Source organism: Martes martes (genome assembly GCF_963455335.1).
Source record: "Martes martes genome assembly, chromosome: 17".
NCBI lineage: Eukaryota > Metazoa > Chordata > Mammalia > Carnivora > Mustelidae > Martes > Martes martes.
The window spans coordinates 58,121,614-58,193,702 of record NC_137905.1 but is presented as its reverse complement, the minus strand read 5'-3'; the positions used below and the strand labels follow the sequence as shown (position 1 = coordinate 58,193,702).

General features: G+C 43.5%; 1 protein-coding gene across 1 annotated transcript; it reads left to right on the top strand.

Annotated features, from left to right (window-relative positions):
- The first annotated feature begins 20,731 nt into the window (after nucleotides 1–20,731).
- PEG3 (paternally expressed 3) lies at nucleotides 20,732–53,251 on the top strand. Its single transcript, XM_080827769.1, has 10 exons — nucleotides 20,732–20,891; nucleotides 25,587–25,673; nucleotides 35,807–35,883; nucleotides 38,274–38,753; nucleotides 39,373–39,462; nucleotides 40,473–40,628; nucleotides 40,710–40,819; nucleotides 45,002–45,104; nucleotides 45,911–46,003; nucleotides 46,179–53,251. The coding sequence occupies exons 4-10, from the start codon at nucleotides 38,360–38,362 to the stop codon at nucleotides 50,378–50,380; spliced, it is 5,148 nt and encodes a 1,715-aa protein (XP_080683895.1). The 5' UTR covers nucleotides 20,732–20,891; nucleotides 25,587–25,673; nucleotides 35,807–35,883; nucleotides 38,274–38,359; the 3' UTR covers nucleotides 50,381–53,251.
- Nucleotides 53,252–72,089: the final 18,838 nt, after the last annotated feature.

Below are 72,089 nucleotides of genomic sequence, written 5' to 3'. Positions count from 1 at the left end.
CTATTTCCCCCATCACATCCCAACATTGGGGGGATGACCGATTCCCAAAGGTCTGAATCGGGGGCAGTGAAGGTCATGTCCCTGTCAAATTGCCACCTGGACGCACCTGCCTCCACCTCCTCTTCTACCTAAACTCTCTGCCTCACTCCCAGAAGGACACTTGTCATTGGATTTAGGGTGCATTCAAGCAGTCCATAACGATTGCATGTGAAAAGTCTTAATCACATCAGCAAACCTTTTTTTCAAATAAGGAACCATTCGCAGGTTCTGTGGACTTGGATGACAAGGAACCTTTTCTGGGGGTCGCCGTTCCACCCTCTACGCTGGCCCTACCTGAAGAAGAAATAGGCCAACTCCGAGAGTGTTGGGAATGTATCTCCTCCCCTCTTCCCTTGTTCTCTCCTCTCTAAGAAAACCTGGCTCCTTGAGAAAGAAAAGCCAGGGGAGGAGAAAGGAGACAGGTAAGAGCAAGCATTGACGAAAACATCCTGACTCACCCACCCAGCTCTAGCCTTCTCAAGGCTTCCGTGTTCATCACCCAGAGAGAAGGCAGAGGGGGACTGAGGTAGTTCTGCCTTTTTCCTGAAATACAGGAAGAAACGGGTCCAGATGAGTCCCAAAACTCACAGCACGCCTCTGATCCTATCTGCAATTTCGGAAGGTCACCCAGGCCTAGGCTGGGGAATGAATGGAAGGAAAGAGAAGTGGAAGCAGGGAAACCAGAAAAGAGGGTGGTACACTTGCTACTGGGAGTCAAACGGCACCCCCTTCCAACCTGCCCTTCACCACGCACCAAATTTGCCACCACCATGATCTTGGACTTCCTAGCCTCCAGAACTGTGAGAAAGAAACATCTGTCATTTATAAGCCATCCAATTTATGATAGTCCGTTATAGCGACCCGGATGTATTAGGACCATGTCAGTGGAAGTTTGAATGGGTTGGTCCGAGCATTCTGAATCCAGGGGATTGCGTTCTGCAGTGAATCCGGGACAGCTCATCAAACTTCACTGTGGCCTGGAGGACACATTCTTCTACACTGTGTACCTCCATTTGTTTTCATTCCATGTCCTCCTCCAAGAAACCTCCTGATTCACATTGACTTTGAAGTGGTCAACAAATCCCCAGTCTCCCAGTCCCTACAAAGAATTTCTTCCCACTGCTCCCTTTGTAGTAAATCACTAACAAAACTGGTTAATGTTTACTGAGAGCTTACTTTGCACTAAGTGCATTAGGTACACTATCTAACCTAAGCAGCAGGAGAAAGAGTAGGGGATTCTAGCTCTGGCTTTATTCGCTGGTAGGCAGACAAGACCGTCCTAGCTCAGGCACACTTCCCACCAGCTCTGCACCTAACAAAGAGAATGTCATTCCTTATAGCCCCCAGGGAAAAGTTCCAGGTAATTCTCCTCGAGACTCATCTGGGGTCATGTGCTCATCCCTGAACCAATCACTACAGGAACAACAAGGAACAGAGTTGACCTCCCAAGGCTGGGTCAGATACTCACCAGTTCCCCACACAAAAGAGGGCTGTAGCGAGAAGCGGGGGCAGAGTACTGGGCAGAAAAACCATAGATGTCTGCAATAATATAAATCATGTTTACAAATATTGATTAGACCAACTATGCCTCTGGCATTTTCAATTAATTATTCGGCCAATAAATTCTTTAAGTCAATGTAAGTTGAGTATACTATTTGTTGTTAAGAAAGAACACTGATTCATTTACATATTTTTTTCTCTCTTTCCACCAGAATGTAAGCTCCATAAGAACTGATACCAGGTCTGTTTTCCTCACTGCTGTAGTTCCTTTGCCTACAACAGTTCCTGACACCATAGCAGGTACTCAGTAAATACTCGCTGTGTTTGTGATTCTCTGTTCAACATCTGACCTTGATCCATACCAAAAGCATTTCCATGCAGCACAGTGTTTGGTTTTCAAAACTCACCTCCGTATCCTCCAGATTCCAGTATAGGTCTCACACACCCGGTCTCTCAGAATACGCTGAACAATGAAGGAATAAGGACACGTCTCTGCTGCTGGGCTCTAAGGAACAGAAAGGGAGAGACCCTGAATGTCTGAACAGCAAGTATGTCTCTAGGATCTAGCAGTGTCTGACACACAGAATGCCACCACCTGTCCAATTACGATTTTTGAATGATAGACTAAATGAATCAGTAAGTGGTGAATATGCACAATGTTAATGTCACTGCTGCTTGCGGCAGCTTCTGAACCGGAAACCTATGACTTTGTGGACTCTGCAGAGGTTCACACGGTCGACATTTTGTTTTTCTGCCGAGACCCCCTCTCAACAACAGCTTTTAACACACAGAAGTCTTGCATCAACTACTGATGGAGGAGGTTTTAGGGCTTCAGGCAGTCCTCCCCATCCCCCAGCCAGCGAGGATGACGTCAACGGTTCTGGCTTGTTCCCCCTCAAGAGCGCTTAGCTCTTGTTAGCGATGGAGGCAGGTTCAGTCTGTTACCATGGAAACTGCAGCTGGAGTGGGGGAAAGGACGGAGGTTGAGGAGGGGGCGGGGACTGGAACTTTCCAGCTCCGGAGGCTGACTGTGTGTTCGGAGTCGAAAAGCAGGATCAGTACACAGTCAGTTCTCAGTAAATACTCTCGGGGCGACGGAATGAAGTCGGGAGCTTGGACAGGTGACTTCCATCTCTGAGCCTCTTCCCTCATTTGCAAAGTGGGAATGGTTACCCCACTGCACGGGAGGTTTCGGCTAAGATGACGTGCACCGCCCTCAGCGGAGGGCCCCGCGCTTGAGAAACCACAGCTTCTCGAGGACGGTCTTCAGGTCGGCCCAGCCATCACCTACAAAGTCCAGACGCCATTTTTTCCTTCTTCTAAGAGGAAGGCAGGCCCCTTCCCTCCCCACCTTACAAGGCAGCGCGCCTTGTCCCTAAGGCCCCGGATAAAATACCGGGACCGCAGTGCTCCCCAACGGGACTACCTAGTGCCAACAAGACTGGTATTTATGGGAAATGCGGCGGAAGCGGCTGGGCCGGCGCCTGCGTTTGCTGGAGCCGCCGCCCTCTCCGCGCCCGCCCCAGGCTACTCTGCGGCGGACGCAGCGCTGGGGTCGTCGGCCCCCCTGGCTGACGGCTCCGCGTCCACGCAGCCCGCCGCGCCGCAGGGGCTCCGGCCCCGCCTCTGAAGAGCCGATGCGGAGCGTCCCTTCCGCGCCCAGCGCCGCGGACGCTCGCCCCTGACAAGCGCCTGCCCCCGGGGCGGTCGTTCGAGGACGGGTGGGATCCGCTCTCTTTCCCCCAGAATGTGTTCAGTCCAGTGAAAATGTGCCCCGATGGGTTCTGAAACCGGAGCTTACGCGCGGGTTAGCCAACACGCTGCCTCGCGCACCAGACGCAGCTAACGGGTCTGTAAACACGCAGCGCAGGCCCTACCCCGGGCGCCTCAGGCCAGGGCAGCGCCGTCCGTCCGCGCCGCCCTCGAGCCCCTCGACGGCCGGGCCGCTCTCCCGCCACGGCGGGTCTCCCAGGCGCCCTTGCGCAGGGGCTCCAAGTGCGCCTGCGCACTCAGTACCCACGCTCCGCCCCGCCGATGCTTGTTCTCCGGGCCTCACCCCGTCCTCCACTGGGAGCCGGGGAAGGCCTAGAGACCTGCGACGGTAGGACCGTAGCAGACCCGCGGCGTCGGTAGGATCCTAGCAAGCCGACGCCGTGCTTCTACCGACTGTTCTCTGCAGCCGTGGGCGAATGCACAGAACTCTGCAGGCCCGGCCCCAGGGCCTGACCCCGAAGGCCGGGCCGGGCGCCTGCGCAGACGGCCGGGCTGGGGGCGGCGCCATCTTGGGCGGCCGCTGGCTCCCTCTCCTTCCGGCCGCGAGGCCTCCCGCAGATGAGGGCTGCGCGTCCCTCGCGCGACTCCTGTGGCGTCCCCCGCCGGCGGCGTCGTGGCCAGCCCCGGAAAGGCCTCCCGGCGGCCGGGAGCGGCGCGCTTCTCTGAGCCCGGGGTTTGCGGAGCGGGCCGCGCCCGCGGGAGAGCACGCCCCGGGGGGTCTCGGAGGACCCCGCTGCCGCGCCCGCAGCGGCCTCCCGAAGGTGGGAGCGCCCGTCCTCGGAAGCTCGGCCGCTGTAAGTGCACAGCTCCGTGGTGTTTGAAGCGGGTGTCGGAGTTGTGCACCCTGGCCCCGAGGCTGCGTTGGCCTGGCCTCGTCGCCCCCGGTGTGCCCTCCTCCCTCGGCGGGGTCCCAGCCCCAAGCAGCCTCCCGTGTCCTCGAGGTCTCTTCAGACGCCCCTTTCCGGGGCCTCTGGTGAGCAGGGGGTCGTACGATGTGTGGTCTTTGGCGGCTGGCTTCTCGTACTTAGCAGCATGCTTTTGGGGTCCACGTGTCGGTCACGCGTCGTACGTTCACCCGGCGTGGGGTCCCACCTCCCTTCAAGGAAAGTAGCTTTGGTTCAGAACTGCTCCGCGGGCGTCAAGACGGACTGTCGAGACTTGTTCAGACGTTGTGGGAATGCGGCCGCACCCACGCCCCCTCGCCATCCCCGCTGAAAGTCTGGGCCGGTTTTGCCAATTTCTGTTTTCCCTGGGTCAAGCATATTTAATTCAGATTTATTACCATGGAATCCTAGGGAGTTATTGAAGATGCTGACTTTGTGTACTGCCTGGCTTGGCTTCGGATCCAGGTCCTCTCACTCGCCGGTAGAGACTGCACAGCCACTCAATCTTTCTGCATCTTTGCAGGAGATCATCGTTCCTAGACTGAAATTACTGCATAGAAAGCCTTCGTGCATACCCCAGATTAGGATGTTAGCTCTTACTAACTTTTGCGGATTCTTTTTTTGGGATAACAAGGGTGGTGGGTCAAGAAATGGATGCTACTGCAACCCATGGGCTAAGGCATAAAGTTCGTTGAGAAACTCGTTTTTTATGACTGAGACCATTTTGTGGCTCATAATTATTTGCTCCCTGGGAGTTGATAGGAAGTTTATAACCACCTCCCCCCAACCACCAGTATTGTTTTGATGGTTTGGGTACTTTATATTTTCTCAGGAAATTGTGCATTTCCTTAATCTTTGCAGATTTATTAGGTTAAAATTAAGTGGCTTGCTGTTAAGAGTGTAGTCCCTGAAGGTGGAGACAAGGGTTAGAGGCCTGAGCCCTTGCCGACTTCGGTGACTTGAGCAGTGTGCTTGACCTCCTGAGGCTACAATTTCATGTTCAGAATTGGATAACAATAGCACCTACCTTCTCTTGTTGTGGAGAGGATTAAATGGAAATCTTTGACTTAACACTAAACCTGGCAGCATAGAGAAAGTTCCATAACTATCAGCTGTTGTTATTTTCATTATGCAGAATTCTTTCCAATTAAAACAGCTTAGGGATTATAAACTTCTGTGAACTAGTTAATTAAAAGGAGTTGGGAAGCCCTCCACTGTTTCCCAGGCCTTGGAACACGTTATGGAACAGATAAATTACATGTTCCTTGAAAGTTGGAAGGAAGTTCTCATTCCTACTCCAGTCACCCTTCAAAGTCATGCTTTTTCTTCCTTTTGGGAGGTATTTTTTATATTCTCCCCTTTCATTTTGCTAAGAGTTTTAAATTTAATACTAGAGAATGGGGGTCAGTAAACCCTTTCTCTAAAGGACCAAATAGTAAATATTTTAGGTTTTGTAGGGTATTTGATGTCTGTTGAAATTACTCAAGTCAGCCATTGTGGTATGAAAGCAGCCATAGATAGTATGTAAATATGGGTATGATTATGTCCAATGAGACTTCATTTATGGACGTCGAAATTTGGATTTCATGTGATTTTTGTGTTTGATTGTTGATTTGATTATTTTTTCAGCTATTTAACCACTTTTTAATTCAACTATATTGTATGTAGTCTGTCCAGAGAGAGGGCTGAATTTGGGTGTAGTTTGCTGACCCTGCCATAGGATTTCATGGCAGTGACTAGTGGTGTGATCTGGAGTCAGAAAGTGCCGGTTTTGACATGTATTAGTTTTATGTATTTGGGTACGTTACCTAGCACTCTGGCATCATGTTCTTCATTTTACAGATAGGCATTATACTAACATACCTCCCTCCTTGGGCTGTTCGATTGAGATAATATATATGAAAGGTCTTAGTGTTGGGAGTCAAGTGATCACATTTGAGCTATCTCCCATTTCTGAGAGTTAGTTGAATAGAATTAAGTGGTAGAGGTTGACACTAGATAACTTGAGTTTAAATCCTGGCCACTTACTGGCCTTGCGACTCTGAGCTGGTCACTCAACCACTCTCCCTCCTATTTCTCATCCCTAAAATAGAGATTTTAATTGTACCCACTTCAGACAGTTGTTCTAAAGATTAAATAAGCAAACACTTTATAAAGTACTTAGAAGAATCCCTGGCACATATAAATTCTCAATTAGCATTAGCTATTATTATTTCACAATACGATATATTTGGGGTTGAAAACCCCTGTGCTGTGTTGTTAAAATGAAAGTTTTTTTATTTCACTGAAGTACAGTTTATAAAGCAGAGGAATTATTTGTTCCTTGGAAGTGTGAAGAAAGTTGCCAGAAAAAGGCAAGGGCTTAGAGAAGTATTTCAAGAAAGTACTCCCTTGACATTTGCCAAATTTTTATTATCTGTCTTCCTTTCAAGAACGATACATTTCATTATGGCTTTCAAATTTAATAGCCTAGACATGTACCCAGTGGTGGTTGAGAGCTCAGGCGTCTCACAAATTTGGGTTTGATTCCTAACTCTACCACCTACTAGCATGTACCTGGGATGAGATAACTAACTTCTCAAGGCTTGCCTCTGATGCATAAAACTTGGATAATACTAGCATGTACTTCACAGAGTTGTGATGTGGGTTAACCATCATAATGCACATAAAGGCTTGGTGCCAGGCTTTGCCCATATTAAGAATTTAATAAATGATAGCTATTACTTTTATTATCCTCCAGGGCACACTTAATGTAGGACCCATTTGAAATCGAAAACCATTTGCTAGGTTTTTAAATGGGCAGCCTTCCCTCTTCTAGGTTTGGAATGCTTAGTATTATTATAGGAATTATTTGTTCTTAGGAGATTGCCTTCAGGAACCCATTAGTCACCAGTTTACTTCTCATAAAGGGGGCCATTTCTTGAAGATTTTCATTGTATTTGCATATCATTGTTTTGGGAAGTAGAAAGCAGTGTAGACAAAAAGACCTAGGTTTGAAATCTGGCTTTCTCAACTGATCAGATTATGACTTTGAGGAGATGACATCCTCTCTGAGCTGAAAATTTTTAATCTGTAAAACAAATACATTAGTTCTAGTTTCATTATGATTATTGGGAAAATATACCCAGATACTTAAATTTGCCAATAACTTCATCTAGATCTAATTATCCATTTAGAGTGTACAAATCAGTAACATTCGGTCTAGTCACAGAATTGTGCAGCCATCATCACAAGCAATTTTAGAACGTTTGCATTACCCTGAAGGGAAATCCTCACTCTCCATTCCTCTCTTCCCCAACCCTGGGCAACCATTAATCTACTTTCTGTCTCTACAGATGTGCCTGTTCTGGACAGTTTACATGAATGGAAGAGGGCTATTCCGACTGGCTCCTTCACTAAGCATGTTTTCAAAATTGATCCGTGTTGTGGTATGTGTCAGTGCTTCATTCTTTTTTCCCCCAAATACTCTTATTGTGTGGATATACCACAGTTTATTTGTCCACTCAGCCCTGATGGGCATTTGCATTACTTTGTGGCTGTTCTGATAATTCACGTATGTTTTCACGGGGACATACGTCTTCATGTCCTCCAGAAATGGAATTGCTGGGTCCTGTGGTAACTGTTTAACCTCTCAGGGAACTGCCAGACTGTTTTCCAAGTGGTACCCAGATCGTTTTTGTCAGAAAAAGTTCTTGAAAGCCACTCTCCTAATTTAGTTAAAGGAATTGGCAAGCCTTCTGCCTTTTTTTAATGCCCTGTAACTATTTGTGCAGACTAAGAATAATTAGTTTCTTGGGCATTTGAAAGACACTTCCAGTCAAACTGAGATTTCAAGTAATTGCTGCCTCCCTAGAAAATGACAGCATTTCTTTAAGTTTTTCCAGTGTGTTAGCGTAGAGTTACATGGCATAGTGGTTGAAGAGCCTGACCTCCGGAGTCATTTATGAGATATGCAATTCTGAGTGAGACTCTGTGAGCTTCAGTTTCCTTGTATATAAAACAGATAAGGACACCTGTCTCACTTGTAAGGACGAGCTGCAAAACATGTAATGCTTGATGCAGTATGGAGAGCCCAAGAAGTGTTAAAGACTAGTTTTTAATCGTATAGATCTTATTCAGTTGAAAATCCCTCTGCTGAGTTACTGAAATGAATTGGAGAGCATCTTAACATAGATATTCTTTGTAAGAAGATCTTTCCCAATTTTTTTCCCTATCCTTTTAGTAGTCAATTTTGGTCATTTTAATTTTCTTTGGAAATGTTCCTTTTCATTGAATATTCATATATATCATTTTAAAGTCTTATTTAATATTAATGTGTTTGCTTTAATTTTTAATAATTAATATATTTGTGTGATTCACAATTAAAAAGGAGAAAAGGGTATGTAGTGAAAATTTCCTTCCCACATGCAATCTCCAGCCACCGGTTTCTATTCCTGTAGATAGCCAGTGTCACTAGTTTTCTGAATAGTCTTTCAAAAGTTATCCTACGTATATAGTAGCAAATATAGATATGTTTCCCTTTTAATTTAACAAACAAAGTGTTCAGCTTCTTGGCTTTTCATTTAATAATGTGTCTTGGACATCATTCCATAAAATATTTCTCCTTTGGATTTTTTTTGGATAAAATATTTCTCCTTTGGATGGTGATATGATACGGGATTTTTGTATTACATACAAACTTTGTAAAATCTTTATTTCCAGCTGTTTTTCTGCTTTCTGAGTCATTTTCTACTTTTATCTCAATGATTGTTTTTTTCTTTCTTTCTTTCTTTTTTTTGTAAGATTTTATTTATTTATTTAGTTGACAGAGAGAGAGAGCGAGCCAGAGAGCACAAGGGGGAGGGGATGGCAGAGGGAGAAACAGAAGCCGGCTCCCCACTGAGCAAGAGCCTGATGGGGGGCTTAATTCCAGGACCCTGGGATCATGGGGTCAGAGCCAGAGACAGGCACTTAACTGACTGAGCTACCCAGGCACCCTGATTGGTCTTTTCTTGTTCTCTTTAGATGTATCTTGTGATGGGCCTTTAGCAAAACCAGCCAGGCCTGCCTGGCCTGATGATCTGCGCTGTGGAAACCATATCACCTCTCCATACCATTTTAGTCACATCTGAGGTGTTGACATGTGAGTATGTGTGGAAATTGTGCCATTTTTCAGGAGACTTGGGTGAGATTCGAGTGTTGGTTGCCCCTAGGAGGAATTCCTGTAGCGTGCTGGAGGGTGTCATTGCCAGGGATCTCCAGTCCTTAAATGGCCTACAGGACCTGTAAGGTCTGACTTCTCTTTCTAGCATTAGTCTTATGCCCGTCTGTATTCCAGTTCTGTGGCTCTCCAAATTCCTCTCTGCCTCCTAACCTTCGTATGCGCCGTTAATTAGGCATCAGCTGTCTTTTCTCAGCCCTGATCCAGGTCAGACTCTCCCATAGTTCATGTGCATCTTCATGACATTTACTGCTCGTCACTCACATCGTGTGGTTATATGTGATTGTTGGGCTTCACCATGGACCATATGGCCCATGACGGCAGAAACTGTTTCCTTGCTCATCGTAACCCAAGTGTCTGGATGTAGTTGATATTCCCTGCCTGTTTGTTGAATGATTGAATAAATAAGCCTCTAGCATGTTGCCAGTTCAGGATTAGGGCTTTCGGGCTGATACACCAATTTGAGGAAAAGGTATGTGAATAACCCCATATTTTCTAGATAAGTATTTTGATTAACATGTGAAAACTTGACTTCTGAATGTTTTTGCCTCCAACGTGAGAAGGTGCCCAGTGCCCCCTTGGATGGGAGCATGTGAGCAGAACATTGAGTAGGCAGGTGAGCCTTCCTGGCATACAGGAGCTCCTGTGGTTCTGCACTTTAGCACTGTCTAGGCTTGACATATTTTCCTCTTATAACCTTTGATTTCTGACAGGGTTGCCTTTTGTTTAGGTTTAATCTTATATATAATTGTTTGAGGGAGCTATTCTTTTAACATTTCAATTTAGGGGCATTTTTTGTGAAAGAGTTGTTTGCCTTTATTTTTTTTTTTAAGATTTTATTTATTTATTTATTTGTCAGAGAGAGAGAGAGAGAGAGTACACAAGCAGGCAGAGTGGCAGGCAGAGGCAGAGGGAAGCAGGCTCCCTGCCGAGCAAGGAGCCCGATGTGGGACTCGATCCCAGGACCCTGGGATCATGACCTGAGCCGAGGGCAGTGGCTTAACCAGCAGAGCCACCCAGGCGTCCCAATGCCTTTAATATAAATGTTTGGTTTTTAGTTGTCCTGACATCCTTTGAGAGGGTTAAAAAATAATAGTAAGTTTACCCTTAAGGGAAACTGGTTAGATTTGTATTACTGAGGAATTTTATACAAATTTGTATACTAAGATATTTACCCATTCAGCAATGAATATGTACATAAGAGCCCTAAATACTGAAGAACTGATTTCTTTCTTTATCTTGTAAAGTAGTGTTTATTTTAACCTACCTATTCGTGTGTCAACCCAGCTCCGAGCAGGGGAGCAGGAGCAGAGGACTTCCAGAGCTAGAGCTCCAGCAGAGGCCTCTTGAGACTCCCTGCTTAAGCTCTCCACGTGATAGGAGCGCAGGCATTTCAATGGTGACATGTCCAAAAGACATGTCCAAAAGACATGCTCTTGGGGGCACCTGGATGGCTCAGTGGATTAAACCACTGCCTTCAGCTCAGGTCATGATCTCAGGGTCCTGGAATTGAGCCTCAGCATCATCGGTCTCTCTGCTCAGCAGGGAGCCTGCTTCCCCCTTCCCTCTCTCTGTCTGCCTCTCTGCCTACTTGTGATTCTGTCTGTCAAATTAAAAAAAAAAAAAAAAGAGCGCTCTTGGTTTTAGGCTCTTCCCTAAACGTGTAATTCAGAAACTCACTAAATTACACTTACATTTACTAAGTTGCCCAAATGAGAAACCTAAGAATAATTTCTGACACCTTTTTTCCTGGCCACGTGCACACAGACTGTCAGCAAGATCTCTCTCTTGTCTCCAAATTGCATTGTATTTGTTCGCCTCTCGCTGTCTCCACTGCCACCAGGTTAGTTCAGGGCACCGTCATCCTTTGCTAGACAGCTGCCTCCTCTCTTCCCCATCTCTCGTTCTCCACACAGCAACATGAATCTTCTCAGATGGATTAAGTCAGACCTTATGTATAAGTCTTTAATGGCTTCCCATCACATTTAGGATTAAATTCAAGATCGTCTTGGTCCACAGTTCCTAAAGAGCTGGCTCTTGCACACCCGCACAACCTCACTTTATGTACCTCAACCTCATCCTAACTACCCTCCACCAATTCAGGTGACTTTCTGTTGTTTCCCTTTATGGGCTTTGTATATTGCTGTTTGGTCTGTTTAGAATGTCATTCCCCTTGCTTTTCTGGCTCGCTCTTTCCTACAATTGAGTCTTTGCTTCTCTTGGTCAGAGAAGCCTTCCCTGACTATGTCGTAACCATCATACAAACACATCCCTCCTCATTTCCACATCCTGGGGTTTTTTTTGTTCAGAGCCCTCAGCACAGTTTTTAAAGGTTTATTTTGCCAACTTACTTACTGTATGTATCTTCCTAGCTAGACTGAAGCTTGAAGACATATTTATCAAATGGATAAGGGCAGGGGTCATTTTAGTGGTACTCACAATGAACCATGAACCTGGCCTTAGCACTGGTCCTTATATGTAGTAGACACTCAAGTAGTTGTTGAAAGAATGGATGAATAAGTATTTACTGAGAGATTTCTATGTATTTAAGATCTGTATAAGCTATGGGATCAGAACACCCAGTTAGTCCAATCTATTACAGATTTATTGCAGACCAGAGATTCTCAAACTCTGGTCTTAACACCCATTTACAATCTTGAAAATGATTGAGTCCTCCAAAGAATTCTGTTAAGGTGGATTATACCTGTCACTATATATTGGTTTAGAAATTAAAACAGAAAAATTATGAATGTATATTAGTTCACTTAAAAATAATTGTAGTAAATCCAATACATGTTAATATAAGCAACTTTTTTTTTTAAACTGAAAATGTCTTAATTCCCAAAACAAAAGATTACTGAGGAGAGCATCATTGTTTTACATCTTTGCAAATCTCTTTAACATCTGGCTTGAATGAAAATAGCTAAATCCTCATCTGCTTAAGCATTCCCTCTGTCAGCCTCAGGAGAACTCCACTACACACTTGGGAAAGAAATGAGATTACTGCTGTAGATAATTTGGAAGATACTATTTTTGAGATGGTGCTGGGAGTTTTTGCTTTCACACTTCAACTTCTTTTTAATACGAACTTGCAACGATAGAGATATTTATGACATCTCTGTGGATCAAAAACTGAACAGAAAGACCCAAAGATATGTGGGGTTCAAAGAGATAAACCTGCAGGACTTTTGCTCTTAAAATAGGCAGAGGAAGTTAATTCCACTGCTGTGGAGTAACGAGGTCCAGGAGAAGCCGATGCGCACTGAGGTCCCAGGTTCAGTGTGTCAAACAGGCTGGGGTGGAGTTGTCCTGACATAAAATGAGACTGGAAAAAAGCAGTGATGGTTACCCAGGCCTCCAGCTTATGATGGTTATACTCAGGGCAGTGGGGAAAAACACGACCATGTAGAGAGTACCCAGCCTCAGCTGAAGTCTTGTTCAGTGAATAATATACTCTCTTCACATGGCACAAATTCCCTAATTGACAATATAAAACTTGTCTTGGGACTAAGTTTCTCACCGGCAGGTAGAGATACCCCTCCCCCCCACCAAAAAAAAAATCTGGATGTGGAGGGAGGAGAAGTTCTGAGAGGAGGGGGAAAGATAATCCATAGGAGAAACACTTAGAAACTAAAATTGCAAAGCACTGAGTTAAACTTAGGAAAACCTGTAATAAACAAGACAATAAAATCAACATTTAGGACATGAATTCACTTCTGACAAAATGCAATTCAAATCAGATAGTTTTAGTGTGATCTTAAGATTTTTTTTAAAGATTTTATTTATTTGAGAGAGAAGGAGAGAGAGTTCGAGAGGGGGGAGGGTCCGAGGGAGAAGCAGACTCCCTGCTGAGCAGGGAGCCCCGATGTGGGACTCAATGTGGGGCTCAATCCTGGGACACCGGATCATGACCTGAGCTGAAGGCAGTCATTTAACCAGTTGAGCCACCCGGGTGCCCCTGACCTTAAGATTCTTAAAAGATGAAAGATAGTATTCATAACATGTTCATCCATTTGAGAACGGTGGTCATGAAAGAGTACTAATTAAAAATCATAGACATAAAAAAAATATAACCATTGTGAAACACATAAAGTGAAAGACTATACTGGATGCAGTTAAAAAGAGGAATTACAGGGGCACCTGGCTGGCCTAGTCTGTACAGCATGCAACTCTTGATCTTGGGGTCGTGAGTTCAAGTCCCACGTTGAGTATAAAGTTGACTTAATAAAAAAGAAGTGTGTGTGTGTGTGTGTGTGTGTGTGTGTGTGTGTGTGTGTTTAAAAAAAAAGGAATTAGCAACCCAGAAAAGAATATGAAAAATAGAGAAATTAAGATAAATGGAGGATAGATGAAGAAAGTCCAGTATACTCCAGTACAGAAGAAAATAGAATTGGAATGGCAGAAAAGCTATTTTGGCCAAGACATACTGGCATGAATTTGAATTTCTCCGAAAGGGAAGAAATACCTTCATCAAGCACACAAGTTCTGAGCAGGATAAACAAAAATAAATCCCACCACCTATTCTAAAAGCTCCAGGGGGTCATTTAGATTGATATCAGACCTTCTCCTCAGCAGTGTCTGAAGACAGTGGAATATTATCTTCAAAATAAGGAGAGAAGATAAAGGTCACCTTAGAATTCCATACCTAGATAAACTGTCATTTAGAAATGTCTCCTAAAGCCATTTTTAGAAATACAAATAGAAAGACTGTCTTACACACTAACTAAAATTTTATTTAAGGATTTATTTCAATAAAAAAAGATGAATCTAGAGAGGAGTGAAATTTAAGCAAAAATGAATGAATAAATTATTAAAATATCAATAAATATAAAATTAATCATTGAATATAAAAAACTTTTGGTTTATTTAAAAAGTGTAGCTAAATTTCTTGACAATAACTAGAAAGGGGGAATAGGAAATTCAAAGATTGCTAAGGTATTCCAGGATATCTTTTATTATTTATACTGTTAAATATATACTTGTATACAAATTAGGAATTTTTTTAAATTTTTTATTTCTTTTCAGCGTAACAGTATTCATTGTTTTTGCACCACACCCAGTGCTCCATGCAAACAAATTAGGAATTTAAGGTGGACAATAAAGTAACTGAAATATAATTGAGAGATTCCATATTAGCAGAGGGGAAAAAAAGGGGGTAAAGAAAATTTGATCTACTCAGTAGAAAGTAAGAAAGGAAAAAATAAGCAAAGGAAAAAGCACAATCATCAAGCAAATATATCAGAAATTAAAAATGCAAACAAATTAACTCCTCTGTGAAGAGTAAACTCGCAGAGTAATTTCTTTGATATCCAGCTTAACAGAGGAAATCATGGATTTGTTTCTACCTAAAAATATGGCCTTGAAACATAAAGCAAAAGATAAAGAATTAACCAGGAGCAGTGGATTAAAACCTTAGGCATAATGGGCGGTTTCATGATGATTACTTAGGACTGATATATTAAGCAGAGAGAAAATTAGTAAGAATTCTGAAAATGTGAACACATAGTTAATAAGCTTGATTCTATGAACACAAAGAGAAATTGGTAGCTAGTATTTACAGAATATTCATTCTTTTCTAATGCATTGAACAATTAATAATTGATTATATCAAAATCAAAAAGGAAGTTTTAACAAAAACATCAAATAACATATAAGCGATGTCATTTTGCTATAATGTAGTTAAATTAGGAATCTGTAATTAAAGACTTTCGCAGAAATTAGAAACCTAAAGGCATTCTTAAATGTCATGAAGAGGAAGTGTGATGGAAACAATATAACATGGTACTGAACAGCAGTGAAATACAGGCAAAGCCAGTCAAGTGGTACTTGGAGGGAAAGTTAACAGTTTTAAGTTATCTGTTAAAAGTTAATAGATTAAAAGATATGAGTTAAATATGCAACTCAAGATGCTAGGAAGAGAAACCCAAAAAAGTAGGAGCTAGGAAATAATAAAACGAACAGAAATTAAATGGAAAAAAGGAATATGGTTAAAAAAACCAAAAGTCATTTTAAAAACATAAAATTGGGGGCGCCTGGGTGGCTCAGTGGGTTAAAGCCTCTGCTTTCGGCTCAGGTCATGATCCCAGGGTCCTGGGATCGAGCCCCACATCGGGCTCTCTGCTCGGCAGGGAGCCTGCTTCCCCCTCTCTCTCTGCCTGCCTCTCTGCCTACTTGTGATCTCTCTCTGTCAAATAAATAAATAAAATCTTTAAAAAATAATAATAAAAATAAAAACATAAAATTGTCAAATCTTTAATAAAACTGATAAAGAACATCAGAGTAGATGAAATGGTATTAGTACTAGAAAAGGTGACATATTACCAATGCAGAAGAGATTATAAATCAAAGAGTATACTGTGAATAGTTCTGTGCTAATAAATTTAAGTGAAATGGACAGTTTTCTTGTAAAATATAAACAACCCGCAAAATGACTCAAGACAGCAGAAATAAAAGTCCCAAACTTACAAGGAAACAAAATCTAAAATATTCTATGAAAGAAGACGTCAGATCTACATAATTTTATGGTGAGTTATACTCATATAAGCTTTCAAAAGCTGAGAACCCTATTTTTTAATAGACTTTTGTGAAGAATATAAGCAGCAAGATAACAATCCAAGTCATTTTATAAGGCTGGCATAAACTTGATACTGACACCAGGCAAGGACAGTATAATTAAGAACTTAGATGCAAAAAACAAACATGAAATATAAGCCAGTAGTATCCAGCTGTATATGTATATAAATCAGACTCTCGTAGTCATGCTCAAGTAGGGTTTAGGAATGCAAACATGTTTCAACATCAGAAAATTAGCCTTCATTCTCCACATCAATGGATTATATAAAATAATAAAGTATAATCTTCCCCCAAAATATAGAAAAGTCGTTGTATGAAATTAAACTTATTCATGGTAAAGTTTTTAGAAAATTAGAGCTTAAAGGAATTTCCTTAAACCGCAATAAATAGGCTCTACAAAAAAGCTTGTGAACATTTTTACTTGATGGTGAAAGGTAAGACATATCCCCACCTCAGAGATCCTAACCAATGCGTTATGATAATGGAATGAGTTATGATTGTCAAGAGAAAAAAATTGTCATTAATAAAGATAGTGACATTACCAAAAACCAGGAAAATCTGTAGACAAACGAACAAGTGTTAGAGCTAACAGGACTGGTAAACAAATTCACTGCCTACGAAATCAAAAAAGCAATAGCAGATAATTCTTCTCAAAAGCTCATAATCTAATGCAAGTCACGAGAAAATATTAGATAAACTCATTGAGAGACATTCTATAAAATCTTACTAATACCTCAGAACTGCCAAAGTCATGTAAAACAGGGAAGTATCGAGAGGCCGTCACAGCCCAAAGTTGCCTAAGGAGAAGTAACAATGTGTCCTGGATAGGATTCTGGAGCAAAAGGAAGACATTTACAGAAAAACCAGTAAGATAAAAATAAAGTCTGTAGTTTAATAATTCTGTACTAATGTTAATTTTTTCATTTTCACAACATTCCAAGGTTAGGTAAGATGTTAACATCAGGGGAAACTGGGTGAGGAATCTTTATCTTTGCAATTTTCCTGTAAACCTGAAGTTACTTAAAAAAAAAAGCTGTACCACATTGTAACCCCAAAATAACTGATTAGCTAAGTAATAGGGAAAAAGACCTAAAATCAAATTGAAATTCCAATAGGATATATTTTCTTCAGGTGTTTTTTTAAAAAAGTAATATTTGTACCCAACATGGGGCTTGAACTCACAACCTTGAATCATCAAGAATTGCGTGCTCCACTGCCTGAGCCAGCCAGGCACCCTCGTGGTAGTGTGTTTCATCAAACTTGACAAGCTAATTCCAAAACTCATTTGAAGATGCAGGGCGAAGAACAGTCAAAGATGCTTTCGGAAAGCAAGGTAGGGCACATGCCCTTTCAGGTATCAAGATACTGAAAGCTATAACAATTACTATGATGTGTTAACACACAGAAATAGATAAATGGGCCAGTGGGACAGATGAGAGAATTTAGGAACAGGCCTACCCATCTACAGAAACATGTCAGGAGAAAAATCAGATCCCAATCACAAAACATACAGAAAATTAAACATAAAAACTTCAGACTATTAGAATAGCTTTATGACTTCAGCGTGGGGAGGGATTTCTTAAGGTACAAAAAGCAGAAATATGAAGGAAGAGATTGTTAAATTTTACAGCATCAGTATTTAACACCCATAGGAAAGGATATTGATGGCTTTTCTTTAAACTTGTTTATGGTACATATTTTAGACTTATATTTAAGTGCAACTGGGGTAGGAAATGGAAGGTAATTCAAATTCATGATTTGCCTTTAAAGATCACCCTGGATGTTATGTAGAGAATGTTGAGAGGGAAGGGTTTGGACTAGAAGCAGTTTTTCCAAGTGAGTAGGCTAATGACCAGGGGAATTCATGGTGATTAGGGTTGTCAGAAAGGGGGAAAACATTGGACAGATTTGGGATGGCTTGGATGTAGGGTCAGCAGGACACGCTGATGAATTAGATGGTGATATTAAGGAAAAGAAGACTCAAGATCAATTGTGAGTTTTTGGCTACCACAACTGGTGCTGTTTATAGAAGTATATAGAAATATAGAATGAGGAAAAGAAAAATAAAATATTTGTTTTAAATGCTTTCAGTTCCTGTTAGATATCGAGGGGGAGCAGTCAGCTGTTCAGCCTACAGATAAAGGAGATTGAGCTTCCGTGGAAAGTTCTGTGGCAGAGGATATAAACGTGGGAGCTGCTGGCATCTCGGTGATACTTAAACCATGCCACTAGCTGAAACTGCTGCCTCGGGAGCAGATGTTGATGGAGAAGTCTAGCGACTGAGTTCTGAGCTTTTATAAGTTGAACAGAGCAGAAGCCAGCTAAGATGATGGAGAAGAGGCCACTGAAAATCATAGTGGTGTAGGGTCACCAAAAATAAGATAGTGTGTGTTCTTGTTTGTTATTGTTTCTTCTAATGAGGATGTTGAATATCACTGAAAGATCCAGTGAAATTAAATCAAGTGTCCTAGCTGCATAGGGAATTGCTCAGCAATTTCTTTGGCTAGAAGGTATGGCATAGGAGAGGGAAAGAATGTGCAGTAAGGCCTTTGAGTTAGAAGACCACTCCATCAAGAGAGGTTTTTGCGGACCGTGGGAGGAAGGAGTGCTGAGGAAAGGGGTAGTAGCTAAAGGAGCTCAGAGGGGATGTGGTATCTGAAGGGAATGAATGATCCCTTCAGATACCTCTGCATCCCAGGATGCGGAGAGACACTTGTATTGCAGATAGAGGACTTTGAGGAGAGAGAGGATGGAGTCCACAGAATGTGTTAGAATCACCTCCAAAACCTTAACCAGACATTAGTGTCACCGGGAGCTCCAAAACAGCTACAGTGCTTAACAGTTCCCCAGGTGATGCTAATGGGTAGCCAGATGTGAAAACCTCTGACCTAAGGGTAGTACCCCATTCAGTGGTGCCTCTAGAATTTCTGCAGAGGCTGCTGGGGAATAAGTTTCAAAGGTGCATAGCAAGCACAATGTTTTCATTCAGTTTTTATGTTTACTGTGGCGTGGCTGGCCGAGAAGAGACTGGTGAAGACTTGGGGAGTTTAAAACATCCTCCATCCCACGCCAGTAACTTCTTAATGTAACAAGCAACCACTCATTTCTATTTATACTTACTAAGTATAAATAGAAAATTTAATTTGGGACATCATATTCTATGTGCTTTTAGGTAACCTGCATTTTATAATTAACTCATGAATTTTTTCCTTTAGAATTAAAATCCTACATTTTTATTGACCACATAAAATTGCCATGTATGGATTTACCAGAATACCATTTAATTCTCCTGCGGAGTACACTTTCTAATAAAAGATGATGCTCTATGAATATGCTTGCGTATAGTCTTTCATACATCATTGCTTATCTTCTTTGTCTTAGTCTTTTGAAGGTAGAATAGTTGAATCAACAAGTTTCACATAATTCATTGATTTTATTGCTAGAAAAGAAATTGGTATTTCTACCAAGGATATTCAAACGGTATGGGTTGGAGAAGGGAAGAAAAATCCTTCCTTCATCCTCCTCCCCTGCCCCCTCCATTCCTTTTCCCTCCAGGTAACCAGTTAACGAGTTCTTGTATTGTTTTGTGCAAGTTTTATCTGCAGATGTGTTTATCCGTAACAAACAAACAAATGAAAACACTTACCAGCTCATTCCTACAAACTTGAGCAACTTATGTGTTTACCTAACTCTGGGAGTCCTTGGTCCTTCCTAGCCCCAGACAGCTGCCCCTCACTGTTGTCCCGAGCTCCCGGTCCCCTCCCTGGTGTCATCTGCGGGTCGGTGGTCTGCCACCCAGTGCGGCGGGGCTCTGCGGAGCGGCTTGCAGGGTGTGTGCGGGGCGCTGCAGGGTGTGTGCGGGGCGCTGAGTCTTCGGGAGTCTGTTCAGGGATCTGTGCGGGCGCTGTGGGGTCTGTATGGGGATCGGTGCGGGTCTGCCGGGTGGTGGTGAGGTCTGCCAGGGTTTGTGCCCGGTACCGGCGGGGTCTGCGAGGGTCTCTGCAGGGATCTGTGCGGGACACTGGCAGGGTCTGCGGGGGTCTGTGCAGGTCTGTGCGGGGCGCCGGCGGGGATGCGTGCGGGGATCTGTGCGTTCGGTGCCGGCGCCGGCGGGGATGCGTGCGGGGATCCGCGCGCCGCGCTCGTCCGCGGCGTCCACCTCGCCGGGCTTTGGGGCAGCGCGGGGTTTTCTGCCGCGGGTCTGTCAGCCATTGGTGTCTCCGCGTGAGGTACCGGCGTCTCCGCGGCCGCCCAGCTTTCTGGCGCGGCTGGTCTTTCCCGCACTGGTTCCGAGAGCGGCTCGTTTACCGAGGGAGCCGGCCCGCGTCTTTCCCGTGTCCCGGCGGACGAGTGTCGTCTCCCACCGTCTCGCTGGTCTTTGCACTTCTACACACTCGGGTTTGCCCGCCGGATTTTCACTTTTTGGAAATGTATGTAATTTTTCTAAGTTGGTTTTGTGTTTGGGCGTCATTAGTTGGCCCTTCTCGGTGTCACCCCCTTTCTTTGTGTGGGGGTCACACACACCCGCCCACCGCCCCCTCCCCCCTTAGCAGACCCCTCTCAGGGGCCCCTAGTATCAGCTCAGTTGACGTCAACCTCCAGCCTTCGCGCCAAGCCGTAGGCACGGCAACCGCAGCCTGATTGGCAGGGCTCAGAGGCGTGGCGAGGGGGCCCGGGGTGGGAAACTCGGCCGCTGATTGGCCTGTGCTGGAGCCCCGCCTCTGCGGAGAGCCTGACAAGGAGTCGCGCGCAGAGGCTCCGTGCAGACGCCGGGAGCTGCGGGAGGACGAGGTCGGAGCTGAGGAACGGGCATGTCCACCCTGGGCTGGTGGCGCCGCCGGGCGCCAGGGGTCCTGTGGGCGTGCTAGACCGTGCACGGGGGCTGCGCCTTGGTCGGGCCCCAGGCCGTGTGGTGAGGGGAGGTGAGTCGGGCTGGCGCCCGCCCTGCACAACCACACCAGGACGGTGTCAGGATGCAGCGTGAGGCGGCACGGCCGTCACACGCCACAGTCCGGGGCCCTGGTCAGCCGGGGGGTGGGGCCGGCGGACGTCGCCTGGCAGGGTCCTCCCTCAGCGGGTCTCGGGCGTGGGTTGCCGCGCTTGCCGCAGGCGCCATCTTGTGTGGCCCACCGGGGTCCCAGGGACGGGTCATCCCTTTGAGGTGGCCGCGGAGCTGGGGGACTGCCGCGCCATCTTGCCTGTGGAAGTGGGGGACGGGGGCGGGTTGGCCGCGGAATCCTGTCCAGCGAGCCAGCCAGAGTGGGCGCCGGGGAAGTGATGGGCCGGCGGGTTTCAGGGCTCCCTCTCCGTCCGCAGCTGGGTCTGGGGGCTGCAGACCTCTACGTTCATCCCGGGGTGTCCCTGACAGGCTGGTTCGCTCGGGCTGTCCCTGCATCCCTGCTAGTCCTTGGGGGCGGGGCCTGTTTTGCCGCAGTGGCGGCGGGAGGAGCTACGGGCTGCAAGGGGTGGGGCCGAGGGCTTCGTGCCTGTGGGGTAGTTTCTCTGGCTGTGAGAGGCTGGGGGCCCTCCTCCCCTCCGGCCCTAGCGCCGCCTTCGGTGTGGGCGGTGACGTTGGCGGCACAGGCACTGTCCTGATTGGTTGGCTGCGGGTTGGGGCGGGGCCAGGGGCTGTCAAGACTGCGGCTCAGCGGGGTTACCGCTGTCTGCTGAGACCCGCCTACCTTGGCGCCATCTTTGGGGGGAGTGGCCGAAGTTTGCCGCGCAGGCGTGATGGTGGCTGGCTGCAGCAGGGGGCGGGGCCAGGGGTTGTGGTGGCTTTGGTGAACCTGTGTTCCACGCAGTGATTGAAGGCTGCAGGGTCTCGACTACTTCGCAGCTTCTTTGGTAGTCATGGGTCCGGCTGCAGAGGCCGACTAGCGTGGGGTCTGGACTCTGACTTCTGAGAATGGGGGCCGTTTTATTGGCTCGCCCCATGTGTGTGGTCTGGAGAGTCAGCGTCTACTGAAGCCAGGCGTTGTGCCTGAAGTTTGCCGCGGCGTCCGCGGCCGTCATGAAACCATCAGTCCCGAGGGACAGGGCTACAGGCTGTTGGCATGCCCCCTCTTTCTTCTGGACCACCCTTTTCCTATTGTCTGGGGACAGTTGGCGCCCTGGGTGTGTCTGACCCCATCATTTGGCTAGGGGAAGTGCTGAGGGTGCGGGAGTGGCGGAGGTGTGTTGCGCAGGTCCTGTTGGTGGGCGCGGGGCGGGGCCTGGCCTGAGAAGCCCCGCTCGCTCTGGCACCATTTTTGTTGGTCGACAGGTGGCAGCCGAGACTTACTGCGCACGCGCATCCTGCAGGCCTGCAGAGCTGCAAGGGGAGGATCCAAGGGGAGGGGCTGCAGAGCTCGGCCCACTTTAGCGCTGTTTGGCCCACAGGTGGCAGCCGAGACTTATTGCGCAGGCGCCGTCCTGAGTGACAATGGGGCTGGCCGCGGGGTGGGGGGAGGGTGCGGTGGTTGGGGGGGTAGGTGGGCCTAAGAGGAGGGGCTGCAGAGTTCGGCCCAGTAGCACTCTTCGTTGGCGGACAGGTGGCAGCCGAGACTTATTGCGCAGGCGCCATCTTGAGTGACAGTGGGGTCGGCTGCGGCGGAGGTGGTGCGGGGGGTAGGTGGGCCCAAGAGAAGGAGCTGCAGAGTTCGGCCCACTAGCACTCTTCGTTGGCCGACAGGGGGCAGCCGAGACTTATTGCGCAGGTGCCATCTTGAGTGACAGTGGGTGGCCGTAGAGGGCGGGTCAAGGGGGTGGGGCTGCAGAACTCAGCCCATTCTGGTACTGTTTGTTGGCCGACAGGTGGCAGACGAGACTTATTGCGCAGGCGCCATCTTGAGTGACAGTGGGGCTGCCGCGGAGGGATGGGGTGGATCCAAGGGGAGGGGCTGAAGAACTCAGCCCACTCTAGTACTGTTGGCCAACAGGTGGCAGCCGAGACTTATTGCGCAGGCACCATCTTGAGTGACAGTGGGGCTGGCTGTGGAGGGGTGGGGTGAACCCAAGGGGAGGGGCTGCGGAGCTCGGCCTTCCGTAGTACTGCTTGTTGGCCAACAGGTGGCAGCCGAGACTTACTGCGCAGGCGCCATCTTGAGTGACAGTGGGGCGGGGGGTGGGGCCAAGTGGAGGGCCTGCGGAGCTCCGCCCACTGTAGCGGTGTGTTTTGGCTGCCACGTGGCAGCCAAGACTTACTGCGCGGGTACAATCTTAAGTGACGGTGGGACTGGCTGCTGCTGCTGGTGGGTGTGGTCCCCGGGAGCCCAAGGCGGGGCTGCGGAGCTCCACCCACTTGAGCACTGTTGATCAACAGGTGACAGCTAGAGCTTATTGCGCAGATGTTACCATCAATGATTTTATTTCTGAGAGCACACCCAAGGGCGGCCTTCATGTTTTGAGTGACTAACGGGAGACTGTAGACTCCTACCCATGTTGGCCTGGGATCGCCCCCCCTGAGGTTTATTGCACAGGCACCATCTTGAATGATGCCTCAGCTGCGAGGGAGGGTGGCCCTGAGGGAGGGGCTGGCTTGTCTTGAATGACAGACAGGGTCTGCAGACCCATTCCTACCCTAGTAGTATGTTTGTTGGCCGGTAGATGGCTGCCGAGGCTCACTGCGCAGGCGCCATTTTGAGTGCGTGGCAGAACTACAGGGGGCAGTTGTGAAGGAGGGGCTGTCTTGTCCTGATTGATGGGACTGCAGACTCCTGCTTGCCCTTGTGCCATGTTGGCCAGTAGGTGACTCCGAGGGTTACTGCGCAGGCACCATCAGGAATGGCCATGGAGTTGAAGGGCAGGCCTGCGGGTGGTGGTGCCATGTCTTGAGTGACTAAAGGCACCTGTGTAGCCCTGTTCACCTTTGCTGGCCAAAGGGAGTGTGAGGTTTGCTGTGCAGGCACCCGTTTGGCAGGCCCGGAGTGTTTGCCGCAGTGGCTATGCAGCATGGCGGGAGGCGCGTGTCCTTGGAAGGATACCAAAGCCAGCTCTCAGGGGAATGTGGGGGACAGGGCTCACCCATACAGCTCGGAGGGTCAGTCTGGAAAACTGGGGTTCAGATTTAGATCTTTTAATACGTTTGGGGAAGGGCAGGGTCTCAAGAAAACGGAGATGGCAGGCTGTGGATGTAAGGTTTGGGGTTTGGAGGCTCTGGGGGCAGTATGGAGGTTATGCAAAGAAAAAGGTCTAAAAGCCTATGAACTAGACAATTCAGAGCTACAGACCGTTACAAGAGGGGCATGGTGTGGGAGATTATGGAGTGGACGCTCTCTAGGCAAGTCCGGGCGTGGTTTTGGGCGGAGGCTGTGGGAGTGCTGGAGGGGCAGGGCTTTCTGCTTAGAGAGGTGAGGTGGGGCTGCGCCTGCGCAGAGCTCCTTGGGGCACTGTCACAGCGTCCTCTGGAGGACAGTGATGCTTCCAACACTGAATTAGCTTTCACTATGTTTCCTTAAATCTATTCTGGACTCCAGGGGGGGCTGCTTCTGGTCCTAGCTCCAACAAAGGAGCCTGTAAGTCCCTACTTTTTTCTTTTTTTTTTTTTTTAAGGTATTAGGGAAGGTAACACGTTGGATTCTTCCTTCCCAACGGTGGTGAGAGAAAATTAAAAATGTACATCCACTGGTGAACAATGTTTCAATATATAGCAGAGCTGTGATGGTGAAGATGCTTCCCCCAGGTGCTTCTAATTGACTGAATGCATGCTCTGAGGCACAGTGGGACTTGAAATAGGAAGTATTAATCCATTGGGAGCGTGTTGATAATCTCTAATTGTTACATAAGGTTAAGGAATGATGTTACTACTTAATAATAGTACTGAGGTCCACATATAAGTTAATTTTAAGTTAAGTTCATATTAAATTTAAAGTAGAGTTAAGTGTCTGGCCCTGCATCACTGGTTATTAAATGACAAAACTGGAATTTAATTCACTTTTCTAAAGGGTACATATTGTTGCTGCTCCATGTGGTCTTCATGGAAAATGTCAGTAGATGTTCTGTTTTCCAAAATGACATTATGATGATCTATAATAGTCTGCCATGAGGTCTGAGATTGAGTTCTCTGGGCATCTGCTTTTCTGTGAACTGGGAACTAGAAAATTAATAGTGTTGTGATAAGGAGTGACAAAGATAATAAAAGTAAGATGTTAAGCACTATATAGGGCATGTAACTAGTAAATCACTGTACTACTTTAGCTATTCTTTTCTCCGATTTTTGCTTCGATTTTTGCTCCGATTTTGGATGCAACATGCATCCTTTGCTTTTAGAGGGACAGCCAATGTCACATAGCTAATAACTTCCACTGAATTCTTGACTTGATTTCTTAATCCAAAGCACTGTGTCTTTACTATTTTACTATTTTGTTTGTTAGGGTTCTGAGATACTCAGAAATTGGCTTGCACACCCATTGACATAACCTCATTGGAAAAAGGTTGTGATTACCGTCCAAGGTACATCTGCCTCAGGGAGCAATGTCCATGGGCCCCTCCGTCCTGGAAGGGAGAGCTCTTCTTCCTGGTCTGGTTTGACCTCTGTCACTGGAGGAAGTGGAGATGCATCTGCTATGCAGTCCTTTTCAGCCTGAGTAATGTATATACAAAGTAAATTTGATATTTCGTGTTTTCTTTTCTTTCCCCAGCTTTGCCTTCTCGAGCTTCTACCCTTCTCAGAGACAGCTGGCAAGAGGAAGAGGGACTAGGTCCAAACACTAGGTGGCCAGGTCCAGGTGAGCTGAATTCTTCTCACAGTGCTACACTCATCCTTGGAACGAACACATTTTTCCTCATCCTGACACTTTCCTACTGCATAGGTGTTCCATATAGCCATGCAGGTGTCATTTGTGCTCTGAAAACTCACAGACTCTTCTGGTGAATTTGTGTGTTCACCAGAAATTCTTCTCGGCTTCACGTTACCATTTTCAGTTTCCTACTTCTTTTTGCAACACTCAGCTGCACCTTCAGGCCTACTCTTTCTCTCTTGTTGGGTGATTAAAGAAGCATGAGAGATTCATTGGTTCACCTATCAGACGTGGCCCCGAGTAGGAAAGGAGGTGTTTTCCTAGAGCTCCTAGTCTATTGGGTAATGAAAAATGTTGAAAAAACAATTGTATCTTTCATGTTTTGGGGACAGAACATTCATTATGAACAACAGTTAACCTGAAAAAGGCCACATAGGGCCTTCCTGAGAAAGTCATTGAGAGTCCTGAAGAAAGGAGGACAGTAGTATGCTTTAGGAAGAGTAGTCTTAAGCAGAGGGGACGAGGCATTCCTGAGGGATCCAGAGATAAAGACCAGAAGTCTAGGATACCTGGAGCAAAGGAAAGAATTGAGTGGCATTTGAGCAAAGAGGGGATTCCGAAGGTCAATAGGAACTGTATTGTGAAAGGCCTTGCAGTCAATGGTAAGTATATGGGCTTGATATGAAGCATAGTGGGAAACCATTGAGGTGTTTTAGCCATGAAAGTAACATGGGAATCAGATTTGTGTTTTAAACGTACCATCTGGTTGTCAGGTTTAGAAGGGGAGGGTGGAAACTGGTTACAGGGAGACCACCTCAGGTGGTGGCTTGGATTCAGATCAGAGCAGGGAGATAAGTGAAGTGGATGGATGTGAGAGAGGTACTACGAGACTCAGTAGGACCTGTGCTCTTCTTTCAAGGCTTGCTGACTGTTTCAGATAAGGTGCAACAAATCACATTACGTGGAAAAGAGAGAACAGCAAAAGTTGTTCATTCCGTCAGCAAACATGGACACTATATGCCCAGTCTGGGATAGGACCATGTTAGATTCTGTGTCTCTGGAAGTGGGTAACACAGTCACTGACATCAGTATCTTCTGAATGAGAACTCTAGTTAGATGGAGAGTAAGAAAACATGCTCACCAAGATAGGTGGCCATGCTGATGGTATTATCATCTGGAGAAAGGCTCACATGCTGTCCCAGGTGGGCCCCTAGGAATGGATTTGTTTATTCCTGGCCTCAGTGAATGCTCCAAGTAGCTCATGTCTGATGCTGAAGCCTGTGGAGACTCAGGAACCTTATTTTAGCTAAGGACTCATGTTAGTAGGTACACATGGCTGAAGCTCACGAGACTTCTAGAAACCCTACTGACATATTAATTTATGTTGAAAAATAGTGTGGCTAAAGTACAATGTTCCTGTTTTCTCAATTTTGGTTTATCAATTTATGGTGGGAGATAAGTATAGCAGGGACCCAAATACTCAAAAGTATGTATGATAAGCAAATTCTTTCCCTGTATGCAGACCTACATGGGAAGTGAAACCATAATGAGCAGGTTGCTTGGTGACTATGGAATCAAAATGAGAGGATGCAGACAAGGTTTAATAGCACTGGCCTGTAAAGTAGCCTGGTGCCACCATCTGGTGCAGTGAAGCTCTTGGTAGGATTACTAGGACACCAGAAGCCCCTTGTCTACAGTCCCCTTCCTCCCCAATTTCCATTCAGATTAGGTCTAACCAGAGCAGCCCTTTTCTGTACATGGTTAGATGAACCATGCTTTGTGGCCTGCCTTTCCATGCTCTTTCTCTTTTGGGGGAAAAAAATCTGATCAGCTAATTATTGACATTTAAGTATGGTCAGATATGTCATACTGGTTCAGAAGACATTCTCTTTAAAGTAGCTTTATTCATCTTGAACTGTTTGGGATCTGATCATTAAACTAAACTCTGAGATACTGTTTCCTCTCTTCTGAAATTTTTGGGGAAACCCCACAGGAATGGACAACAACAAGGAAATTTTGCTGCAGTGTGGTAAGTGCTGAGCTTATGTGAGAGAGGTAAGCCCAGGGTGATGTGGAGATTACCCGAGAGGAGCCATGTAAAAGACCAGAGAGTAGAGATTGAGGCCAGTGTGGTAGGGAGAGTGGTCATTTACTCTTTGCGGACATTCCCATGTAAAATTGGTCCCCCAACAGCTCCTGTTGGCCATATGGTGCTGTTCACGGTCAGTTGGACAAGACCACACATCTAAGTCTAGAGCAGTGGTTCTCACTGTATAGCTCCTGGAGGGCTTGTTTGAATGCCTCTTGCCTAGAGTGTCACAGACCTCCTAAGTCATCATACCTGGAAAGGCAGCTACATATTTCACGAGTACCTCAGATAACTTTTGGCACCCCCAAATTTGAGAACCACTACCCTAGAAGAACTTGAGCCATGGTGTGCACTTGCAAATTCGGAGAGCTTGAGTTGTTAGTCTCTCGGCACTGGGCACTTCACCGGGAGGTGAGGTAGGACTGGGACAGGGGCAGCATTTACCCATGTGCATGCTGAAGTAGAGACTGTCGGTCTGCAGAAAGAGGCAGGAGAATGGAGCAAATGAGGAGAGAGGAGACTGCACACCATGCTGTCCCTGAGAAATGAAGAAAGTAACTGCCTCGCTTCCTGACTTTAAAGTTCTCAATTCCAGCCCCCTTGGATGAGGTAGGTAGAATGAGTGAGGGGGCTGAATCTAGGTGCACCGTGATGAGGGACCAAAGTAAGTAAGTAGAGATGGGGATAAAGAAGCTCTCTTGGAGCTTCTTTCTCAACTGATGGGATGTGGGGAGCCTGAGGTCAAACAGTGGGGTCACAGGATTTCTTTATCTCTCCTTACACATCCCGCTCAGGTTTCCAAGCCTCTGGTAATGTGTTATTTGCGTTCTTCCGAGTTCAGTTAAATTATTGACCCACTGATCCTTTGAGGCCAGAGACCCTGCGCTTATAGCAGGGACACCTGATGAATTTCATCCTTGTTTCAGTTACATGAGTTGTGAGACACATATTTTTGTTTTCTGTTCCTGAAATAGAGAAGTGAAGTGCTTTAAAACATTTAAAGAATAGCACTAAAGCTGCAGCATAAACCACAATGGCAACACTGTTGTCCTGGCAGCAGCACTGTCCTGTGGTTTTAGGTGGTCAAGCTCATGTCTGAAATTCACTCCATATAAAATGTTTGTAATGCAGTAACATTTCATGGTTAGACATCCAGTGTGTGTAAGAACAGATATTTGGAGGTTAAAGAACAGCTAGAATTTACTTCAGATTCTTATATTCAAAAAATGTTTTTCAGTTGTGAACTTAGGAAAACATTTAAACTAAAATGCAAAAAGAAATGGAAGTATCTTTTATTACTTTTTAAAAAAATTTTCCCTGGTTTATGAAATCTTTACTCAAGATTTATGTGGAAGTTTTCTTCTGGTTTAGTTTATACTTACTTCCATATGTTTAAATATTTTTGTAATTTTTAACACAAGTGAGAGATCATACCCAATTCATTAATGTTTCAGACTCAAGTTATAAGAGTGCAGGTTTGTAGGATGTGAGACAGTGGTTGGGAGGAACGTGTGATATGCCATCTGGAGAGCTCAGAATGTGTCCACCACATTTTCAGTCTCCATTTACATGGATGTGTTTTTTTATGCATGTACATGTACTACTTTGTCGCTGTTTAACAGTGTCTACAAGAATTTTTGTATAAATACACTTCCCACTTACAGCTTTGCTTTCTAAAAATTGCATTATATTCTTTTGTGTGGATATTTTCATCATTTTCTTACATATAAATGTCATGTGTACTGTACAAAATTTATACCTTATTTTTAACTTAATGCTTCAAAAGTTTTTTTACATTAGGGGTTTCCGTCAAGTTTAAATAAACCAGTGTGTTTGTAGAATGGAATACTATGTGGCCTTTAGAAAGAATGATGTAGATCTGTATGCACTAGTACAGAAAGATAACCATCATAAATTACTAGGTTTTACAGTGCACACATAAGGGGCACCTGGCTGGCTCAGTGGGTAGAGCATGTGACTTTTGATCTTGTGGTTGTGAGTTCAAGCCCCATGTTGGTGGAAAGTTTATTTTAAAAAAACATAAAAAAAAGCATACTCACGCAGAACTCCTAATGTGATCTCATGTAGGTAAAAGTGAGATGCTACTCTATATATGGATGTTGGAAGGTTTAGAATAGCAACAAATTTGATCGATGGGTCTGGCTTGTAGTTTCTTCATCAAATATTCTGTAACTGAACATTGCGCTATCTTCTGTGTTTGTAATCAGAAATAAAATTTTTTGAAAACATGACTTAATGGCTACATAACATTCTATTAAAGATTTTTATCTGTTTTCATTCCTTCCTGTTTGAAAATTTTGGAAGAATGCTGTTTTTTGAGTACACTGATTTATTTTGGTGTGAACAAAGTATGTTTGTTATTGGCCTTAGTGGTCTTAGCCTTCTAGCGATGTTTTGAAATAAAGAATTTCTTGTCAGGAGGCCAGATACCAACACCGGTTTTATTATTCTTTCCTAATGTCAAAGGCTATCTCCAGCCTCCTTGGAAAGCATACTTGAATAACTGGTCAGAAATTAAAGTGTTGGCTGTCACCTCTTACCACGTTTGTTAAAATTACTTTACTACTTAGTCCTCAGCAAGTTTATAGTTTGTATTTAGACAGTTAATGCTTTTCTTGACTGAAAGACCTTTCTTTATTGTAAACTAAATCCTGCATGTGTATATACTTCCTTGCAAGTCAGTTTTTGGACTGCATTAGCTCTGTTGGTGTATTTGTCTTAACACTCGCATCATTGTGTTGGAAAGAATACTTTATGTTTTCATATATTTGGGTCATTTTACAGGCAACTCCTTCCTCCCACCACACACATACCTTACTCAAAATTCTCCTGATATTTTTGTACATTTATTTACCTAGAGGAATTGGATTCTCATTTTGTTAAAACTACCCCCTGTTACTGAATCTTAATTTATGTTCAAGGAAGGATTGACACAAATTTCCACATTCCCATCTGAAAACGTATGTTTTCGTTTATTAGGACTTGTTTTATGTTCTGTACATTTAAAATTTTTGTTTGGGGTTCCAAATACTTCGTTGAATTTATGGGAATTTATTTTGTTATTAATGGGCTTCTTTTCTTGTATTTATTGTTACGGTTTTTCAGCTCAAAATAATGCTTTTTCCACATGACGCCTTTCATTTCTTCAGTTGTGTTTACTAGGTTTTTTCCAGAATACCATTGAATGGTAGTTGTGGTGGAGGACCTCCTTTCCTTGTCCTCACCTTTAGTTGGAATAGTTTCAGTGTTTGACGTGCTTCCTTGCATTTATTTGAGATAAATCTTTTTTCTTAAATGGTCTCCTACTTTTACTTTTGCTAAGAACAAAATAAGGAGAGGCTATTGAAGTTTAAGGAGAAGGAGAAGTATCAGGAGAGGCTATTGAAGTTTGCAAACGCTTTTCAATGTATAACAGGGCTCACAGGGGTCCCTCCCTTCCCCCTTTAATAGATCATGTAGAATAGTCCATTGGGATTGGGATATCTTCCTTGTATTCCTGGAATAGGCTTTCATGGTTATGGGCTATTTAGATTTTCTAGATTGGATTTATTAAACATTTTTGCACTGAAGTACAAACAAATATTTATTGAACACCTTTTCTGTGCCAGTCCTATGAAGATAAAATACAATGATGGAAAAGGCAGCAGAGGCCTTGCCCTCAGGGACTTTGGGTATAAGTGCGGGCACTCTCGTTTCTACTGGCTTCATGCATCTTCAAGCACATCTCATTATATGGGTAAATTGTTATTGTTGGCCTTTCTGGGCATCCTTGGAGGGGTTCCCCCTTAGCCTCAACATTTCATGCGATCATATCAGGCAAACCTTCAGCCAACTCCTTTTTGATGCTTTGGTCTCAGCCACCTCCACACCTGTATCTTCTGTTTTCTTTAACTGTAGGCTGGACTGGGGAAGTGGGGGCGAAGTGGGTAGAGCAGTCATGCTGACGTGAGTATGGGGCCCTAGCAGGTACTAAGCATATCTGGCCCCATTCTTAGTTGCCCTTTGGACTGCAGATGGAGGACAGAGTGAGTCAAGGTTAAGGGCTGGGTCACGTGGCCAGCGGGGCACCTAACCTCATCTCACAGGGCTCACCTGCTCTTAGGTATCCCAGTGGGAGGACGTTGACCAGTGTTTTGTTTTCCTGAGTTGGACTCTTGATGACTCTGGTAGGACTGCGTTATACAACAGCACACCGACAGCAGAATACTTCTCTGACATGTGCTTGTCCCTTCCCGTGACTTTGTGTGTAAAATGATGTCACCTGCCGTCATTTACTGCCACAGCTTTTTAGCACTGCAGGTGTTAGCTTTTATGAACTGGAAATTAGATACACATATAAAGACTCAATTGTCTTTATATGTGTATCTTTATATGTGTATCAGCCAACTTTTTAGCTCTTATTTTTATCTTACTAATATTTTATTTACTTGACTGTCCTTAAATGGAGACTTTCTGGTTCAAAAGGAATGGGTATTTTTAGTGTTTTTAAGCCATTTGCTGAAACGGCATTCAGAAACATGGTTCATGTCTGCACCAGCCAGCTTCTCACCAACATCAGGTTTTCTTTTTTTGATTTTGATTTTTGAAATATTTGCCCATTTGATAAGCCAAAAAAATGTTCACCATCATATTTCTCATTTCTTTGATTTCTGATATAACTGTTGGATCTTATCACTGATTTTATGAACTGTGTGTTTTTATTTTCACGTTGAGACACTTACCTTTCTCTTACTATTTTCTAAGAGCTTTTCACATTTCAAATATTAACGGTTATCTATATTGCGAAATATTTTCCCCCTCGTCTTCTGGTTTGTTTTTGTTTTGGTTGCTTTTTATAGTGCTATAGAAAATTTGTTACCCATTTTTAGTTTCACGTCTGCTGAGTAGTGGTTTTTCAGTGGTCTCTGCTGTTGGAATTCTGCTCGAGCATTCTCCTTCCTGTACCTGTTCTTTGCTGTTGTAAACAGTGCCTCTGTGAACACACTGGTGAAATCTATCTTTGTGCAGTGGACAGATAAGTCTATTAGGTTTCAGAGGTGAAATCACTAGCATAGTAGGGGATGGCATTGCATTTATATGCTAATAATTGCTGGATATCTGAGGAATATATTCAAGTTAGAGCTGCAATTTCCATATGTCATTCTTGGGTATCAGAAGTTCCACAGTTGGTTCTTTGGGGTTTTTCTAAATTGACTGCCATCTGGTTTAGGGTGTTACCTGACTCCAGCAGGGTGGGATGGGTAGGGAGGGGAGAAGACCCCCCCTCAGCATTAAGGTGTCAGTGTTGTGTTACCTACGCAGTGGGCAGCACAGTCTCTAAGGCCTCTAGTGCTTTTGTTTATTGTTTTGTTTCAACTTTGAATTTATTTTTTTGACTAGGTAATACATGCTCATGGTAAAAAATAAATAAATAAAAACAAAAAATAAAAGGAGAATATACAGTGAAAAAGTAAGTTTCCCTTCTCTCCCTGGCCCCCAGTTCCCTTCCCAGGAGGCAGTCACTATTGATCACTAATAGCAGTCTCATATATATCCTTACAGAAATCATCTGTTTAGGTAAATGCATCTGTTTTTATAGCTTCTTAGAATGCTGTACACATTGTTGTGTCCCATTTTGTACTGAACTACCTTAGAGAGCGTCTCATAGCCATTTATTTACAATTGCCTCATTATTTTAAAAGGTTTCATAATCATTAGATGAATATGTACTGTATTTTGTGCATTTCAGCAGTGCTTCAATGAATATATTTTGCACGTGTCGTTACATATATCTAGGATAAATTCATGGAAATAGAATTTAGAGGACAGGGTATGTACATTTAAAATTCTGATAAATTATCCAAATTGCCCTCCATAGAATCTACATTGCAATAAGCACTATGTGAGTATCCCAGTTTCCTCATACAGATGTATATATTGTCCGTGTTTATGATTACTCTGTTCTAAAGGCCCCAAACTCCCAGATCTCAAATGACTTTCCTCTGCCGTTGTGGGAAGGAATTGTTAGGGTCTGATTCTTTTTTTTAAGGTTTTCCTGTTAAAATAAAAAAAAAAAGGTAATGGTCTTACTCACCAAGGGCTATTTATTCCCCTGGTTAGAAAAATCTATGAACACATTTAATGAAGATCATATTTGTTTGCTCTAGTCCTGAATTTCTTGAGTAAAGAAATGAGTGAATTTTTTGTATAGAACTCGACATCTATCTTGTGATAGGATTCATAAGGACATTTAAATGGTCATATTATTAATGAATAGAAAGTCCTTCATCTCTTTTCTGTGTTCTGGAAGGTGTTTTTTTTTTTTTTTTTAAGATTTTTATTTATTTGACAGACAGAGATCACAAGTAGGCAGAGAGGCAGGCAGAGAGAGAGAGGAGGAAGCAGGCTCCCTGCAGAGCAGAGAGCCTGATGTGGGGCTCGATCCCAGGACCCTGAGATCATGACCTGAGCCAAAGGCAGAGGCTTTAACCCACTGAGCCACCCAGGCGCCCTGGAAGGATTTTTATAACATGGTAAATTCATTGCTCGTGGAAATTTTACGGGAGGTTGCTCCTTAGTCTTTTAAAGTTTCTTCCCCAGATTTTGCTCTGCTTTCTGATCAGATTTGTCTGTTTCTATGTTCTTAGAAAAATTGTTGATTCCCTATCAAACTTTTTAACCCTAGAGTTCTTATATATAGTTCATTTACTGGTGCTTTATGCTTCAAATACATGCCTACTGGGAAGAAAAGTTAACATAGTAAGTATGTACCTATGTGAAGTGGGAGTTACCCTTTATATCTCCTGATTCTATTGTCAGGTTAGACAAGCCTGCCCTTGTTCCGTAATTATAAAAATTAATCTTTTGTTTATTTTGATTTTAGTGTTAGCATTTTTGTATATAGTATGACCTTTTCCCCTAAGTGAATGATTGGCTAGTTTTCCTATATACCAATCACCAAAGTAATTCATACATTCTCTGCTAGTTTGAAATGCCACTTTTCATGCCACTACTGGATACTTGACTATATATGGTTGACTCAGACTAAGATTCCTAAATGAATTCATTTTTTTTGTCATAAGTTACAAGTGCATCTTTTTTGTTGTTTTATTTCTTTGGCTTTGATGGTATAAACAAAACCATCATTTGTTATTTTTCTGTAGTCTTTCTGCCTTTAGGCATATTATAAAAGAACTTTCTTACCCTGAGATTATGTTAAAACATTTTTTAAATGTTGTGTTTGGTTTGTTGACCTTTGATACATGAATTCTTAAAATATTGATCCAAATGGAATTCCTCCAGGTCAACCTTAGAACCATTGCCAAGTTCCCAATGCTAATATTCTTTGAAGTTCCATATATTATAGATTGATTTGGGGGAGGTTTTAGAACTTTGATACACTAGATCTATACATCTCCCATGATTATGTTGTGTCTCTCCAGTTACTGCCTTTTATTACTATAATTTATAATTTTATTCACATGGTTGCTGTTGTCTTTTATTAAATCTTTTCTATCTTTATAATAGAAGTTCTCTTCCCATTTTTTAAAATTTATAATTGCTGAGACATTTTTAGGAAGTCTGTTATAAGTGATTTCCATATTAAATTCTTGTAAGGTCTGTTTGCATTGATTCACAGTGTCTGAGTGGATAGTCTTATATAAGTGAATGATAGTTTTACATCTTTCTTTATGCTTCAGATTTGTTTCTCTTACCTTGTTCTAATCGGCTAGAACTCTGTAGAATCATGTTCAACAGTGATAGTGTCAAAGACTTGTATCTGCTTTTATAACTGAGTTCGGTCTGTGGTTTGTGAGCGCTAGCTTTATCTTGGGTTTTTACAGTTTGAAAGCTGTTTCTCTCTGTTTGGTTTACATGACATGGGAATTGGACTTTTCTTGAATATGATATATAAAGCTCTCACCTCTAATGCTATCTGAATTCACAGCCATTTGGAGAATTAATTCTCTGACACTCTTTTTACATTTTTTCCCATGTTTGTCTGTATTTTTTTTTTTTTAACTGTCTGCAGGTTTGTTTCATTTTGGCTCTCTTCCTGTGGAAAGCTGCTTGTTCTGAAGTTCCAGAAAGGATCCTGTTCCCAAACAGGTACCCTGTTGCCTCTGAGAAGTTGGACTAGTGTTTTCTAGGGGACTGGAGTATTGCTCTGGAATCTGGATGCCAAAGAGCGGACGTGGGCTTTCTGCCCTTTTGTCCTTGCCATTCAGGCCTGCTGCTTTTTGGGAACTCTGCTCTTATCAGAGGCGGTCCCTCACAGCCAGGTCCTGGATAAAAAGGACTGTTCTCTCGTCCAGAGTGTTGCCCAGGCCCCCAGAGCCTTTTCCTTTGCCCTCTTCCTTCCCCTGCTTTGGATGTCTTCCGTCCAGAAGTGCCTCTGTCTCTGTGACTGCCTCTCCTTCTCGAGGAGGGCAGGGCAGTCAGAGAGGCAGTGTTTCATTCATGAGGGTCTTCATGATGGATGTGTGTTTGTGAGGCTTGGTGCTCCCAGGGATGGTGGTGGGAGAGGGCGTGGGAGGGCAGTTTGTGCATGAGTACCACGCAAGCCCGTCACTGCTAGGGGAACCCAGCGTGGCAGAGTTTGCTACATTTATTCCCAAATAATAAATGAAACACCTCGTTTTCTCTTTAGACATTAAAAAATAAAACCTTAATTTTAAACATACTTGGTTTCCTTTTAAAACAAAAACAAAACAAAACCAAAACAGAGAATTTTTGCTGCATATGGTTTTGTTCTTCTCTGGAAGTAAAGCCAGAAGTACAGAACTGTCGGGCGAGTTAGTTGACCCACCCAAAGCTAGATTTTGTTTCCATAGCGCCTGCTTCCTTGTACCATTTGTGGCTGTCCACAGGGAGACATGTATAGTCTTAATTGGTTATGTTAGAAAAAAGATGAATATCAGCTTTTTTACTCTGTCTAAAGGGTTTTTCTAAAAAGAGGGGGCAGATAATAAAAGAAAAATAAAGAACTAGGGGAATAAATGAAACCATACAGAGGATTATCAAACCTGGTTCTTTCAAGACAAACTTTGGCAAGATGGATCAAGGCAGAAGAATGTGTAATAGCATGAGGAAGCCTGACAGCCACTGCATCATATTCTTACTGTGCATGTGAATAACATACTTTTATCACCTTGGCTTCACCAATATTGCATTTAATTTCCCCCCAGTGTACTAGGCAGCACAGAGAGCTTCCCATATACCCACCAGGGCTTCCCACCCAGTTGTCTGGAGATACGGAGAAGGGGCTGGTAGAACAGTTGGCAGGCGAGGAGGGTGACACACCAGAATGCTCTTTCAGAAGCAGTGGCCTAGAGCTTAACCTAGGATGTTCTCTCTCTCTGGAAACTTCTCCAAGCTTCTGCAGGCACATAGTAATACTTGCCCTGTGTCTAAAATCAATTCTAGGATGGGTCTGTGTACGTTATTTTTGATAACGTTATTTCACTGTTGACACCTGACTTTGTGTTAACGCTGGCACTAGAGGACTCAGGGATAGAAAAGTTAATCTCTAATCCATTTAATAGAGTTTATAGTTTGCTGTGGGGAGAGGAGCATGTTAATTCCAGTATTTTTTAAAAAATGTGACGAGTACTTGCAGCACTTAAAAGATGAAGTACAGTAGGGACTCCTGGCTGGCTCAATGGGTTGAGTTTCTGCCTTCGGCTCAGGTCATGATCTCAGGGTCCTGGGATCGAGCCCCACATCGGACTCTGCTCGGCGGGGGGCCTGCTTCCCCCCACCCCCCCGCCTGCCTCTCTGCCTACTTAATGATCTCTGTCTGTCAAATAAATAAATAAAATCTTAAAAAAAAAAAAAAGATCAAGTACAGCTCAGGAAACGTACCTGAGGATGTGGTGCTAGCAGAGCCTGAGGCTGGGTTTTGGGGCAGGCACTCATCAGAAGGGTATGCAGTGCTGAGGGAAGGGGTCCTAAGCATACCAGCAAACTCTGCCACTCTGGCCAGTAGAACCTTCGGCAATGATAGAGATGTTCAGAAATAATCAGAAATGGCAGGCTTGGCCATCATTCCTTGTATTCCCTTTTCCATTTTTGCTGAAGAAAAAATTGACCTCCAGTTTCTGTAATGGCTAGCACCTTGAGCATTTCCCATGTGTGGACATTGGGTAGTTAGGCCTTTAGAAATACTAACTTATTTAATCTCAGTTTTAAAAGGGTTGAGGGCTTTTTTCCCCTTGTGTAGATAAGGGGACAGACTCTAGGATATTGAATCATTGCCCGAGGTCACAAAACCAGTTAGTAGCGGAGCTAACTCTCAAACAGGTGTGCCCAGAGGTCATGCTTGTAAGTCCTGTGTGAGGCCAATTTTGTGTGCTGTGTGTGTGTCTGTATATTGTGGGTTTATGCATCTCTGTCCCCTTGGCCTGTTCACAAAGCATTGTTGACCATGTAGGGCAGCCCTGCACTGCTGCCTGATCCTCAACTTCTGGGACATGTGTATATCTCCTTACGATCTACAGGTCCCTGAGTACTGACTGTCACAGGCTGCTGCGTCTTTCCTGTTGACTCATGTTTGGTTCCTCCAGTGAAAATTTTACTTAGAAAAATGCTGCCTCCAAAGTACTTGTCTGCCACCAAACCCAAGAAGTCTTGGGCCCCAGATCTGTATGAGCTAGACAGTGACTTGACTAAGGAGCCGGATGCCACCGTAAGAGAAGGTGCAACTGACCCTGAATTCTTTCATCAGAGGTTTCGAAATTTCCTCTACGTGGAATTTGTTGGGCCTCGGAAGACGCTGTTCAAACTCCGAAACCTCTGCCTTGATTGGCTGCAGCCGGAGACTCGCACTAAGGAGGAGATTATTGAGCTCTTGGTCCTTGAGCAGTACCTGACCATCCTTCCAGAAAAGATAAAGCCTTGGGTGCGGGCAAAAAAGCCAGAGAACTGTGAGAAGCTAGTTACTCTGCTGGAAAATTACAAGGGGATGTATGAGCCAGGAGGTGAGACTTTGTAGAAGCGTGGTAAAGGCTGTCAGGGAGCTGTGAGCTCCTGGGGGTTTGCAGCCTCAGCATTGTTGGTGTTCAAGGCTAGATCGCTCTCTTCGTTGGGGGGCTGGCTTGTTGTAGGACATACAGTGATATCTCTGGCCCTTCTCTACCCACGGGATACCAGTTGCATTCCCTCCCCAGCTGTGACAACTACAACATGATGTTGACAAATGTTCCCTGGGGAGTAGAACGCCCTGGTTAAGAACCACCACCCTAAGTGGTGTGAGAAGGAAAAGCAACACTTCATTGAGGGCCTCCATGAGGAATTGGTGAGCCTCCGTGGGCCTCACAACCCTGGTCCAGTCTCCCTTTCATGAAACAGAGGGTGTATTTCCCCTGAAAGTTGTCATGGCTGCTGTTTGGAGGTGAGGTGGGAGGGCAGTCGCAGCTCTTGCCAGCCCAGGAGCAGTAGGAAGCTAAGGGATGAGAGGATCTGATCACTCCTGGTCCAACCTGTTGAGGTTGGGGGTTAGTGCGATAGGGGCAAGAACAGACTCCACTTGGGGGATCGATTTCGAGAACACAGGCCAGAGGTGATAAAGCATTAAGTCAGTGTCTGGTGTCCTCTCAGACGACAACAGCAGTGACCTCCACAGCGAAGACAGCATGAGCCGGAAGGGAGCAGAGTCCCCGCCGCCACGCTCCGCCTCCTCTTTCTGTAGTGAGTAACCCTGTCCGATTATGCTCCCCCCGCATCGGGCATGCTTCCAGACTTCAGCCTAACTTGCCCTCCACCAAGCCTGCCGCATGGTATAAAAGTGCATGGTGGGCATGAAGTCTTCAGGGAAGACAGCAGCACCTTCCCCAGGGCAGCTGCTGCTATTTACAGAACTGAGCGGAAAGTAAATTAATTGATGACATAATGAGACTTTTTTTTTAAATTAAAGCAGATAGCAGTATGTGGCATGAAATACAATTTTTTTAAGATTTTATTAAAATATCTGAGAGAGAGTGAGGGGAGGGAGAGGGAGAAACACTCAGATCCTGAGCAGGGAGCCTGACGTGGAGCTCAATCCCAGGATCATGATCTGAGCCAAAGGCAGTCGCTCAACCAACTGAGCTGCCCAGGCACCCCTGCAATTTTCTTTTTAAATAGTGAGATAGTATTTAAAGCTGTTGGAAATTTGTAGCAGGCTATTTGAAGGTATGCCCACACCCTCCCCAAGAGGAACAAAGTCCATTACTACTTTGTTTCTAAAAGCTATTTTATCTGTTAAAGGTTCTTCAGTGAACTTTCTAAAAGGAGGCTTGCTTTTGGGAAGGGCATGTGTTTTGTTTCTTTGGAGTAGTGTAATGTGCCCATTAAGATAGTCAGGGGTAAGCCCAATAGCAGAGAGTCTGAAGTCATTGTCCTAAGTGTGGGTTTGAGTATGTAGGAAATGGGAAACCAACAGGAGTGTTTGAAGGGGAACTAACCTCTAAACCAACCTTTGGAACTTGCTTTGCAGTATGCCCCACTTGAGCAAAGCCTCCAGAAATGGTGTTCCAGGTCTAGGGTAATAGGAAAAGTCCAGTTCATGCTTAGGACTCTGGAAACCTCATTGTGGGATCCCTTTCATCAAGGGAAGAGCAAGGAGAGTGTTCCTTTCCCAAGTGGTATGTGCGCACACAAAGGGAGAACACACGTGTCAGAACATTTTTGTTAACTTCTGGAATGTCTGGCTTTCTCAGGTGACCGGGACCGGGAATGGGACCAGGACTGGGATCAGGACCGGGACCGGAATCGGGACTGGGGGCTGGACTGGGACCGGGAGCGGGAACAGAGAGGGAGGAGCAGAGACCTGGAGTCTCGAGACCGCTGGCCGTACACCAGGAATCCCAGGAGCAGTAAGTCACCTGCTTGACGTCCTGATGAACGTGCAGGGTTAGACTGGGCCTTGTCCTTCATGATGTCTTTTCTCTTCCCAGGACTTCCTCAACGGGATCTTTCCCTTCCTCTGATGGAGAAAACAACTTTCGCGATGGAAAGGGAGTGCAAACGTAGGGACTCCGTGATGGATTATGAGTCAAGATCCCAGGTATGCTTAGGTTTCCTCTCTTTCTGGAAAGGCCATCTTCTTTTCATGGCAGAGATGCCTTTCTTTCCCAGGAGGGTATGTTCATCTGCTCCCTAGCATCCCAGCTGGCTGTAGGGAGGGGGTAATTACTCCCTGCAAGGAGCCCAGGCCCGTCCCCAGAGGTGGCAAGTGGCTGGGGCGACTCCTGCCTATTTTCCCATTTATCCACATAGTCAGAGGAAACACTTTTCCACTCAGCATCTGAGTCGTGCTGTGGTCATGTCTGTTGTTCCTGTTGGGCCAGGGAAGCAGAACTGTTCTGGAGAGCTTTCTGGCCGGCCCACTGTGGGGAGCCAAGGAAGTGGCCAGGTCATACAGCAGACTGGCAAGTGAGAGCAGAGGCTCTGGAGCCAAGAAGAGCCGGGCTCTGGGTTTGAAGCCCAGCTCTGCCACCTGTTGGGTGTGCAGCCTTGGACCATTTACTTAAGCAAGCTGAACCTCAGTTTCCTCATCTGTAGGATGGATGTGGCGATTAGCTCAGCAGGGCTGCCGGGAGGCGTGAGTGCGATTCATATGTATATATGAAGTGCTTAACATGACACCTGGCATGGGCAGTAATTTTAAGAGGTGGTATGCTGGGGAAATTGGTGAGGGGAAAAAGGACTTGGGATTTGAGCTGACCTTTAAGGAGACAGGTCACTTAAACGTGGCATCGTAAAGGGCAGCCACAGCATTGAAAGGGCTTTGAGAGGAAGCGGGTAGCTGAGTGTGAGGAGCCTGCGTCTCCTCTTAACTATTAAGGACCTCCCCCAGGTCAAGGAGTGCAGTAGTGACTGAGATAATTAGGGTCCCTGGATGCCCTGGAAGCTTTGAGACTTATAACAGAGAAGGGCATTCAACAATCCCACAAATAAATTTCCATATAAATACCATATATGTTAATTATACAGAGTGCTGTTAAGGAAAAATTGGGAGTTACAACAAGAAATTGTCATGGGCATCTTGGTTTGGATTTGAAAGGAGATCTCCTGAAGGCAGTAACATTTGACAGCTGAAGGACAGGACCACTTGACTAGGTGACGTGTTGGGTTCAGGAGATCGCAGGTGAAGGCCCTGAGGCAGGAACCAAAGGCCAGGTTAGCCAGAACACAGAGAGCAAGAGACCCAAGACATCCTGAAGCCTGGGTAGGCCTGGTTGCTGGTGTCCTGTAGCCAAGTGGAGAGCTCAGGTCTATCCCCAGTGCACTGAGATATATTAGTAATGGTGCCTGCAGTGAGATTTATGAGTTGGGATCAGCTGACGGAGGGCTTTGTGTCCTACCCTGAGAGGTCTGTCATTTGTCCTCTGTTTCAGGCAAGCAAGGATCCACAGGTGTGTATGAGAAGGGCGGATGGGTAGCGTCCGGGTATTGAAAGCAGAGCTCTTGCAGCAGCAGAAGGATGTGGGAGAAGGTGGATGGGGTCAGAGGTGACTCAGTCCCTCCAGCCCTTGTGTCAGGGAAACAATCTAAGTTTGTGACACACTTAGTTTTTCACTAATTTTGATGCTTTATTTGAAGAAACCAAAGTAACCAAAATTTTAGGAACCTAGATAAGAATACTAAATCATAGAATCTTTCTTAAATTTGATTTCGGGGGAAAAAAAATGCTCATTGATACGCATTTTCCACCCATGAAGCTGGTCTGCGATGAAGATCAGTGGCTCCCGAGCACTGCTATGCCAAATGGTCACTAAGTTTTCACTGATATGTGGGGAAATGAGAAATGCAAGTGTCCTTATTTGGGGAATGTTAGAATACTCTTATGGAACAAAGATGATGGGAGACTGGTAATTGACTTTTGTCTTATTTTGCTTTTTAAATGCCCTTCCTTGAGGGGCACCTGGATGGCACAGTTGGTTAAGCGTCCCAGCTCTTGATTTCAGCTCAGGTCTTGTCTCAGGGTCTTAAGTTCAGTCCCCAAGTCAGCCTCCATGCTGGGTGTGGAGCCTACTTTTAAAAAAACAAAAATGCCCTTCCTTGACTCTGAGAAGAGCTGGCTCCATGTCTGTGTCTTCTTAAATGTCTAGAAGCCACTGATTGCTGCTAACTCAGTGTGGTAGGAGTAGCAGCAAATGTAAATTATATTGTGAGGGTATACACAATAGAAAATCCTCACCCTCTTTTAGCTCTGTGTGTAAATCTCTGAATCACTTGGCGTGTGGGTCCTGCCGTGAAAGGGAAGTGGTGCCACGCTGCCCTCTGGGCGGTGCCCATTTGAGTGGAGCTTGATTGCTGCTGGTGCAAATTTAGATGCCATTTTGGTGGCATCTAATGCCAGCGACTGCTTTAGAGAAGCCCTCTTACGTAGATTATAACTTCACTTTAAATCAGAGCGCCATTTTTCTTTCATAGGAACAATGTAGTTAAAAATTTAACAGGCATTTATTTTACTCAATCAAATGGAGAGAAGAATATGAAAAATAGCCATTGCTTTTTGCCATTGTCCTTGGGGGTGTCTGTCAACACCAGGGATGGTGACCCTTCTGACTTCCCTGTGCCCCCCAAGTTCTTTAACTGCATCTGTTTCTCTGCTAATTCCCCAAGTTAAGAGCCCTAGTTCCCTTTCTCTCACCTGAAATGCATATATGTTCCCACCCACACTTTCCTTTGTAGCATAATAAACCAGTGCTGGGACTTAGGACGCACTGTCACAGACATGAGCATAGCATGACTTTTGCTCTTGAACTTGCTGTTGGGCAGGAGATTGGCACCCAGAAAAAACAAAGCAAGTCAGCTTTCTGGGGTGGCAGTTGTACCCAGTTTGCAGTGCCTCCTGAGCTATGTCGCTTGTTCGTTATTCTAGGAATTCTCAGCCTGGACCTAGAAAGGATTTCAGTTTTGAACTCTGCTTAGTTTTGGTTGTGGTTTTTGCTTTGTATCACTGGATGTTGGCAGGTGCATAGATGAGTCTTTGCTCTTAACTCCTAGTGTGTGTGCTTATTATCTTTCTCCGTAGGAAATACACCTAATTATGAATGCACTTTTTTTTTTGCTACATTTCATATGGCTATAATGCCACTTCCCAGAGAGAAACTGTAATAAATTTAATATCAAAATATCTTTATATAGTAATTTGGTGGTTTACGTTTTCTTTATGTAGTTTTTCTTGATGTTTAAACAACACATCACATTGCAGAAAATCATCACCCACAATATTGCACAGCAGGTTGATGCCTAACTCTCCATTTTATAGACGAAGAACCTGAGGCTCAGAAAGATTTCTTTTCCCAAGGTTGCATGGCTCATAAATGGTACAGTTCTCCTTTGACCCTTGAGTTTTCTCTGGCTCTAAAACCTGCAGGCTTTCCATGATGCTGTGTCTATCCTTAAGTCTGTCTCTAGGCCGTGGTGCCATACTCCCCGGGACCACACTTCCGTGAGACCAGTGACATTCTGGTGCAGCAGTAAGGAAAGAGCCTATGAGATCCCGCATAGAAGATTCTTCTGAGTAATGCAGGGAATTTAAAAATTACTTTTAGAGACATAGCTGTTACAGTGGAAGAGGCAGCTGTAAAATGAAGGCATTCAGTACTTAAAGTTACATCTGGGTTATTTGGAACTTGTCCACACCTAGAAGAGTCCACCATGTATCCGTGTTGTACAGTGAAGGTGAGCACGGAACATAGTGAGACCTTGGAGGGAGTCTTAAGTCACAGTTGCTGACCAGTTGTCTGCTGAAACACGTTTTCCTTCTGTCCTTGCATATGCCACGTATAATTGATGTTTGGCCTGTTGAAGCTCTCCCACCAGTCCCTTTTCTCTGTGTTCGGAGTCTTAACTACTTAAGGTTCCACCCAAGTCCTTCTACAAAACCCTGAGCTGTCCTTCTACCAAAGCTATTTAACACTGATTATCTGTACCCCACTTTATTGTTTATTGTTCTCTAATTGTTTCATGAGTCTTTTCTCTCCAACCAAATTATAAGCTGCATGAGGGCAAGGAATATGTGTCATACGTCTTTTGGATCTTCCTCAGAGTATAGCGCCAAGGTAGGTACAAAGTAGGTCCGTAGTAAAACTTGCCTGGGATCACTCAGAACCCCAAACACTGTGAGCACTTTCTACATATCTTTGTATGTGTAGCACCCATGTTGCCAGAATTCTTCTCTCTTTTGGATGCCTGTGGAAAGACTCCATTGAGAGGTCTGTGTTTGGTATTTTAGGATGCAGTGTCATACCAGGACGTTGTGAACCTGACTGAGGACAGGAAGCCTCAGAACCCGATTCAGGACAACATGGAGAACTATAGGAAGCTGCTCTCCTTGGGTAAGCAGGTGCTTCTGTCAGTTACTTCAGACCTAGTCACTGAAGCTTTTTGTCACCTTATTCTTGAAGCTGCAGGATATTAGAATTGATGTTAATATATTTGGACTTTAAGGGCAATAAGAAGGCTTTGAATATTTCAAGGAGAGAAGTAAATGATGAGATTTATGTTTTTGAGAAATCATTCTGGCTTTGGGTGAAAAGCGTATTGTACAAGGTAGAAGAGAATGGGGAGATGTCTCTTGCCACAAGAGTTGGCACTTTTTTCTAGAGAGGTGGCAGTGAAGATTTTTAAATACAGAAGTAAAATGGGATCCTGAGTTCCCGTTTGGACTGTCCTTGAAGTCCTCTAGCTCCAGTCATAGCGGGCACTTGGCTATGCAGGTCTGATGCTGGGGAGAGAGCTGTGCGAGGCGGTGGAGTTCAGAGAACAGCTGGAGAAAAGAGTCAAGGAAGAAGAGAACCATGGAGGCCAGTGAAAAAGAGGGTGTCGGGATTTCAAAGGATATGAAAGGGTGAAGACTAAAAAGGATGCATTGGATTTAAGGACATGGGTGGTCTCTCTACAGATTTCTAGGTGGAGTTGGGAGAATTAATTAAAATGCAGGCTAGAATGGACTGAGAAGTGGACAGTGAGGATGTGGGACTGCGCATAGGACTGTTCATAGACATAGGGACTGTTCAAGGCGTTGGGTATGAGCTACCTCCTTTAGTGGTTTGTAGGAAGGTAGGCACTATCTCGTGTTGAGTCTTGTACCCAACCTGATTGCAGCTGTATAAGCCATAACTCATATCATTCTTGTGAACAGGGGTTCAGCTTGCCGAAGATGATGGTCACTCCCATATGACACAAGGCCATTCATCAAGGTCAAAGAGAAGTGCCTACCCGAGCACCAGTCGAGGTAAGCACTAGGCAGATCCCAGCTAGTGGCCACTTTAGGTAGTGAGATGGGAGCTGTACCTACACACTGGTAAATCTCTTACATTTTGTATTCACACCATCATCTCAGAAGTCCCACTGTTACTTTGCACATGTACAGGGACTAGGGAGTGTTTACATTTGGGGTTTCTTTTCAGGTCTGAAAACCATGCCTGAAACCAAAAAGTCAACCCATCGGCGGGGAATTTGTGAAGATGAATCTTCCCACGGGGTGATAATGGAAAAATTCATCAAGGATGTTTCACGAAACTCCAAATCGGGAAGGGCCAGGGACTCTAATGATCGGTCACAGAGGTTCCCCAGAAGGCCAGACAATGATTGGAAAGAAGCTTCATTCAACAAGAGGGAGTCGGTGATTCAGGAGAGGGGCTATGAAGGGAATGCTTTTGGGGGAAGCTATAATTGTAACTCAAGTCTTGTTTCCAAAAAGAGAGTTCTTGAAAGAAAAAGGCGCTATCAGTTTGACACAGATGGGAAGGGCTCAGTTCATGAGCAGAAAGGCTGTGCAAGGAAGAGACCTTTTGAATGTAGTGAAATGAGAAAAGCCATGAGCATGAGCAGTCTTAGCGCCCCCTCCTTCACCGAGTCGCACCCACTTGATTTTGGGGCAATGTCCTATGTGTGTGATGAGTGTGGGAGGTCTTTCAGTGTGATTTCAGAATTTGTTGAACATCAGATCATGCATACTAGAGAGAATCTCTATGAGTATGGCGAATCGTTTATTCACAGTGTGGCTGTCAGTGAGGTTCAGAAAAGCCAGGCTGGGGGGAAACGCTTTGAATGTAAGGAGTGTGGAGAAACCTTCAATAAGAGTGCCGCCCTTGCTGAACATCGGAAAATTCATGCTAGAGAGCATCTTGCAGAATGTAATGATGAAGAGTACGAGGAGCCCTTCATGCCTAGCCCAACCTTCAGTGAGCTTCAGAAAATATATGGAAAGGATAAATTTTATGAATGTAAGGTGTGTAAGGAAACCTTCCTTCATAGTTCTGCCCTGATTGAACACCAGAAAACGCATGGTAAAGATGACAAAGATAATGAGCGTGGGGAAGCCTTTAAACCTAGCCCACCCTTTAATGAGGTTCAGAAAATGTATGGTAAAGAGAAAATGTATGAATGTAAGGTGTGCGGGGAGACTTTCCATCATAGCTCATCCCTGAAAGAACATCAGAAGATCCATACTAGAGGAAACCTATTCGAAAATAAGGGTAAAGTGTGTGAGGAAACCTTTATTCCTGGTCAGTCCCTTAAAAGGCGTCAGAAATCTTACTCCAAAGAGAAGCTCTATGACTTTAAAGATGGTGGGGATGCCTTTAGGCAAAGCTCAGACCTCGGTGAGCATCAGAAAATTCATTCTCGAAAGAACCTCTATGAAGGCAGAGGGTACGAGAAGTCTGTCATTCATAGCGTGCCCTTCACTGAATCTCAGAAGAGTCACACTATAACAAGACCACCTGAAAGCGAGGAGGATGAGAAGGCGTTCACCATCAGCTCTAACCCTGATGATGGCCAGAAGATTCCTACTAAAGAAAATCCCTGTGAGAGAAAACCGTATGAGAGGTCTGTTATTCATAGCGTAGCCTTTGCTAAAGCTCAGAAAAGTTACAGTGCAGTGGGGCCCAGTAAACCACAAGTGATTGCAGAGTCTGCCCAGAGCTCAGGTGTTACTGAACATCAGAAAGTCCATGCTGGAGAGAATTCCGAAGGAAAGAAATACGAAAGGTCTGTTATCCATAGCTTAGCTTCTTTCAGGCCTCCCCAAAATTGCAATGGAAATGAAGTTGTTGAATGTGATGAGAAGGGAGAATCCTCCGCTCAAATTTCCGACCCTCGTGATAAGCAACAGAAAACTCCTGCCAGAGAGAACCCTTATGAAGGGGCTAAGAGTAACAACTACAAGGACTCTGTTATACAAAGTGTGTCCCGTATTGAACCTCCGAGAAGTCTGACTAGTCAGGGGTCCAGTGAATCGTCTGTTCCCAGCTCCAATGTCCGTGAACATCAGAAGGCTCGTGCTAAAAAAAAAAACATTGAGCGTAGAAACCATGAGACGTCTGTAATTCACTCCCTACGTTTTGGTGACCCTCATACATTTCGCCCTAGAGAGAGATTCTATGAATGTCCAGTGTGTGGAGAATCCTTTGTTCGTAGTTCCGACCTCACCGAGCATCAGAAGATTCATGATAGAAAGAAGCCCTCTGGAAGTAAAAACTATGAACGATCTGTAATTCGCAGCTTAGCCTCTACTGACCCCCAGACAAGTTATGCTGAACAAGCACAGACAAGTTACGCTGAACACCCAGGGCAGATGAGGTACTCTGAACAACCAGCGCAGACAAGTTACGCTAAACCCCCAACGCCGGCGAGTTCCACTAAACCCCCAGCGCCGACGAGTTACCCTAAACAAACAGGGCCGACAAATTACATTGCACACCCAGTGCAGATAAGTTACCCTGAAAACCCCATGCAGATGAGTTACATTAAACAAACAGCACCACTGAGTTTCACTAAAGAACCAGCACCGCTGAGTTTCATTAAAGAACCCGCAGCGCTGAGTTTCCTTAAAGAACCAGCACCACTGAGTTTCATTAAACAGGCAGCATCACTGAGTTTCATTAAACAGCCAGCATCACTGAGTTACACTGAAGAGCAAGCGCAGACGAGTTACGCCGAACAGCAGGTGCGCAACAAATGTAAGGAGTGCGGGGACTGCTTCGCCACCATTGAAGAGCTTGGGGCACATCAGAAGATCTATGCCCGAGAAGAATTCCATGGCCGGAAGCTCTTTGGAAACTCTGTTATTCAGGGCATAGGCCTTGATGGGCCTCGGCAGGTAGAGCCTCGGCCCGATGACCCTCAGCAGGATGACCCAGATGAGCAGGACGAGCAGGATGAGCCTGAAGACGCAATCTATGGATGTAAGGACTGTGGACTGGGCTTTGCAGACCGCGCAGACCTGAAGGATCATCAGAAGGTTCATGGCAGAGAGTATCTCATTGATAGTCGTGAGTACACACATTCTGTAATCCATACCCATTCTGTCAGCGAATATCAGAAAGATTATATTGGGGAGCAGCTCTACGAATGCCCTGCCTGTGGGGAATCTTTTGTTCACAGCTCGTTCCTTTTTGAGCATCAGAAAATCCATGAGCAAGATCAGTTCTTCGGCCATAGAAGGTATGAGGAGCCTTTTATGCAACCCTTGGTCATTAACCCACGGAGGCCTCGTGCCCCACAGAAGAATCCTCCTGCAGGAACATCCCTTCAGTGCCACGTGTGTGGACAAGACTTCATTCATGGCTCTGTCCTTAGTGAACATATGAGAATTCACACTGGTGAGGATTTCCCGGAGCAGGACCAGCGAAGGGAGGATGCAGTCAGCCCGGGCTTGGCCCTTACTGAGTTTCAGAGAAGTCAGACCGAAGAGAAACACTATGAATGTAAAACGTGCGGAGAATCCTTCCTCAATCAGTCAGACCTTAGGGAGCACATGAGAGTTCATGAGAAAGATGAGCCCTATGATTATGGGGCCTCCTTTGTTCACACCTCGTTTCTCACTGAGCCCCCTAAAAGAGATTCGCCATTCTATGAATGCAAGGACTGTGGGAAGTCCTTCATTCACAACACAGTCCTCACAAAACATCAGAAGCTTCATCTTGAAGAGGAAGAAGAAGAAGGAACCCAGGAGGTGGAAGCCAATGTCCTTGTTCCACGAGAAGTTCTGCGGATCCAGGGATCAAATGTAGAAGCTGCCGAGCCAGAGGTGGAGGCTGCTGAGCCAGAGGTGGAGGCCGCTGAGCCTAACGTAGAGGCCGCTGAGCCCAACGGAGAGGCCGAAGGGCCAGATGGGGAGGCTGCGGAGCCAGATGGGGAGGCCGAACAGCCCAACGGAGAGGCTGAACAGCCCAATGGAGATGCTGATGAGCCAGATGGGGCAGGGATTGAAGACCCAGAAGAAAGAGCTGAGGAGCCGGAGGGAAAGGCTGAAGAGCCAGAGGGAGATGCTGACGAGCCAGATGGGGCAGGGATCGAAGACCCAGAAGAAGAAGGTGACGATCAGGAGATCCAGGTTGAAGAACCATACTATGACTGTAGGGAGTGCGGAGAAACCTTCACCTCCAACTCAGCCTATGGTGAGCACCTGAAAACCCATGCCAGGGTGATAATATTTGAGCCTGGAAGTGTCTATGGGGAAAGTTCACGCTACACTGAACATGCCAGCACCAGCACTGGTGACAACGATAGGGCCGATGACAAGTACTTCAAATGTGATGTCTGTGGGCAGCTTTTCAGTGATCGCCTATCCCTTGCTAGACACCAGAATACTCATACTGGCTGAGAACACAAATATAAAGGTTAGAAACCTTCAATTAGAACTTGACCCCCACTAAACCAGAGACTTGAAACCAATCTATAATAGTGTCAGAAGGAAACTTACCCCGGCATGTACACACCTGACTTTCAGTATTAGACAACTCAGACTAAAAAGAGACCGAAGTGGAAACTCCTTTGGTTTTAGCTCTCCCCCATCACACATTGCTGAATGCATGTGGGAAAGCTATAGCACATACCTTTCATCTGAGTAATCTATTGGAGGGAAAATCCTAAAAGTTTTTGAGATTACAGAAATTGCCCCAGTCAAATGTAAATGACACTTCCATAACCTATATATAATGTTCCCTGCAATGTATATAAAATAGCATATCGTAGCAAAAGCAGTAATCACATATATTTGGATTTAATATGATATACGGTTTACTGTGCAGAGGTACCTTACCTGGTACTCTGATTTTTTTTTTTTTTTTGGAGGAGGAAGAGAGCAACAAATTAGAATATATTTCTAAGTATCTTAGATTCTGAGAAAGACATATTGTGCATTATTTGAACCCCATCAGTATCGTTTTGAGTAATTGTGTATTGTTCCTTACCCTTAAGTATTCCTGTAAAAGTGTAAGCATGAAAGGTAAAATGTTTTTTATTATTTGCTGTTTGAAAAGAGAAGTACTTGGAACTTCCTTTTCAGCCTTTTTGTCTACACCAACACTTTGGAACCTAATGCTGTGTAAGCCTTTACAATATGTGGATTGGCCTTCTGTGACCCAAAGTGGTTGGTTGCCACATTGTCCCTTGCAGTGATTCTCATGCAAATATATTACAAGTTGTTGTTGTTTTTTTTTTAACCAACTTGTGTGTTTGATAGTGAATTTTTAAAAGCTGAAGCTTTTCCCTTTAAATCTTATGCTTTTGCCTTTAAAGAGTGGGTTGCAACCATCACTAGATCACAGTAGTGCCTACTGATGATTGAAAACCAGAGGGAGAGGCTTTCATGTTGTAAATAAGGACGCAGGCTTACAATTTCCATCACTTCCTTTGTGCGCTTCCTGCCTTAAGTGACAAGTAGCAGCGTGGCTTCATTAGTATTATATGGCCACAAGTCAGTTTGCACCTGGATGCCCAGGAGCTAGTATCCTTAGAGCTTTCTGTCGCTTAATTCTCGTCTTCACCTGTCCGACCCTCCACCCATGTCTAACTTGCATTTTAAAAATTAAAAAAAATAAATAAAAAAAATTTTAAAAAAGCTTTCTTTACAGTCAACTTAAGCTTAACATGGACTCAGGTTCCCCAGCAGCCTTAATTTCTTTCCTTACCATCTGTTCCTCCCTCTTTCAGCCCTTCTAAGTATTTCTGAGCTATCCATTTAGTGTCACGTTTGTCTGATCACCTCAGTTTTCCACTTAATCACAAAAATTGACCTTATAGCTTGAGGTTTCCTGTGTCCTGTTCTGTGGACCACCTGTGCTCTTTTGCTTCCCCTCCCCTTGCATAATGACTATTAAATTTTTTGGCTTTGAGTTGGCTGGGAAAAAAAACTTAAAAAAAAATACTTAAGTGGATCTATAGATTAAGTGAGCAAAAGATAACAGCAGATAATTTGAGCAAGCAAAATTAATACACCTGCTGGGGGAATGCGTCTAATTCTCACTCTCCTGGATCTGCAGGGTTGGGGCTCAGAGAGTGTATGTCAGAGCTGCAGGGAATGCCAAAGTCGAGGGAGGTTGTATTGTTGAAAGCATGAAGCAGAAATGAGGAAACCAAAGAAGGGAGTCCTAATACATCACCAGATCTAGGAGGGTAAGGAAGCAGACAGAAAGAAACATGGAAAGCAAGGCTTAGAAGGCCAGGTTTGTGGGAATGAATTGAGCAGGATGTCCTGGGCAGTTAAGAAGGGGCCTTTTCAATGTAGGTGAGGGCCAGCTGCATAGAAAGACCTGAGGTTGGAAGGGACATCCAAGGAGCAATGAAGCCCCACAAAACAGGAGGACCCTGTAGATGGGAACCAGCCATTGATGTTATTGGAGTGAATTTGGATTTATCACTGTTGGCAGTATTAAACAACTTGCCAGGCTTCAGGGTGCCCGTTCCAACCTTATGTTGGTGAGAAATTGGGAGCAACTTAAATGCCAAACAGTAGGAAAATGATTACAAGAAGGTATTCATGGACTGTCATGCAGTTGTTTAAAAATGATAATCATGAAGAGTTATGTAGCAATGTGGAAGTATATTTACGGAATATTGAGTGGAAAAAGCAGGACACAGAATTATATTTATACTACAGTTATAACTGATTAAAAATGTATGCTTATAGTCAAAAGCTGTTGTGTTGTTCTTGTTGTAGGCTTATAGTTGAGCATTATTTTCTTAAATTCTTTGAATGTTCTTTACAGTAGTGTTACTAAAAAGTTTATAATCACGTTTCCATTGTGAACATAATTTGAACTCATTATCAGACACTTGGAAAATACAGAAAAGTGGAGGAAAAAAATCCATATTCCAACCATCCAAAGACAGATATACTCTTCAACATCTTGTTTATTCTTGTTTCTGTGCACAGGTTTATGATTATAACTGTGTCAAATGTGTATTCAAAATAGCTGTTATCTTTGTGGAATTATGGTTAAATACTTTTATCTTAATGTCTTCAAATGTTCCTTATAATAGTGTTCTGATAACAAAGTTTATTATGTTTGTTTACATTACAAGCATAATACATACCCAGAGAAAATATTGGAAAATACACTAAACTAGAAAAGAGAAAAAAGTCACCCATATTCCCAACACACAACAACTGCTGTTAACATCTTGATCTATTTCCTCCATCTTGTTTTAGTGCACACGCTTGTGATTATAACAGTGTTAAATATGTACGCATAAAGTCTAAAATGAAAAAAATATATGGAAAATAATTAAAATAGTGTTGTCATTGTGGGATTATGGTTAAATATATTGTCTCAAATTCCTTGAATGACCTTTGGTGTTTTGGTATTAAATCTTATGTATGTATTTCTCCATTACAAATATAATACATACTCATAGCAACCTTTGGAAAATTCAGTAAACTAGAAGAAAAGAAATTCACCCATATTCCCAACACCCAGCAACAATTGATGTTAACATCTTGATCTGTGCACCAGTCTATAATTAGGGTGTTAATGATAAGTATACATAAAGTCAAAGATGGGAAGAAATATGGAAGACAGTTAAATAGTTGTGTGGTTGTTGTGGGATTATGGTTAAATATTTTGTCTTGGTTTCTTCAAATGGTCTTTATCATAGTGTTTTGATAATCCACCTTTATCACATATATTTCCATTATAAACACTGTATGTGTTCATTATAGAAACTTTGAAGTTACAGAAATGTAGAAGAGAAACTCACCCATATTTTCACCATCCAAAGACTGTGGTTAACATCTTGACATATTTTCTTCATCTTGTTTCTGTGCACAGGTTTTTGGTTTGATAATATGGTTGTGGTTGTTCTATCTATCTGTAATAGTGTCAACAATAAAAATAAAGTTAAAAAGAAGGTATTTGTCAGTCTCTTCTTTTGTCCATTCTAAGTGTTTGGGGTTGGTAAGTGTAGTTTTTTGTTACAACTATAAATCCAAAAACTTAGTTTCTCCTTAGGCCTTTAAGTTTGGCTTACAAGTCTTACTACATTTTTAAGTATTTATTTTAAGTATTTATTTCAACAATTCCTTCTAAGAGATATTTTAATGCTACAGGATTCCGCATTTTTAACTGCACTTCTGTATATTCCAGTAGTGTTTTTAAACTTGCTAATAAACACAAGTATATTTCACTCGAGTCAGCATTTTAATTTTTAATCTCAAATATGAGATTCTTTCAAGCAAAAAAACTACAAACAAGAGTAATGCCTTAACATAAAAATGTTAATATTATGGTTTAGAATCTCTTTATTATTATTATTATTATTATTATTATCATTATTTAAGATTTTATTTGACAGTACAAGCAGGGGGAGCAGCAGGCATAGGCAGAGGGAGGAAGAAGCAGGATCCCTGCTGAGCAGGGAGCGCCATGTGGGACTCAATACCAGGACCTGGAGAACATGACCTGAGCAGAAAGCAGACGCTTAACTGACTGAGCCATCCGGGTCCCCTAGAATCTCTTTAAAGTGTCTATTCCTAACTCTTCCTCGAGGTTAAAAATCTTCAAGGGAGTCATTTCCCTTATTTTAACCTGACTTTACCCCCCCAAGCATCTCATGCAATTTGGTGGGTTAATTTTGGTGGGAGGTAATTTTTAAACATGCCTGTAATTCTGTTATGGTCAGAGATTTTTGGCCAGGTTGCTAGCTGGATCCCTGTTGGCTAGGACTGTGGTTTGCATCTTACCCAATTTGGAATTGCTGTGTCCTTGACTCCATGACACAAAGGAGGTGGTTATATACTTGACTCCTTCTAATCTGCATGTCACATGATTGGATTCTACGCCTCAGGATATAAAAATGTGATTTTCATTTAATTCTAACTACTCTGGAATTTGACAGTGGGAGAGTCCTGGGTTCTTTCATTTTATTAGAAATGAGCTTATTTATATTAAAATGAAAGCCCACTACGCTATGGTTATCTCTTGTGAAGTCTGACTCCTCAGTCACAGCTTTGATGGCCCTTCTGTGGTGAGGGGTTATCAGCATAGGTCAGGGTGAGAGGGTCAGTTCTCTTAAGATTGATTTCCTGAAGCGTATATTACAAAAGGAAGTAGAGAAAAGGAATTAAGTGAAGGTCATCGGGTTGCCTGACCAGCACTTTCACACTTCGCAATTCCTCCACTGTGTGTCTGTTGTAGCGGTAACCATGCTCCAGCCCCACATTTATTCCACGAAATCTCAGCAGATAGGTGCCCTTGGGCTCCCAGTGTGTAGTCAGACTCAGACTAAGGGCTACCTGAGAGCTCATAGGTTGGGGCTGGGTGTGCTGAGGAACAAATGGGTCTGGAATTAGGCCATGTAACTGAAAGGAAGCTTGGCCCCTGGCGCCTCACTCACCCCAGTACCTTGTGGGTTCTGGCTGATCTGCCCACTTTTGGGTTTCCTAAGAACTCCTGTATCTTTAACCTTCCTTTCGCATGAGGTGGCTTTGTTATTGAGGCAGTTTTTGCTCTTTTCACGAAGCAAAAAACTCTTCCTCTTTCTGGAGACTACTCAGTTTTGTGGGAATGCCATAGTGCCCTGCCCCTACCTCAGCCAAAGACTGAGCCTGGTGCCTCTTGGGCTCCCTGAGCAGAAGGACACAGCACACGTCATTCCAGTGGTAGCCCTGACTCGTTGTTCCTGCACAGATAGAGCTGTTCTGGTAACTGTCCTTCTTGAGAACCCTTTAGTTTTTCCTTTGATTTTCTGGGCTACCCAGTATCCTCCCAATCTACTCATTATTTGCTTTACTTGGCCAATGTTTGTTATTTGCAACCCAAAAGAGCCCTAACTGATAGAGAGCTTCATACCAGAGAGTGGGTTGGAGATAATAAACATGAGGGAAATATGAGATACTCTGAATTCAAATTTGGGCCTTGGGGTGGAAAACTAGAAGAACAAGGCATGTGGTGGTACAATATCTAAATACTGCTGTGATTGCCTTCTGGACTCACCTCTGCTTGGGGTGAAGGGCTTTAATAGCCGTCATCATAGACAAGTTCAGGAACTCTGAGTGTCAAGATCAGAGGTATGGAAGGGTTTCTAGAAACACCTTGATCGTGCAGGTCACTGACTTACTCAGTTAAATTGATAGCCTAGCTCTATTTGTAACATGAAAAGTTTGGGTGGCCCTAGAGAAACAGGATCCTGGCAGTTGTAGTGGTGGTACGTAGGAGGCTTGGAAAGACTTGAGACAACTGAAGCTCCAACCCCTTTGAAACATGCCTCGTTTTACCACTTCCCTCCCACACAAAAGAAAGTTGAGGGGGTGCCTGTGGGAGGGGCAGCAGTTGAAATGTTCTATGATCTCCATAGTGAGGGGAGGTCCCTGAGTGTTGAAAAGGGGGCCACTTCCCATAGGAGGATGGCTGGTATAATGCGATCCTGGGGGGAGTAGACACACAAACTTGGGCGTGATGCCCCCCAAATAATTCATATGACAAAATAAGCAAAAATGTAGGTTCAAAAGAGGTGGTCAAGGGCCACCCTACTGGAGTCAGAACTTCTTTGGGTCAGTTTGTAAACACGTAAGGGAGAGTCCAGACACCTTTGAGGAAGGACTCTGCTATGTCTGATACTTCTGCCTTCCACCTAGCAAAGGGACCTGCAGCCTTTTACATAGATAATCCATTTGTTGACAAAGAAAACTTCCAAGGACCAGTGGATGTGGCACCTAAACAAATTATTGGGGCTCAGAACATTGGTGACTTGAAGAACAATTATAAATATAACATGCTGTCTGTGGGGAAGCCAGCTACTGAGAACTGGGCTCTGCACATCTTAGTTACACCTGCCAAATTCTTCACTTGGTTTAAGTCAGTCCTCCCTGCAAAGGCATGAATGAGAAAGAACCCAGGACTGGTTCTATATCCACCCCACACCAGCCAGAAGTCTGGGGGCAGGTGCATCACACTGAGCCCCTTTTATCATTGATAGGCAATGGTTTATCCTTAACGGAATAGAAAATTGTTTTGGGTTTAGACTTTTCTTTCTCTGCCCATCCACCTCTTAACATCTGTGGGCTTGCTGCATGCTTTAAACACCACTTTTGTACTATTATGTAGCAGTCATCGATTGCAATCATGTTGCATAATCACCAACCACAAACCTGAAAACACACAATAAATATTTGTTTCCCATACATCTAGGATCAGCTCAAGATTGGCTAGGAGACTCTTCTTACCTTAGCTGGGCTTGTTTCTTATGCCTGGGGGTTGGCTGGCTGTCAGGTAATGTAGGCTTGTTATAGTTGGGGTGGTAGGCCCTTAGCTACATGTCTCTTATCCTCCTGAGACTAGTGGACTACTTCCTTATGGTAATAGGAGAAGTATAGTGTCACTGGGTGGCTCAGTGGGTTAAGCCTCTGCCTTCGGCTCAGGTCATGGTCTCGGGGTTCTGGGATCGAGCCCCGCATCAGGCTCTCTCTGCGGGCAGGGAGCCTGCTTCACCCTCTCTCTGCCTGACTCTCTGCCTACTTGTGATCTCTCTCTCTATCTGTCAAATAAATAAAATATTTACAAAAAATAGAAGTATAGTTCAAAACAATCACCTTTCAAAAGCTCAGTGAGATAGGGGTGCTGGCTGGCTCATTTGGAGGAGTGTGGGACTCTTGATCTCTGGGTCATGAGTTCAAGCCCCACCTTGAGGGTAAAGATTACTTGAAAAAATAAAAATATAAAATTTTAGGGGTGCCTGGGTGGCTCAGTCAGTTAAGTGTCTGTCTTTGGCTCAGGTCATGATCCCATGGTCCTGGGATCGAGCCCCGCATCAGTCTCTCTGCTCAGCAGGGAACCTGCTTCTCCCTCTTTCTCTGCCTGAAGCTCTACCTGCTTGTGCTCTCTCTCTCTCTTCTCTTTGTAAAATAAATAAATAAAATATTACAGATATAAGATTTTATATATATATTTGCAAATATATATGATTTTTATATATATCATATTTTATTATATTTTGTAATATATAAGATAGATATATATATATATATATATATATAAACTTTAAAAAATTTTCGGTGAGAAGAGAACATGGATAGACAGCTCAGTGAAATCAGGAAAATGGTACAACAAACAATATCAACTAAGACATAGAAACAAACAATCAAAATCCAAACACTGGATATGAAGAATACAATAATTGAACTGAAAAATGCATGAGTGGGGTTCAAAAGCAGACTTGATCAAATAGAAGAAAAAAATGAGTAAACCTGAAGACAAAGTCATTCAAAATGATTCAGAGGAATAAAAAGAATGAAAAAGAGTGAAGACAGCCTAAAGGGTTTATAGGACTTCAAAAATGAACAAATATACACATAATGGGAAGGAAGGGAAGGGAAGAGAGAGAAAGAGAAGCAGAAAACCATTTTAAGGAAAAATGGCTGAAATTTTCCCAATTCTGGGGAAGCAAATAAACATCCAGACTCACAAAGCTCAAAGAATTCCAAATAGGTTGAATTTTAAAAGATCTACACCAAGACACAAAATAATCATATTCTCCAAAGCCAAAGAAAAAGAGACTTGCCACAAACTAGATAGCCCCAGATTTCTCTGCAGAAGCTTTGCAGGCCAGAAGTAAATGGGATGACAGAGTCAAAAGTGCTGAAAGGAAAAAACTGCCAGTCAAGACTACTATACCTGACAAAGCTGTCCTTCAGAACTGAAGGAAGATAAGGGCTTCCGAGATAAGGCTTACGTCACCACTTGACCTGCCTTACAAGAAATGCCAGAGACAGTTCTTCGAGCTAAAATGAAAAAAGACACAAATTAGCAGTATGAAAACATATGAATATACAATTCACTGGTGAAGGTAAGTATATTAGTTAAATACAGAGTACTCTAATACTGCTATTAGGTGGTGTATAAATCACTTTCAATTCTTGTATAAAAGTTAAAAGACAAAAGCATTAAGAAATAATTATAATGACAATAACTTAGGTAGTCCATATAAAAAGGTGTAAATGATAATATCAATCACAAAATGCATGGGGAAGAGTGAAAGTATAGTTTTTCTGTGCAAAGTCAAGTTGTTCTCAGCTTAAAGTAGACTGTTGAAACTATAAGATGTTTTAGGTAAGCTTCTTGATAAAAACAATTTTTAAAAAATGGATAAACAGGGGCAACCTGGGTGGCTCAGTCAGTTAAGCCTCTGCCTTCGGCTAGATCATGATCCCAGGGTCCTGGGATTGAGACCCATGTCGGGCTCCCTACTCAGCAGGAGCCTGCAGCTCCCTCTCGTTCCCACTCATGCTCTCTCTCGCTGTTCTTTCACTATCTCTGTCAAATAAATAATAACATTGAAAACACAACAGGGACACCTGGGTGGCTCAGTCAGTTAAGCCTCTGCCTCTGGCTCAGGTCATGATCCCAGGGTCCTGGGACTGAGCCCCCATTGGACTTCCTGCTCAGTGGGGAGCCTCTCCCTCTCCCTCTGCCATTCACCCTGATTGTGCTCTCTGGCTCTCTCTCTCTATCAAATAACTAAATAAAATCTTAAAAATTAATAAAATAAAAAATAAAAAGAAATCCCAATGCTTCTAAAAAAATAGATACAGAAAATGTAAAGAATAAATGAATCAAAGCATACTGTTGGGTCCGTTATCAACGGAACGAGACTGAGACAAAGTGAAAGTTATGCAAAGCCTTATTCTATGCCAAGCATTAGAAGTCAGACTGACCGGCCAGGGCCACCTCCAAAGAGAGCGACGACCCCTTGGTCTTACAGGCTAGTTTTATAGGGCACAACCGCAGACCTCTACATATGTGGCTTTGGCTGATTGGATGTTTCCACCTGTCTGGCCTTGTTTTAGGTGTTTGTTTTAGTAACAGTTACCTGGAACCGATATCAATAACTGTTGAGGCATTTATTAAACAAAATGGCCTTGTTTTAGGTGTGTGTTTTAGTAACAGTTACCTGGAACTGGTATCGGTAACTGCTGAGGCATTTATTAAACAACAAAATGTCTACCTAGGCAACATGGAGTCACTATGGTTAAGTAGGCCCAGGCAGGCCCTGGGGATTTAACAGGTTTTAACGTGGAATCGGCCCCAACATTCCCCCCTTTTCTTTGGAGATTAGTCTATTCTTTGACTTTTTCTGAACTGCAAGCAAACTAGGCTCCGGTGGGGGCCTTAAGGAAGTTAGTGAAGACAGTAGGGACTATTATGGTCCACTGGACTGTTTCAGGCCAATGAGGTGTCCCCTGGCTGCTGCTGAGTAGGAACAGGTTTAAAAGTGACCAAGTTATGACACCCTTTTGAGTCTTAGTTTTAGTCCACCATTGGTGGGGTCCACCGGCAGTGGCTCCCATTTCTGGGGGGTGTTCTTGCTTCTGGCTCGTTTGGTGTGACACGTGTGAATCCAGGTGCTGATGTCTTTTACTTTTACTGCCGTGGGGGTGGTCAGGACGACAGTGAATGGTCCCTTTCAGTGAGGCTTCAGGTTTTTATTCGGTGGCAGCGTATCCAAACCAAGTCTCCGGGTTGGTAAGGATGTGGTTCTACCTCCATCTCCGTCTCAGTGTAGGCAGCTCGGATCCCTGCGTGGGCTATTTTTATTTTTATTTTTATTTTTTTTCCCCTCCCCTCTTTTTAAAACAGACTGTAGCGCCTGCAGTGACTGGAGTACAGACTGATCAGTCACTTCCTCTAGGGCAACCTCTTGTAGTCATGGGCAGAGTGGAGGGTGTCTCCCGAACATTATTTTAAATGGGGTAACCTTGTTTAAGTAGGGTGTACATCGTGCCCTAAGGAGGGCGAAGGGAAGGAGATCTACCCATCCACCGCCAGTTTCCAGAATTAACTTTGTCAAGGTCTCTTTAAGAGTCCTGTTTATTTTTTTTTACCTGTCTGGAACTCTGGGGCCGGTAGGCACAGTGTAGTTTTTAATTAGTGCCCATGGCCTTGGCCAATGCCTGTGAGACTGAACTCACAAATGCAGGGCCGTTGTTTGACCTGATCGCGCAAGGCAACCCAAACCTAGGAATTATTTTTTTAGTAGCTTTTTGGGCTACTATTCCTGCCATCTCATGTTTGGTGGAAAAAGTCTCTACCCAGCCTGAAAAGGTATCTATAAAAACTAACATATACTTGTGTTTTTTATTTTATTTTTGTAAAATCCACTTCCCAATAAACTCCTGGTTTTTTACCTCTTTCTCTTTTTTTCTTTTCATCCTAGTTTTCCCCACTTTTATTGCCTGACATTGAGCACATCTATCAACAATATCCTGAGCCATATGCCCTAATTTAGATACCTGAAACTGCTTGCCCATGAGTTAATTAACTTTTTTGTCCTGGTCTTTGTCCAATCCCCTCTATAGTTTTGGTTTTTCTGGTAGGGCTGGAGTCTTGTACCATTTTGTGGCTCAATCTGCTAATTGGTTTTTTTGTGTTTTGTTTTGTTTTTTGAAACCAGATCAGTCCCCTTTTGGTGTCCCGGGCAATGCATAATGGCCACCTCTTTCAGGTCCCAAATAGTCTGGAGGAGAGCCAATATTTTTTCTCTGTTTTCCCTTTTTTTTTTTTTTTTTTTTGCTGTTAATAGGCCCCTTTCCTTATAAATAGTCCCATGTATATGGAGAGTAGCAAAGACGTACCTGCTGTCCATATAGATGTGTGGCAGGGCCGCTTTCCAGAGTTTCTGCTCAGGAGAAACCATCGCAGCCCCCGCATACCACTTTTCATCCGCCATGTAGCTACCCCCGTCTGTGAACAGAGTCATCTCCACATCCGGGAGGGGAGTGCCTCTGAGATCTGGCCTTATTCCTGTGACCTGGGTTAGGACCTCCCCACAGTTGTGTGGGTGGGGCGGGGGTATCAGTCGATTACCTGTTTCCTGGACTCAGACAGTGAACGCACTCCCTCTTGGAGATTAAAGCCTAAATAAGTGGCTTGTCCCCCACAAGCATGACTCATAGTCCTCAGCGGCCACCAGTAAACACTGTGGTCAGTCAGCTCCTTTGGCAGCAACATGGCTGGATCCAGCACTGCCGGGGGCCAGAAAGTCACTTTTGGTTCGTTGAGGAGGAGGGCCTGACACCCCACCACTCGGGTGCCTGCTCCTGTCCAGGTGAGCTGGCCCTGGGACACTCTCTGTGGGCTGGACTACTCAAAAGTAAAGAGGGGCTGAGACTCCCTTGTCAAAGGTATGTAGAAAAATGTATCCTTGAGATCTAAGACAGTATACACAGTTTTCGGGGGGCCCAGGAGGGAGAGTAGGGTATAGGGGTTAGGCATCGTCGGGTGGATATTTTTAACCTGTTTGTTGATTTTCTGCAAGCCCTGAACTGGTCGATACTCCCCAGTTTCAGCTTTTTAGACAGGCAGCAAAGGTGTGTTCCATGGAGACTTGCAAGGAACTAGGATCCCGTCTCCTCAGAGGCAGTAAATGTGTTTCCTGATGCTTTCCTTTGTTTCCCAGGGGAGGGAGTACTGCCGGACGCGAACAGCCGTGGCCACCACTTTTAACTGTACCACTACCAGAAGCCGTCCCTTGGCCAGGCCAGGAGGCTTCCCTTCTGCCCAGACTTCAGGAAATTCGACTTATAGGGTTTGGAGAAGGCTTCCCTCCCCTGTCTCCTCTGGTTCTGAGACTGGCTCGTACAGGTGTTCATCTGCTGCTGCCACAAGCATCTGCAGAGTGGGTTGTCCCAAAGTCCCAGTCCTGTCTCCTTTCGAGAACTGAACGCCCGCCCGCAGCTTGTGGAGATCTCTTCCCATCAGGCTATACGGGGCATCAGGGAGGACTATGAATCGATGTTTGACTATTCCTGAGGCCACATTTAAAGTCCTTTCTGTTGTTCATTTATGTCTTTCTGTGCCATTCGCCCCTTGTACCCAGACTTCCTCTCCAGAGAGTTTTCCCATGGGCTCTAGTAATGATGAAAATTGGGCTCCCATGTCCACCAAAACAATCAATTGCTTTCCCCTCCACCTCAATTTTTACCCGAGGTTCGGGGAGGGGCTCCAAACCACGGCCTCTTCAGTTTTTGGTGGCCAGCAATGCCGTTTTTTAAGGGCACTCCCTGGCCCGGTGTCTTTTTTTGCAGTAAGTATATTGGTCTGAATGTAAGTCTTCCCGCCTGCTTTTTCTGTGTTTAGGCTTTTTTTTTTTTTTTTTTTTTTTTTTTTTACTGACCATCTCCTACCTGCCTTTTTTTTTTCAACTGACCTCTTTCCCCTGTCTCCTTTCCACCTCATGTAATGCTAAAACTTTAACAATTTTTCTAGTCTGTTTTTCATCTTTTTGTGTATCCCTGTTGTTAAACATTTTTTCTGCTATTCCCACTAACTCAGTCAGATTTTTCTTTTTAAATCCTTTAATTTTCTGAAGTTTCCTCCTTATATCTGGGGCTGACTGACTGGCAAAGGCAATATTTATTGCCCTCTGATTTTTGGGCGTCTCAGGGTCGATTGGGCTAACATTTCATAGGCTTCAATAAGCCTTTCTAGAAAAGTCCCCAGAGACTCATTTTTACCTTGAGTCACCACACTAATTTTAGATAAATTTATGGGTCTCCTCATAGCCACACGGAGGCCTCCCACCAGAGCCTGGCAGTAGAAATGTAGGTTCTCCTTAACTTCATCGGAGTTTGGAGTCCAGTTGGGGGGTTTCTTTGGGCAGTAGTCCTTCATTCGCCAGGGATCGAGGTCCAATGTTACTAATTTTGGTTTAGTTTGAATGTAGTTTTAGTTAGTTCTGGAAATTTTTACCCATTTCAGTTTCAGGATTTCAACGTATCAAGGACCTGTATTTGTCCTGAAAGTCTCCCATATGAATTTTCTTTAAGGCAGAATTCATTTTATAAGAGAATTAAAGTAATTATAAATGACAAAAACTCAGAATAGGTATGGTTAAATATCAAGTGATGACCCTTATCAAAACATTAAAACATTAGGAAATGTATAGAACCTCTAGAGTAGTTACAGTATTTACCCAAATATAAACCAAGGCAAATAAAAGTCACTTCCCCCAATCCTTTTACTACTTACTACATACCCTCAAGTTTAGTTTTTACTATCTCTTTTTATGTTCTGGTGTAACCAGATATTTTTATTTTAAGATAAAACTACTTATTCTCTTAGGCCCTCTTTTTTTGTGTGTGTACATTTTTTCTAAACTTACTATCAGTTACCAGTCAACTGCCTTTCTTCTGGTTTTTTAGACAACATTAAAACTTTTAATAAAAACCTTAACGGTGTTTTTCTTTTGGTAGTCTATAATACATGGAGTCATTTCATGTGTATTTATCATTCTGATGTGCTACATTTTAAAATTCATTTTAATCTTAGTCTGTCCTGACCATACCTAAAATTTCTTTTTTGAAGATTTTCCTTCACAAACCTTTTACAACTTTTTTTGCATCTAGGTTTTGTCCCAAGCCATTTTTTTAAATGTATCTTCTACTTTTTTACATATAGGGTTATTTTCTTTACTTCCATTAGTCTTAATTAGCAGAATTTTGTACTCTTAGAAACACCTTAATCTCTAGTGAAGATTAAATATAAACCAACTGTGAACTGTTACAACAGAATTCTGTAGATGGCAAATTTATGGATCAGTTAAGTACAAAACATGTTTACCAACAGATTTAAATATTTTTAGTTTCTTTGCAGTAAGAAGTCAAAAGCACAACCTGGTTCCAGTAACTAATGCTTTAGTATTTTATCCCATTTGGTTAAGACCTAAATGTCCAGCAAATTTAATTCCATTTGTCATCCAAGGAAACCTTTAAAGTTTCAGGTTACCAAAGACTTCGAAAGCTACTTTAACAATTACCCATTAAAACTTTGAGACAGACAATTAATCATCGGTTCAATCATTTCTTTGCTAACAGATTTTAACAAATAACATGAGCTTATTTGACCTTCAGTAAACTTTGATTGAAGTTTCACATTTACTGCTGTAATTTGAAAGACATGTCTATCTTAATTAAACCAACAAACTTAATTTAGTTTAAATACTGATTTACATTTTACCTGGACCCACTCCACTTTTAATGTTTACCTGAGACACGGGTGGGAATATCCGGAGTGGGGGGGGGTGTTAGGTCCAGGGGCTGCTCTTTTTGTTCCTTGACAGTGAAGAGAGAAGGAGCTGTGGTGCAGAAAGCACCGTGGATGGTCTAGAGGCCAGTTATGCAGGCCGCACCCAAGCTGATGCAGAAACAGAAGGGGGAGACAGAAGAACAAAGTGCTGCCAGAAGGCAGAGAAAGGATTCCCAGTTTTTGAGCTCATCAGCTCTAAGAGAGGAGCAGATGCCATGCTTTCCCGTCAGCAAGGGGGAGGGGCTAGGCAGTCCAGGTCAGGCCAGAGAAGGCAAGGAACTTCCCTGAAACAAAGGGAGTTTTGGCAGCTGCTTGGGAATATTCCTTAAAGTCTCTGTCTCAAGTTAGACTAACCATAGTTGGCTCCAGTTATAGCCATTAACACAAGAAATGAGCAAGGGAGAAGTCCCACATCTATTAGGAGGAACGGAGAGATGAAAGTCAGAGTCCCCTTACTCTCTGCTTGCCCCATTTCTTCAAACACAACAAACAACAAAACAGACAACAAAAAGACAAGACACAGACAACCACAGACCCAGCAGCCCTTACCCAGCACCTGCTGCTGGTGGGGATTTTCTCGGTCCCCTACGAACATTCGCTGATGGGGATTTTCTCGGTCCCCTTCAAACAAGTAACACAACAGACAACAAAAAGACAAGACAAAGACAACCACAGACCCAGCGGCCCTTACCCAGAACCTGCCGCTGGTGGGGATTTTCTCGGTCCCCTACAAATGAGCAACATAACAGACAACAAAAAGACAAGACAAAGGCAACTACAGATCCAGCGGCCGGTGGGGATTTTCTCGGTCCCCTGCAACCACCCGCTGGTGGGGATTTTCTCAGTCCCCTGACCGCCTCAGGGGACTCGAACCCTTGGCGATCTACCAGAAGAGGGATGGGGCGTCCCCACATCCACTGCAGCCCTGGGGAGCATGGCTGCATCCAGCTTCTCCCTGGTGGGCCATACCCTGGAACTCCACAACCAGACAGACAGACCGTATCTCACAATAAAATCTGGAGATCTTACCTCCAGAGGCTTTTCCCAGAAATTCTGATACTAGCTCAGGTCTCATCGTTTGATCCCAGACGAGCCCCCAAATATTGGGTCCTTTATCAAAGGAACGAGACTGAGACAAAGTGAAAGTTATGCAAAGCCTTATTCTATGCCAAGCATTAGAAGTTAGTCTGACCAGCCAGGAGAACGAGGCTGAGACAAAGTAAAAGTTATGTAAAGCTTTATTCTATGCCAAGCATTAGAAGTCAGACTGACCGGCCAGGGCCGCCTCCAAAGAGAGCGACGACCTCTTGGTCTTACAGGCTAGTTTTATAGGGCACAACCGCAGACCTCTACACATGTGGCTTTGGCTGATTGGATGTTTCCACCTGTCTGGCCTTGTTTTAGGTGTGTGTTTTAGTAACAGTTACCTGGAACCGATATCAATAACTGTTGAGGCATTTATTAAACAACAAAATGTCTACCTAGGCAACATGGAGTCACTATGGCTAAGTAGGCCCAGGCAGGCCCTAGGGTTTTAACAGGTTTTAATGTGGAATCGGCCCCAACACATACCACTACATAAAATTATCAAATGACAAGGAAAATAGCAAGGAACAAAGGAACATTCTGAAGAACAGATCACATCCTGGGTCACAAATCAGGTTTCAACTGGTACCAAAGATTGGAATCATTCCCTGCATATTTTTGGACCACAATGCTTTGAAACTGGAGCTCAATCACAAGAGGAAAGTTGGAAAGAACTCAAATACATGGAGGCTAAGGAGCCTCCTACTAAAGAATGAATGGTCAGGAAATTAAAGAAGAATTTTAAAAATTTATGGAAACAAATGAAAATGAAAACACAACTGTTTAAAATCTTTGGAATGCAGTAAACATGGTCCTAAGAGGGAAGTATATAGCAGCACAAGCCTTTCTCAAGAAACAAGAAAGGTCTCAAATACACAACCTAACCTTACATCTAAAAGAGTTGGAGAAAGAACAGCAAATAAAATCTAAACCCAGCAGGAGGAGAGAAATAATAAAGATTAGAGCAGAAATCAATGAAATAGAAACCAAAAGAGCAGTAGAACAGATCAATGGAACAAGGAGCAGTTCCTTTGAAAGAATTAATAAGACTGATAAACCCCCAATCAGACTTATCAAAAAAAGAAAAGAGAATGGATCCAAATAAATAAAATCATGAATGAAAGAGGAGAGATCACAACCAACACCAAAGAAATACAAACAATTATAAAAACATATTATGAGCAACTATACACCCACAGATTAGGCGATCTGGAAGAAATGAATGCATTCATGGAGATGAATAAACTACCAAAACTGAAAGTGGAAAAATAGAAAACCTGAACAGTCTCATAACCAGCAAGAAAACTGAAGCAGTCATCACAAATCTCCTAACATACAAGAGCCCAGGGCCAGATGGAGTCTACCGGGGAATTCTACCAAACATTTAAAGAATTAATACCTATTCTTCTGAAGCTGTTTCAAAAAAACAAAATGGAAGGAAAACTTCCAAATTCTTTCCATGAGGCCAGCATTACCTTGATCCCAAAACCAGACAAAGAATTCACCAAAAAGAATTACAGACCAATATCCCTGATGAACACGGATGCCAAAATTCTCACCAAAATGCTAGCCAATAGGATCCAACAGTACATTGAAAGGATTATTCACCAGGACCAAGTGGAATTTATTTCTAGGATGCAAGGGTGGTTCAACATCCAGAAATGAATCAAAGTGATATACTACATAAATAAAAGAACAAGAATGATAGGATCCTCTCAACAGCTGCAGAAAAAGCATTTGACAAAGTACAGCATCCTTTCTTGATTAAAACTCTTCACAGTGCAGGGATAGAGGGACATACCTCAATATCATAAAAGCCATCTATGAAAAACCCACAGCAAATATCATTCTCAATGAGGAAAAACTGAGAGTTTTTCTCTTAAGGTCAGGAACACAACAAGGATGTCCACTGTCACCACTGCTGTTCAATATAGTGCTAGAAATCCTAGCCTCAGCAATCAGACAACAAAAAGAAATAAAAGGCATCTGAGTCAAGAAAGAGGAAGTCAAACTGTCATTCTTTGCAGATGACATGATACTCTATGTGGAAAACCCAAAAGACTCCACCCCAAAATGGCTAGAACTCATACAGGAATTCATCAAAGTGACAGGATATAAAATCAATGCACAGAAATCAGTTGCAGAGAAATTAAGGAGTCGATCCCATTTACAATTGCATCCCAAACCATAAAATACCTAGGAATAAACCTAACCAAAGAGACAAAGTATCTGTACTTGGAAGACTATAGAACACTCATGAAAGAAATTAAGGAAGACACATAGAAATGGAAAAACATTCCATGCTCATGGATTGGATTTGACAAATATTGTTAACATGTCTATGCTACTTAGAGTGATCTATATATTCAACGTAATCCCTATCAAAATACCATCAACTTTTTTCACAGACCTGGACCAAATAATCCTAAAATTTGTATGGAGCCAGAAAGACTCCAAATAGCCAAAGGAATGTTGAAAAAGAAAACCAAAGCAGGTGGCATCACAATTCCAGACTTCAAGCTCTATTACAAAGCTTTCATCATCAAGATAGTATGATACTGGTACAAAAACAGACACATAGATCAATGAACAGAATAGAGAACCCAGAAATGGACCCACAACTCTATGGTCAACTAATCTTCAACAAAGCAGGAAAGAATATCCAGTGGAAAAAAGACAGTCTCTTCACAAATGGCATTGGGAAGTTGAACACCTATATGCAGAAGAATGAAACTGGACCACTTCCCTAAACCATACACAAAAATAGACTCAAAATGGATGAAAGACCTAAATGTGAGACAGATATCCACCAAAATCCTAGAAGAGAACACAGACAGCAACCACAGCAGCTTCTGGCTAGACACGTCTCCAAAGGCAAGGGAAACAAAGGCAAAAATGAACTATTGGGATTTCATCAAGATCTAAAGCTTTTGCACAGCAAAGGAAACCGTCAACAAAACCCAAAAGACAGCTGAAAGAATGACATATCAGATAAAGGGCTAGTATCCAAAATCTATAAGGAACTTATCAAAGTCAACACCGAAAGAACAAATAATCCAATAAAGAAATGGGCAGAGGACATGACCAGACCATTTCTGAAAAGACATCCAGATGGCCAACAGACACATGAGAAAGTGCTCAACATCACCGGCATTGGGGAAATACAAATCAAAACCACAATGAGATACCACCTTACATCAGTCAGAATGGCTAAAATGAACAAGTCAGGAAAGGACATATGTTGGCAAGGATGAGAGTAAAGGGAATGCTCTTACACAGTTAGTGGGAATGCAAGCTGGAACAACCACTCTGGAAAACAGTATGGAGGTTCCTCAAAAAGTTTGAAAATAGAGCTACCCTATGACCCAGCAATTGCACTACTGGGTATTTACCCCAAAGATACAAATGCAGTGATCCAAAGGGGCACATGAATCCCAATGCTCATAGCAGCAATGTCCACAATAGCCAACTATAGAAAGAGCCCACACGTCCACCAAAAGATGAGTGGATAAAGAAGATGTGGTGTATACACACACACACACACACACACACACACACACACACAGTGGAATACTCTGAAGCCGTCAAAAAATTGTAATCTTGCCATTTACAATGACGGGGTTGGAACTAGAGGGTATTATGCTAAGCAAAATAGGTCAGTCAGAGAAAGACAATTATATGACCTGACTGATATGTGGAAATTACAAAACAAAACAGGATCACAGGGGAAGGGAGGGAAGAAAAAACAAAATGAAATCAGAGAAGAAGACAAGCCATAAGAGAGTCTTAATCACAGGAAACAAACAGAGGGTTGCTGGAGGGGAGAGGTGGGGGAATGGGGTAACTGAGTGATGGATGTTGGGGATAGTATGTGTTGTAATGAGCCCTGGGTGTTATATAAGGCTGATGAATCACAGACCTGTACCCCTGAAACAAATAATACATTATATGTTAATTAATTGAATTTAAATAAGAACAAAAAACAAAACAAAGATCCTATGACTTTCTAACAATAAAACCCAAAGTTAAAAAAAACACAAACCCAAAGTTATTAAATACAGATAAATATTTATGTATAGAAATATGCATTAAAATTATTGGTGATAGAATAGAAACAGACTAAAATGAAACTGTCCAATAATAGATGAAGAGTTGAGGACATTTTGATAGTCACCCATGCTGTGAAAATACATAGTTATTAAAAAGAAACTTACAAGGCATCAATGATAACAGGGAAGAATGCTAAGTATAAAAGGAAGATAAAAAATTTAAAAAATGAAATGTGACATTAAAATATTTTAATTAAAAAATTAAAAGTCAGAAAACAGTTAAGGAAATGACAATAATATGGCCTAACCTATCAGTAAGCGCTTTTTAAAAAATATTTTATTTATTTATTTGAGAGAGAGAGGGAGAGAACGAGTAAGGAGAGGGGCAGAGGGAGAGAAGTAGACTCCCTGCTGAGCAGGGGGCCAAACTTGGGGCTTGATCCCAGGATCCTGGATCATGACCTGAGCCAAAAGCCGATGCTTAATGGAGTGAGCCCCCAGATGCCCCTCAGTAGGTGGTTTAAGTGTACATGGATTAAATCCCTCAATCAAAAGACTATAGAAGAGCTGAGCAGGTAAAAAATGAAAACAAAACAAAACAAAACCATAATCCAAATATATGCTGTTTAAAAAAGACAAGTTGTAGCTTTAAGGACACACATAAGCTGAAAGTGAAGGGTTGGAAAAAGAGATTTCATGTAAATGAAATGGTAACCAAAAGAGAATAGCGGTGGCTATTTTTATATCAGATAAATTATACCTTAGGTCAAAAACTGTTACAAGAGTCCAAAATAGTCATTATAGAATGGTATAGGATGGTAAAGGGATCAATTCACCAAAAGAATAAAACAATTATATATGCACCCAACTTCAGAATCCCTAAACACACAAAACAAATATTAACACAAATTAAAGAAGAAAAAGACAACGATACAATAAAAGTGGGAGACTTTGGTGCGTCACTTTCATCAATGGATAGATCAGACAGAAAATAAAGAAACAGCGGATTGAATCAACACAATCCAAATGGACCTATAGATGTACAAAACGTTCCATCAACAGTAGCAGAAATACCTTTTTCTCAAATGCACACAGAACATTCCCTCAGATACATGATATGTTAGGTCACAAAACAAGGCTAAACTAATTTAGGAATATGGAAACCACATTAAGTATATTTTTCAAACACAATATAAAACGATGAAAAGGATCAATGAAACAAAGAGCTGGCTTTTAAAAATAAAAACAAAATCGACAAAACCTTAGCTGGACTGAGGGGGGAAAGGGGACCCAACTAAACAAAAACTACAAATGAAAAATAATTGATACAACTGATAATCACAGAATTACAAAAGAAAATTATGACACTGCTATGAACAATTACATGCTAATTCTATGAATTACATGCTAATAAGTTAGATAGCCTAGAAGAAACGGATACATTTTTAGAAATGCACAACCTACCAGAAGACTGTATCATGAAGAAATAGAACATTTGAACAGGCCAATAGTGAATGAGGAGATTAAACCAATAATCAAAGGCTTCCTAACAAAGAAAAGCCCAGGACCAGATGGCTTCACTGATGATTCTACCAAATATGTAACGAAGGATTATCACTGATCCTTTTCTCTTTTTTTATTAAAGATTTTATTTGTTTATCTGACAAACAGAGATCACAAGCAGGCAGAGAGACAGGCAGAGAGAGGAGGAAGCAGGTTCCCCGCTGAGCAGAGAGCCCAATGCGGGGCTCGATCCCAGGACCCTGAGATCATGACCTGAGCCAAAGGCAGAGGCCTTAACCCACTGAGCCACCCAGATGCCCCATTCCTTTTCAAACTACTCCCCAAGTCTGGCCCCCTCAAAAAAAAAAAAAAAAAA

Bases quoted from the DNA above. Each gene is read 5' to 3' on its own strand.
- PEG3 (XM_080827769.1), top strand. From the start codon at position 38,360: ATGCTGCCTCCAAAGTACTTGTCTGCCACCAAACCCAAGAAGTCTTGG. The intron at 39,463-40,472 runs GTGAGTAACCCT...TGGCTTTCTCAG, and splicing joins CTCCGCCTCCTCTTTCTGTA to GTGACCGGGACCGGGAATGG. The intron at 45,105-45,910 runs GTAAGCAGGTGC...TCTTGTGAACAG, and splicing joins TAGGAAGCTGCTCTCCTTGG to GGGTTCAGCTTGCCGAAGAT.